At 41.2% G+C, this 72,089-nt stretch overlaps 3 protein-coding genes and 1 non-coding gene across 5 annotated transcripts in view; all 4 read right to left on the reverse strand.

Annotated features, from left to right (window-relative positions):
- PPP1R8 (protein phosphatase 1 regulatory subunit 8) overlaps nucleotides 1–11,543 on the reverse strand; it is a 20,867-nt gene extending 9,324 nt beyond the window's left edge. The window contains exons 1-4 of one of the 2 annotated variants that reach the window (XM_077775805.1): nucleotides 11,474–11,543; nucleotides 7,748–7,808; nucleotides 1,731–1,884; nucleotides 207–427 (exon numbers count right to left, since the gene is read on the reverse strand). In XM_077775805.1, coding sequence (XP_077631931.1) covers nucleotides 207–272 — 66 coding nt within the window. In that variant the 5' untranslated portion in view covers nucleotides 273–427; nucleotides 1,731–1,884; nucleotides 7,748–7,808; nucleotides 11,474–11,543. Of the gene's footprint in view, nucleotides 1–206; nucleotides 428–1,730; nucleotides 1,885–7,747; nucleotides 7,809–9,632; nucleotides 9,742–11,473 lie in introns of those variants that run through there. The other variant, XM_077775804.1, reaches the window with a different exon arrangement.
- On the reverse strand, nucleotides 6,067–6,232 carry LOC144241368 (small Cajal body-specific RNA 1). The gene has a single exon (XR_013338057.1).
- Nucleotides 11,544–17,168: 5,625 nt separating the features above from the next.
- On the reverse strand, nucleotides 17,169–51,975 carry STX12 (syntaxin 12). The gene is made up of 9 exons (XM_077775682.1): nucleotides 51,743–51,975; nucleotides 40,385–40,454; nucleotides 38,733–38,832; nucleotides 31,315–31,452; nucleotides 27,432–27,475; nucleotides 25,746–25,851; nucleotides 21,815–21,887; nucleotides 19,954–20,036; nucleotides 17,169–18,690 (listed from the first exon to the last, which is right to left on the reverse strand). Exons 1-9 carry the CDS (start codon nucleotides 51,858–51,860, stop codon nucleotides 18,598–18,600), a joined length of 825 nt encoding a protein of 274 aa, XP_077631808.1. The 5' UTR covers nucleotides 51,861–51,975; the 3' UTR covers nucleotides 17,169–18,597.
- A 9,623-nt stretch (nucleotides 51,976–61,598) lies between these two features.
- The window catches only part of FAM76A (family with sequence similarity 76 member A), a 21,000-nt gene continuing 10,509 nt past the window's right edge, over nucleotides 61,599–72,089 (reverse strand). The window contains exons 6-9 of the mRNA XM_077775775.1: nucleotides 70,691–70,777; nucleotides 65,356–65,491; nucleotides 62,538–62,639; nucleotides 61,599–61,797 (exon numbers count right to left, since the gene is read on the reverse strand). Of these exons, the coding sequence (XP_077631901.1) occupies nucleotides 61,711–61,797; nucleotides 62,538–62,639; nucleotides 65,356–65,491; nucleotides 70,691–70,777 (412 nt within the window). The 3' untranslated portion in view covers nucleotides 61,599–61,710. The remainder of the gene's footprint in view (nucleotides 61,798–62,537; nucleotides 62,640–65,355; nucleotides 65,492–70,690; nucleotides 70,778–72,089) is intronic.

The following is a 72,089-nucleotide window of genomic DNA, read 5'->3' on the forward strand; positions in this document are numbered from 1 at the left end:
GTTTACTGGTTGCATACAGCCAAGCCCACACAGTGCAGCTCTCCCAGGCACAACACATCTGGCCACACTGCCTGGCAAAGTGGCAAAGACCCACTGTTGGGCTCAAGAAAATCTCCTGATGCTAAGTCACTGGCATTTCAAGCTACATACTGCAAAAACTAGAGCCCCAAAAGACAAAACAATGCCACAGACAGACGTGGAATTACATCAAGCTCGGTCTCCTCCTCTGGAAGCCCCAGTAAGCCCTTGAGTTCATCATCCTCTCCACCCATCTTCTCATCTCCTTTCACGGCTGACGGCAGTGTCTGAGGCTTCTCACGTAGAGTGTATGCCCTTGTGGACGCACCAAACGAGACTGTGGAATCGATGGGAATTTGCTGAGGCTTGTGAGGTTCCAACCGAATGTGACCCAAGAAAGTGCCGTGTGCTGGGAATAACCAAATCAGAAATATAAGAGAGAAAACAGAAACAAAAACCAACCCGAGTTGTAGGAGGAAGAAAAGCGACTCCCAGAACATCAGTTTTGTTTTTTAAAATGAAAATAGCACTGGGTCCACTTTGCATCCCTTGTCATGTGTCACAATGAAAAGGAAACTCTTCATTGGGTCTTGAATCTCTTCAGGGGATTTCTTACACATCTTCAGACCTGTTACTACCCCATAAACAAAGACCGCTGCTCGTTCTCTGCTGCCAGACAAGTTTGGCTTCACTCTGGGTCCAGTAGGAATGGCTCCAACCCAGCAACAGACACGCCCCCCCAAGGCAAAAGACAGGAATTGCTGTGGTCTGACCTCTCCAGCCCCAAGTGTAAGGACCATAAGAACTTCTGGCCTGGTGGCAGTTATGTTTTGGTTTTCCCCAGGACAAAAAAGGAGACTGGCTGAAACAGGTGCAATATGAATGCCAAGGCAAGCCAAAATCCTACTGGAGAGTCTGAAATTTTTCCATGTCTGCATTCTGCATGTTATAAAATGGAGAGAAAAGAGGAGATAAATTTGCAAGTTAAGTATGTGTGAGGCAAGGCTCTCCAAAGCCATTATATAAGCAGATTGTGTGTGTGTGTGTTAGAGGAGTGGAGAAAGGGTAGAGCACGACCAGCCCAGAAGCAAAAGCCTTTACGTTTTACACTATATTTATACATGGACAAACGAACAAACTTCAGAGCCCTATGCGGTTAAGTCTCAACTGCATTTCTGGGATTATCTTTCTCAGAGTTGAAAATCTTACTTGGAGTGTGCTTATGCAATTGAAATTGGTATTACTAGCAGTCAAAGCAAAATGCAGCTAGAATAAAGAACCCATTATAAAAAATTAAATTTTGCTCGGAGCAAGTATTGTTTTAATGTCCTGCACCACTATTGTAATACATTAATGGAGTTTATCACGGCTTCTGCTTAAATTGGACCACAATTTTATCATGGTCCTATCATCTTTTGGTTTATCATGGTCCTGGGTAACTTTTGTTTTTTTGTTCTCTATATATTCCTATTGCCTCGTCCAGGACATGCCTCCCCAAAACCCTCTTCTCTCTCTCCAGTCATCAATTATTTCAGGAAAATGGGAGATACCAATTATTTCAGGAAAATAGAGAAGGGCTGATTTAAAAACCAAACACGAACTTCTTCCTTGATGAGCAATAAAACATGATTTCAAAACTGAAGAACCCAAAGACCATTTTCACATTGCCCCAAAGAGAATGTGTGAAACAGGGTGGGATGTGAATTACTTACTACTGTTGAGATCTATTAGGAAAACTCTCTTCAGATGCTTGTGGTAGACCAAGGCAGCGTGGACCCGAGAGCAGGACTGGTGGTCAATGGTAAAGTCACACAAATCAGGGTTTCTCCCAAATAAGTAATACTTCTTCTCATCAATAATCAGTTTCTAAATAAATATTAAATCAAATATTACTTAAATTTGTTTCAACAGGGTTTAGCAACAATTCTTCCAGTCTCATAAGTAGAGAATCTTGAATAGATAAAATTCCTTGCTGAGGCAAAAACAAAATTATTTCCCACTATTCTTCAAGATAAAGAGCTCAGAATAACTTATTAACATATTTTGGGGGGTGGATGGCAATTAATCTCCTCAAATACAGTAGTTAAAGGTCTTGTGTTGGTATGAAAAGAACTTTTCTTAATTCTACTAGATGAAAGTGGCCTGTGGGAGTGGCTGTCCATTAGAAATTTAAGATTTCACCGGATCTTAATTTTAGGTCAACCAGGAAACCAGAAGTACAAAGCAAGTCTACAAAGTAATAAAACTGCTGTTCAGAAAATCTGCATTTGAATGAAGATCAGCAATTGGGTGGGAAAGGAAAGGGGTATAAACATCTATATACATTCTAATCACGCTGCCATAGCCCCAGAGGCTTTTTGGAATTTTCTTTAGGCAGGGCAATTACATTAGATACCACTGTATGAGCATCCAAATCTAACTTCATTGTCATTTCACTCTAGTCACAAAAAAGTATTACTCCAAGTTAACTCTAAATGAGCATTTGCTGTGTCCAAACATGGACCTACTTCATGGGGCAAAGATCTTCGAGATTTGGGGGAGGAGATTAACATACATTAAAGGACTATTACTGCGAGGCATTTTAAACACGATCTCATCGAATCCTCCAAAGTCTGGGAAATAAGTATCACCTCTACTGTTAAAGACAAGAAAATAGATTGAGAGAGATGAGGCTGCTCATCTAAGGTGGCCCAACTGGTTAAGTAGCAGTGCTGGGATTTGAAGTCAGGTGTGAATGACCTGCAATGCCAATATTCTAAACAATGTGCTGTGGGGCTGAAACAATTCTAAAAGAAGAGCTCCGAAATGTTCCTAGACACTGCTGTGGCACTAAAAAAAACCCAAAGTATAGAATGCCCCAACATAATAGCAGAAAAGGGGATTTCACAGACCAGCAAACTGTTATTAAAAAAATTATGAGGGGAGGGGCATCTGGGTAGTTTAGTCGGTTAAGCATCTAACTCTTGATTTCGGCTCAGGTCCTCATCTCAGGGTGGTGAGATTGAGCCCAAGTCGGGCTCCATGCTGGGTGTGGAGCCTGCTTGGAATTCTCTCTTTCCGTGTCTCTCTCTCTCCCTCCCTGTCTCTGTCTCTCTCTCACAAATAAATAAATATGAGGGGAGAAGGAGCTGATTGAGCAGTGTTAACTTTTTATTTTACCAAACCAAATAAGGAAACTAAAAAAACTGTCACTAATTAATATAATTTTTATAAAAGAAAGGTCATTTCAACACCAAATAAATAGGAAGGGTAAGGATAAAGGACATTCTCTGAACTGACTTTAGCTTTACGAACACTCGCAACATTGTCCTTATTTTCCTTTAATCCTGGATCAGTAAAGCCTTTGCTGATTGGTTGTAGACGGAATTGTTGTAGATGGAGGACTCTAGATGAATTACTGCTAACACTTCTCTCAGTTCTAGAGGTCTACAACGTGACTGCCCAAGAATACGTCATGTTTGGGGCGCCTGGGTGGCTTAGTCGGTTAAGCGTCCAACATTTGCTTAGGTTATGATCTCGTGGTTCGTGGGTTCGAGCCCTGCGTCGGGCTCTGTGCTGACTGCCAGCTCAGAGCCTGGAGCCTGTTTCAGTCTGTGACTCCCTCTCTCTCTGACCCTCCCCTGCTCATGCTGTCTCTCTCTCTCTCTCCTAGAAATAAATAAAACATTAAAAAAGTCAAAAAGAATATGTCATGTTTTTCCTTTATTTTTTTAAGTCTATTTATTTTGAGAGAGTGAGTGAGAGAGCATATACATGCACAGGAAAGGGCAGAGAGCGAGAGGGAGAGAGAGAATCCCAAGCAGGCTCTGTGCTTTCAGCCTGACACGGGGCTCCATCTTACGAACTGTAACCTGAGCCAAAATCAAGAGTTGAACACTTAACCAACTGAGCCGCCCAGGCATTTCCTTTAAACACAAAGTCTCCTTAAGCTCCAGTTCCCATTTCACACTATACTGCTCCTAAAATCCCCAAGAGAAGATCGCACAAAGCTGAGCACAGAAACAGTAGCATTAGTATGGTACCAGGCTAGCTCTCAAGAGGTTTAGATTTCATTCCTAGCTGTGTCACTGAACTCACAGTGGGCCACTATTCTCCCCTATGCCTTAGTGTTCCCTTTACAAAACCAGAAATACACTTCACACCGATAGGGTAACGACTGCTGAGCACTTAGGCACCATACAACTGTGCTGGGAGTTTGATGCTGGGTCACTTCATCTTCACAACCACTCTGTGGGGTAGGCAGGTACTTCTGAATCACAAAGAAAGTAATTAACCTATTCCAGTTCACACAGCTAAACACAGTAGCCAACCCCTTATCCGTGGGGGATACATGGCAAGACCCCCAGCTGATGCCTGAAATGTCAGATAATACCAAACCGTATAATGTATACTATGTCTTTTCCTACACATATACTCTCATGATAAAGTTTAATCTATAAATCAGGCACAGTAAGAGATTAACAACAATAAAACGACAAAACAATTATAACAATATACTACAATAAAAGTTACACGAACGTGGTCTCTCTCAAAACATCTTATTATCCTGGACTTATCCTTCCTGTGATGACATGAAATGATAAAATGCCTACGTGATGAGACGAAGTGAGGGAGTGACGCATTAGCCTACTGCTGACCTTCTGCCACCATGTCAGGAGGATCATCTGTGCCAGTAACTGAAACCATGGAAAGCAAAACCGCGGATAAGGGGGACACTGCTGTAGTTGTAAAGCTGGATTAGAAATTCAGGTCTGTCCACTTCTCCAAAGAGGACATCCAGATGACCAACAGACACATGAAACGATGCTCAGCATCCCTCCTCATCAGGGAAATANGTCTGTCTTACTTCAGAGTCTAAGCTCTTTTATCCACCACATTATAGATTTTCTTCACTCTGCCTACATCAAAAAATGCACCACAGGGCAAGGAACATTTTCAGGAGTGAACAAGTACTACAGGTCACTTTCTTAATTTTTCTTTTAACTATTACTTACCCAGTATCTTTCAAGCTTAGCCTTAAGGCTCAATTAGTTCAAGCTAGCTAGGTATATGGGTCACCTCTAGGAAACTCTGTCCGGCAGTGCCCATCTGCCACTGGCAGAGCTTGTCCCCAGCCTGAACCGATATGGAGCAGCAAGATTTAACAACAGCCTGACAGCTCAATCAATCATCTCCACGTCATCCCTACGTTTTAAGATTTGGGTTAAAAATAAGACACTGATTTAGAACTGAGAGAGCACTGAAATTGCGACATCTTGTTCCCTCCAAGTAGTGTCCATGCACGCTGAATCTCACGGCATTTCTCATTCATATTTAAATGCACCCAGTTTATATCCCCACAAACTTGAATTTGTTAACTACACTGCTCACAGGCTGGTCTCAAGGACACACTATATAAGATTACCCACTCCCGCATTCTAATAGAACACTGACCAAATTTTTATAATTCTAAGGTGCCAAAGATACACTAGAGTATGTGTTTAGAGGCGGGGGAGAAAAGGGCACCTAGGTGGCTCAGTCAGTGGAGCATCTGACTTCAGCTCAGGTCATGATCCTTGTTAGTTTGAGCCCTGCATTGGGGTCTGTGCTGATAGCTTGGAGCCTGGAGCCTGCTTCAGATTCTGTCTGTCTCTGCCCCTCCCCCACTCATACTCTGTCTCTCTCTCAAAAATAAACATTAAAAAAAAAAGAGAGAGAAAAGGGACTCCAAATTAAATATATACTTTCATTATTAAAGGCATCTCAATTACAGAAACGTTCAAATATACTGAGGATAACAGTATGTTTTAGAATCAAGGAAATGTGTTAATTCTTGAACAATGTCCAAGTATATGAAATAATTCGTTGGTCTTTCGACAGTCACTAACACCACAATTTCTTTTGTTTGTTTGTTTCTTTCTTTTTTTTAAGATTTCATTTTTAAGGAGTCTCTATGCCCAACATGGGGCTCTCACAACTCGGAGATCAAGAGTTGCGTGCTCTACCTCCTGAGCCAGCCAGGTGCCCCTAACACAATTTCTTGACTAGCTATGGCTAATCCCACTATCTAGTTGTGCCTCTGAGTTATAACTCAGAGTGTGTCTTTACACACTGGGCTTAAATGACTCATGGCTTTTGTTTTAATATCGCACTTCTTAAACCCAGCTATCACAACACATCACAAGCCTTTGACACAAGGCTAGGATGTAGATAGCTCGGTTAGTATCAAGTGCTGCCTAAATCCTTAAAAATAAGCACATCTGAGGTCTATTCCTCTCGGAAACAATATAGTGATGTCTAAGGATTGTAACTTGACAATCGAGTGGCAACTCAGCATACCTAAGAGCACTGAAGGACAGAGAATAGGATCAGTGAATGGAAACCAGTTATCAGAGAGTTGTTTGACAAATTAGAGTGCCTTGAAAACATACATTATTTCACAAAGGAATATGATATTAGCATTAAAACTAGGCCTCCTTGTCTGTTTCTTCCTACTGCAAACTAAAGATTTACTAAATTCTAGTAACAAAATAAATTGCTGTATGTCTTCAAAGCTTCATACCATTTAGCAGCAATATTTTCTATGATACAGTCTACAGTAAAAAGAGTTTTACAGACATTTTAGCTAAATTATTTCCTTGAATAATCTTGATGTTTTGTAACTCTGAAAACAGAAGAACCCATGGCAAAAAGCCCCCAAGTGACTGGCTAAGGGTCTGATGAATAAACAAAATTCATCACAATACATGCCTTCATACTTTGCAAAACACTGGGTTTCCTTCAAGAGATTTCACAGATGGCTTTTCAACCATGGAATACCTTGATTTTTACTATAGGTCAAAGGAAAATATCTGCATTCAAGAACAGGGCTTTGAACCTAAATTCTATACGGGCGAGTAAACATCAAATTGTTTGAAACATGGAGACTCACAACTCCATACTCACAGTGGGCTTCATTTCCATTCCTTGGTAAATAAATGGTACCATAAGGATTTTTAAAAACTTAACAAACAGCCTAACAGCCAATCAAAATTCATGTCCTCTTGAGGTTCTGTATGGTGTTCATTCTAAAGACTTGTTTAAAAGCTGGAATTCTGCTAAACTTTTCCTTTATAGTACATATTTAAGTTACAATCACCTAATTTTTGTGTGACTGTCTTTCCCACCAGATAATCTGAGGACAGGAACCACGTTTGTTGTGGTCACTGTTGTAGTCTGTGTGCCGAGTACCATGACTGGCATGGAGTAAGCATTCAGTAAGTGTCTTGAACGAATGAATGAGTTTTATCTCCATTCCATTCTTTTTGAGCAAGCATTTCAGCTTACTATATTTCTTTGAAGGGCTTGGACCTGAACTGCATAAATGCAACTTAAAAAAGTGAAAAGCTACACCGTTCGCTTTCTTCCTCAGTTACTGCATATCTTGCAACTTCTACACAGCTCCACGTACTCAGAGAGAAAGGATTCACCAAGTTACAGGGCTTCCAGTTGATGGGGACCCATAAGCCTACGATCCATTAAAACCCTTCATCTGGCAGGTGAGAGAAGTCATAAAAAAACTGAGTGTCTGTGGGAGATACCAGTTTTGAACGTGTTATATCACCATGTGCTTTTAATAGAAAAAAAAATCAGGATGAACGAAAGAAGCATTGCTGGAAAACAAAGCACAGGAGAGGGGGTGGAAAAGTGACTCACTGGCAAAAATGCTTGGTGTGATGAGAAAAAAAAAGGAAGACACGTGTTTCCATACCTCAATTAGCTTGTCTCCTTTGACTACATCCAGATGTAAACCAGGTGGGGGTTTACCTGCCCTGAAAAAGAAGAGTGAGAAATGCATTTTCAGGATGAGTTTATAAATGCCATTTACAATTACTGTCCCATTCAACAGTACAGCTCTTTACCAGTCTATAATTAGTTCATGTTCAAGCAGAAATGTCATCTACTTCACTGTTATTACAGCTCCTTTCTACATTTGACACCTCCCCAGTGATTCAATTGCTCTAAAACAGACTTTAGTGGATCTGTATTTAGAGCAGCACCAAAGAAACCTATTTCTACCTTGGAGAAAAAGCAGCACAGAGTCCAAGTACTACTACAGCTAGGGCAGTCTGGTCACTTGAAGTGTGAATCTAAGATGTGCCACTACCACTAATACCATATAAAGGCAGAATGAATCAGTTGGTGTTTGGGGCTGACCAAGACTAGTCTCTTCACAGAATAAACAGAGGCTACTGTCCTGGGCTCTGAGACCAAATCAGAGGTGCCTAATTAGCGAGCTAGGGCAATCCAGAAGCATGTCCCATAAAACCAGGTACCAATAAATATAAGAGGTGTTTGTTAGCCTTGAACAGGTCTTTCTACAGTGGACTATTTAAGGGAACTGTTCTCTATATTCCTTTAACCTAGACGCCTATAACACCATTCGTGGAGGATACACACATGTCAAAGCACCAAACAGTGGCTGTTACTTACCAGACTCTGAGGAAATGGTCGGTGATTTCAAATGGTCTCTCCTAACTCTAAGTTTACAGTCCTGGTCCAACTTCTGAAACCCATGCAGCAAGGGACCAAAATGGACATACAATTTGTAGACTGAAGCAACTGGGTGTTCCAAAAGTGCAGGGAGACCCAGAAAGCAGCCACACATTTGCTTCAGGTCTTTGCTCCTTTTAAGTTTGAAGGAAGAACAATCTTGCCAGAGCCCCTACATCTGTGTGTGCAGGCGCATGTACACATGCACACGCACACACACACAGTCATCTCACAATGCTGCCCCAACTCTTCTACGGCAGTTGCCGAAAGGATGGTGCGTTGGACAAAAGTCCATTTTGCCAGGAAAACAGGGAAAGAAATGTTAAATGTTCCATCCAAATCATGCTTACTGGACTCCTACTATGTGCCTGGCTTAGGCCTGGAGGCTGGAAACACAAAGGTGAATCAGGCAGCCCTTGCCCTTGAGGATCTCAATACAGGGAAAGAGACGAATCACACCTAAACTGTGATGAGCTACAGCAGAAATTAGCACTAACTCGGATGGGTCTCCTTGCAAGGCAATTCATATTTATTCATCGTGTACCCTGCTCACAGACTAAATTAAATTATTCCATTATTCCCAAGAGCCTGAGAAGGGTTGAAAGGGGTTCATTCCAACAATCAGTGACGCCTACTTTGAGGTGGGTCAGAGCCGTCCCTGCCTTCAGGGCGCTTCCAGTCTGCGGGAGGCAGGAAAGTACTGCACGGGAGATGCAGCAACGACAGAGGGATGCTGGGCGCTGGGCTGGGGCCGGGAAGCTGGCTCGTGCGCGCTCGGGACGAAGAGCAGGGGGGCAGGCACGGTGCTCCACAAGAGCACCAGGCACTCAGTCAGTAGTTGGGGTAAGTTCGGGGCCAAGGCCCCGAAGCGCCCCGGCAACCAGCTGATCGCCCAAAAGACTGCCTAACTGAGCACCTCGGAGCCCCCAAGTCTGGGTTTCCTCAGTTTCTGGGCCCGGGCTCCAGGCTCCCGGTTCCTCCACACGCCGCCCGGCCCGACGGACAGTTCTCCCTCAATCAGTTCCAGGATCTCTGAGCCGTTCGGCTTGCTGCGAAAAACGAGCCGCCNAGGCCACTCCAGCCCTGGCCGCCCCGCCACTCACCAGGTCGGGCAGTCGAACAGCGGGAGGCTGGAGCCGGAGTTCGCGGCTGCCGCCATCTTGCGTCTCCCCCTCCCATTTGGCGGGCCCTAAGCACGCCGGGAAACTGGAAGACCCAGAGGGGAGCGGCAGCATCCCAGCAGTCTGTGCGTCCGCGCGCGCGCACGCACACCTACGCATGCACAGGCCGTTCCTGGTGGTGGTGGGAAGTGGGGTCTGATTGTTAAGTTCTTCTTCGGGGTTTTGAGACAACTGGCCTTCTCTGGAAGATCCTCGGGAGGGTAGGGCTTTCCCTGGCCGGGAAGTGTCTCAGGAAAAGGGGCTTGTGAGGAGGGGTGTCGGTCTCTCTTAATGTTCTTCTCCGGACAACCCTTCTGGGCTCTAACATCTTGGGATTCTATCCTTGCTCTGGGCTTGCATCGTCAGCCTTTCCACCCCAATCTGGAGTGAAGGTTGAGGGCAGAACTCAAGAGTGGAGAGTGTTCAGTTTCTCCTGGCTCTTCTCCACACACAGAGCTGCATGCACCCTACTTACTTCCCCTTCCTTATTCAAACCTGGGTCTTGAGAATTTGTGTAGTAGATTCTGGGAGGCTGCCTTAGGAGGTCATCTAATCTGTTTATGAAAACTGGACAAACTGCAGCAAGGAGCGGATCCAATAAGAAGGCAGGCGTCCAAATCTTAGCTATGCACAAATGAAATGGTTAATCAAGCTGTGGCCCCCTTTGGATTTTAAAATTTTGGTCATAGTGATTACATAGTGCAAGGAAGCCTTAGGATTCAGGCCTGGCCTAGGCGTAAAGGCTGAAAGAAACCACTTGCAGGGCTTGTGCTTGTAATGGCTTTATTGAACACTTACCTAACTGGGCAAGTATGTTTTATATGGCTCATCCCATTTAATCCTTACAACACTTGAGATAGGTATAATGATCCCTGAGGGGAGGCTCAGAGAGGTTGAGTTCCCCAGTCTCACCCTAGAACAAGTGGTGAGTGGGATTCCAACCTAAATCTGTATGATGCCAAAGGCCATGCTCTTAAATCACCACGGTCTCTGGCATTTAGATGTTGGTATGATTACATTTCATATTGGCACACAGCTGATGCCCAATGCTTTTTCATTTTTTGTAGAAAACATGGGAGGATTATCTGGCCATTTTAAAAGAAACCAATTGCAAAATTATTGTTCATCCCCAAAAAGAGGCACTGCACAGCAAGCTAGCTCTATGATGGCGCCCTTTCTTTTCTTGATTCCCTGCTACTGGTCCTTTAGATTTTTGAATCAAACATCAGCCTGGTGTTTGCCCTTTTGACATCTCCAAGGCATCAAAACTTAACTGCAGCATAATATTAACTTTGATTTTTAAATTATCAACTCATGGGTGTAGGAGAATCACCTTTTCCTTTGGCCTTCGAAAACAGTAAACTCATCCAGGAAGTTAACTGATCAGATCACTTATCAAATGACCTGTTAATATCCTCCTTTCCAAACTTGTGATTCCAAAGACCAGGGTGATGGGGAAAATGCAAATTCTAAACTTCGTTTCAAGAAAACAGGCCATGGCTCCTCCTTTGAGCACAAGGACATGATTCTTGAGAAGAAATTATTCTCAAGTGTTTTGAGTAGAACAGAAAAGAACAAGATACTTTTATCTACAGAGATTGTCCATGCCTTTGAGGTTCCATGCCCTTTTCAGGCATAAGGTGGTGTTGAAGCCATTTTTAGCTAACAGTGACCTGGTATCTTATGTCAGCTTTGCCTTTCAATTTCTCAGCTCTGTATGATCCATTATTTAATCCCTTCTAGTGCTGATTATACGCCCAAGAAACCTAAAGCTATATTCTCACCCATATAATTCTTTACTCCTTGGCCATGTTTCCTGTTTCCAGCACAGCTGATATTCACACTGGCTTCTGATGTAATGGCACCTTACATTTACCTGGGCCTTATAAAGCAAAATGGTCTTTGTTTGGGCGCCAATGATGTCAGTATAGATCAGTAAACTGAAGGGCAGCAGTCCTTGAAATAGAAAGACTGATGGACCAGCTGCCTTAGGATTTTGGTTTCTCCACTAAGATTAAATTCTTAGACTCTGAAACCTCCTTAGAATAGAACCTAAAGACATTAGGAGCATATTCAGGTCAGAAAACTTTTTTAAAAAATGTTTTAATGTTTGTTTATTTTTGAGGAGAGAGAGAGAGAGAGCGAGCAAGCAAGTGGGCATATGAGCAGAGGAGAGGCAGAGAGGGAGCAGGCTCCAGGCTCTGAGCTGTCAGCACAGAGCCTGACACGGGGCTTGAACTCAAGGACCACAAGATCATGACCTGAGCCAAAGTCAGACGCTCAACCGAACCACCCAGGCACCCCCGCAGAAAACTTTCTTAAAACATCTTTATGTTTGATCAAATGTAGACATTGAAAAAAAATTTGTGTTGGTGTATAGATAATACAGATAGAAGGCTTCGTTTCTCAGGATGGTCAATGAAAAGTTCACAGGGTCCTGACCGAAGAAAAGATGTTCGTGAAAAGTTGGGCAGAAATTGCCACTACTGTATATTTTTAGAGAATACTTCATGAAAGAGGGGAGCAGGATAGTTGTATCAGTGATGCAGACACAGTGGAGTGTCTCAAGGTGTGGTTTCAAAGCCTGAGTGCTTGGGATCAAATCCTGCCTCCATCATTCCTAAATTGTGTGCCTGTAGGCAGGTTACTTACTATGCCTCAGTTTCCTAGTCCATAAAAACCAGACAAGAAGCATACAAAAAAATTTTTACATTTAGCATAGTAAATTACTGGTAGCAGGGGCTCAAATACTATCCCACAAATGACCACTCACACACAGAGCACTTCCTCAAGCCCTTAAATTCCTGTATTAGACTTCCATTCCTGGCCTCAACTTCTTTAACTGTAAAGTGACAGGGCTGGTCTAGATGAATGTCTCACAGACATTAGAGATGTCATGGGGAGAAGGGGGGAGTAATACCAAGTGTCAACTTTTATTTTGCCAATTAAAGAGATTTAAAAATTAAGACTTCTGACATCACTTTTCTCATTTTTATAATCTTGAAATATCCTTTTTAAAAAGTGGGAAAGTCATTATCTCAGACTCAAAAGACGGTACTTTAAAAAGCCCACTAAATCTGGGGCACCTGGGTGGCTCAGTTGGTTAAGCTTCTGACTTCACCCTCAGGTCATGGTCTCATGGTTCGCAGGTTCGGGCCCCGCGTCGGGCTCTGTGCTGACAGCTAGCTCAGAGCCTGGAGCCTGCTTCAGATTCTGTATCTCCCTCTCTCTCTGACCCTTCCCTGTCTCTCTCTCAGGAAAAAAAAAAAAAAAAGCCCACTAAATCATTTTTCTAATTTCTCCATGACTGGTAAAAACTTGGTCCATAATCATAGTCCAACATTAAAAATCCTATCATTTCAAGTTTATCCCTTAAAAATTAAGTGCTACATTGTCCATCAAATTTCATTTTGGAGAGAACTAAAATGAACTAGTTGTTTGGCCTAAAAGTAGGATCAGGGATTGGGTATCAAAGCCTTTCAAACTATAGATTAAATGGAGAGCGTATAAAGTAGTTGTATTTCATAGCACTGCAAAGCAATATTTAAAAATCTTGTGAAACCTAGGAATACATTTAACATGCTTAGAAAAGCAGGGAGAAGCAGTGAGTCCTTGCCTTAGGAAACAGGATAGACTGAAATCTGAGTGGGGTTTTGGTCTGAACTTAGTAATCAAAATCAAAAGCTTCATTCCTATGATAGGCTCTGGATAAGAAGGGGAAAAAAAGAATGAATTTTTAAAAAAAAGATTTTATTTTTTTCCCCAAACGTTTTATTTAGTTTTGAGAGAGAGAACACAAGCAGGGCACAGAGGCTCTGCAGCGGGCTTCATGCTGACAGCAGTGAGCCCAGTGCAGGGTTTGAACACATGAACCAAACCATAAGTTCATGACCTGAGCCAAAGTCAAACGCTCAACCAACTGAGCCACCCAGGTGCCCCTCTTAAGATTTTATTTTTTAGTAATCTCTGTACCCAGTGTGGAGCTCAAACTCACGACCCTGAGATCAAGAGAGTCACATGCTCTACTAACTGAGCCAGCCAGGCGCTCCTAAAAAAGAATGGAGTTTTTAAAAAGAACAAAGCTGGACGTATCAGTCTCCTGGATTTCAAACTCTACTACAAACCTAGAGTAATCAAAACAGTATGGTACTGGCACAAAAATAGACACATGGATCAATGTAACAGAGCAGAGGGCCCAAACAAAAACATAAAAAAATTTTTTTAATGTTTTTTATTTATTTCTGAGAGAGAGACAGCGTGAGCAGGGGAGGGTCAGAGAGAGAGGGAGATACAGAATTGGAAGCAGGCTCCAGGCTCTGAGCTAGCTGTCAGGACAGAGCCCGACGCAGGGCCCGAACCCACGAACCATGAGATCGTGACCTGAGCTAAAGTCAGACATTTAACTGACTGAACCACCCAGGCGCCCCGAGAAAAACTAACTCTTATATAGTTAATTAATCTATGACAAAGGAGGCAAGAATATATAATGGAGAAAAAGACAGTCTTTCCAATTAATGGTATTGGAAAAACTGGACCATTTTTATATATTAAAATAAACTCAAAGTGGGTTAAAAACTTAAATGTAAGACCTGAAACCATAAAACTCCTAAAAGAAAACAGACAGTAAGCTCTTTGACATTGACCTTAGCCTGTCTCCTCAGGCAAGGAAAATAAAAGCAAAAATAAACAAATGGCACTATATCAAACTAAAAAGCTTTTGTACAGTGAAGGAAATCATCAATAAAATGAAAGGCAACCTACTGAATGAGAAGATATTTGCTATGATATATCCAATATGGGGTTAACATCAAAAATATATAAAGAGCAACTGAATATAAATTTTTTTTCAATTAAAAACTGGGCAGAGGACCTGAATGGACATTTTTCCAAGAAGATATGCAGCTGGTCAATATGAAAAGATGATCAGCATCACCCATCATCAGGGAAATACAAAGCAAAGTCACGATGAGATATCACCTCACGCCTGTCAGAATGGCTAGTATCAAAAAGACAAGAAATAACAAGTGTTGGTGAGAATGTGGAGAAAAGTGAACCTTTGTGCACTGTTGGTGGGGATATACATTGGTGTAGCCTTTATGGAAAACAGTATGGCGGTTCCTGAAAAAAATTAAAAATAGGAAAAAAATAGAACTACCATATGATCCAGAAATTTCACTTCTGGGTAATGGAAACACTAATTCAAAAAGACATGCACCCCTATGTTAATCACATTATTTACAATAGCTAAGATATGGAAGCAACCTAAGCGTCCATTGAAAAATAAATGGATAAAGATGGGGTAAGTGTGTATACACACACTGGAATATTACTCAGCCACACACAAAAAAATGAAAGCTTGCTATTTGCAATAACATGGGAAAGACCTAGAGGGTATTATGCTAAATTAAATAAGTCAGAGAAAAATACTGTATGATTTCACTTATATGGAATCTAGAAAACAAAACAAATGAACAATGAAAACAAAACAGAAACAGACTCCTATATACAGGAAACAAACTGCTGGTTACCAGAATTGGAGGGGGGGGAGGGGTTGCAGGTGGGCAAAATAGGTGAAGGGGATAAGGAGGTACAAACTGCCAGCTGTAAAATAAATCGTGGGGATATAATATATAGCATAGGTAACATTGTAAATAACATAAAAACTTTGGGTCACCTGGGTGGCTCAGTCAGTTAAGCATCCGACTTCGGTTCAGGTCATGACCTCCAGTTTGTGAGTTCAAGCCCCCCATCAGGCCCTCTGCTGTCAGCACAGCACTTGCTTCAGATCCTCTGTCTCCCTCTCTCTGCCTCTACCCCACTCGCATTCTCTCTCTCTCAAAAATAAACATTAAAAAAAACCTTCGGTGACAGGTGGCAACAAGACCTTTGTGGTGACCATTTCATAATGTATATAGGTATCAAATCTATATACATTTGCATACCTGAAACTTAGAATATTGTAAGTCAATTATACTTCAATTAAAAAAAATTAATGGAGGAGGCTTAGGGTGTTTGACTTTGCACTAACTCCATTGTAATTCCAATTTGATATTATTGTCCAATGGTATAAGGCAGTGTATCACCACGCCTTAGCAAAACAAGACAAGACAAAACCTGCTCTGGGAGCAGGAGTCTAGCTGCTCACAAGTTCTTGTTCTGGAGCATTTCCAGATGAAGGGCCCAGAATGACATTTCTACTTTACCCTATATAGTACTGCAGTTTAAATTCACTTGAGAGAATGGGAGATCTACTTAGTGCTTCTAGAACATTCCATAAAAGAAGGAGAAAGGGAAAGAGAAAATGAAAATAATACCGAGACAAATAATTTGTTATCTTCAGACCAAACCCCTGTGATCCCTATAATCAGAAAATTTTACAGCTAGAAGAGAACTACTGAGAAAACTTGGGGCCTATGGGTTAAATGACTTGTCCAAATAACTATGGCAATTTAATGGCAGAGCCAAGATTCTTCAGGCTTTCTGTACTCCAGTCTAAGGTTTGGCTGGAGGTTTTTGTTTTTTTTTTAATTTTTAAAGTTTATCTATTTTGAGAGAAAGAGAGAGCAAGCAAGGGAGGGGCAGAGAAAGAGAAAATCCTAGGCAGGCTCTGCACTACCAGCACAGAGCCCAACATTGGGCTTGAACCCACAAACTATGAGATCACGACCTGAGCTGAAATCAAGAGCTGGACACTTAACTGACTGAGCCACCCAGGCACTCCACTCCAGTCTAGTTTTTGACCTCCAAACTAATGGTTTTCAACCATAGTTACACATGAGCATTGCTTAGAACTATATATACTCTTTATTATATATGCCCAGGCTATATGTACTCCAAACTAACTAAATTAGAATCTTGTGGCAGGGGCACCTAGGTATCAGTATTTTTCAGTTTCTAATGTGAAGCCATGATTAAGAACCACCATCCTAGACCATGATGCGTCCTTCCCCCCAAAGACAAACAAGGCACAGATAGGGATTCTGTGAACAGGTTTATTAAGATCACCCAGCACAACCTCTTGGCAACTACCACAAACTCCAGGCCATTCGAATTCTAAGCTAAGGTCATAGTTGCTACCCATGACCACTAGCACCACCATCACTAGATTACATAGTATTATAGAACAGAACTATGATAGCTTCATTTAACCCAAACTGAAATTGTTTTTCACAATCAAGATTTTTTTCTTGCCTGAAATGAATGTTACAAACGATGTATCCAAGTCCAGCTATAATTTGGAGCTGAAGGGGCCATGATTGTAGAACCAAGGAATTAGCCCTGAAGCTGCTTCTTGGGCCACTCTGACACCCCGATAGCTCCATTCTGTTTTTCAAGGAAAGGGCCACAGCGGCCCTTAATCCACCCACAAATCAACCCTCACTTGATCTCCAGTCTTCTTGCAGGTCTCAATATTTTTCAGGACACCACATAACCTAATAGCTACTGCATCAGGACGTTAACGCATGAAAACTTACTACAAAAGTTTTTAAAATGTTTATTTGTATTAAGGAGTGCAAGAGTACAAAGAAACTTAGGCATTTGGGCCCTTGTTTCCTTACTATTCACATTAGTTTGGTAAAAGGAGATTAAGTAACATTAAAGGGAATGGAAGAAATGAATATAAATAGATCCAGGGTAGCCCAATCCTCTAATTTACTAAAGGATGAACTGAAATTGGCCCAATACACATTTATGTGAGAGGCTACAGAAATCACATTCCTTTTAGCTGCTCTAGACCTGTGTGAAAAAGGGAAGTGGACAACATTTATATTACAAGACAGCAATCTTTTATCGAAACATTTTTTTTTGTCTAAAACTACACATGGAGATTAATCTCTTGTTCATAAATTAGGGTAAGTCTAACATCACTATTCCAAACCAGTATTATTTACAAAAACGAACCTTGTCTTTGCTTTATCACCAGGTTCACAGAACTAAATTTTAAACCAACTTCAGTCTAGCTTTTAAAATCTCCCTGCCATCAAGCGGCCAGCAACCCTTATGGTTAAGGGGCAGCCTTCTGACAGCAACATTCATCATCCACCAGGAGTGTAGAACCACAAGTGAACAACAACAAAAAGTTTAAATCATTCCAAACAATTCCTATCTGCTTTCCAAAAGCATGCTTTGTCTAATTCTCCCTTTCTATACAGACGGGGGAGAGGGACCCCAGAAAGCATAGTAATGTTAATTAAATTAACCTCTTAAAAAAGTGAGCAAGATGGTTTAGTGTGTGTACAGATAAACTGCTGTGGATGACATTAGCAGATAATAAAGTAAACCTTAAGCCCTATTAACAGGTACCCCAATAACTGGCCAGCTCACATAGACATTTTTAATCTGGATCAAATGTGCAATTTTTTTTTCTTTCCAGTTAAGTGCACTGCCAACATCTTTCAAGGCAGAAAGACAATAGGCTTCTTGGAAATTCAAATTAAAATGTTAAAAAATAAAACAGTACTGGCTTATTATATAGTTTCTGACAGATTCCAATGCACTGGGTATCAGAAAGTCATTCTATCTCAGTGGCTAGCGAAAAGGTGAATCTAGTATACACATAAAATGACAATATTACAAGACTGTAGTGTCACCTGTCAAAACAAGAACATCTAGAATGGAATTTTCAGTAAACACTTGGGATGAAGGGTGATCAGAATACAAGAGAAAGCAAAGTCCACATAAATTAATTCTTAATTGGCGAAATCAATAAAATGCATACATAAATTGATAAATACTGTCTCCATAGGTCACTAATTCCAAGGACTAGTTAGTAGTTATTTTCTAACTAAATTATTACAGGACATTCTGGTGTGTGCTCTCTTCTTGTGATCAGTTTCCTCTGGTAAGACTCCATGAAGCGTGTGCCCTTGAAAACAGCTCAGCAGAAGGCGGCTCTGAGGCAATCACTTCATTTATAAATTTGCCAGATAATAAATACCAAGATTACAATAATCACGGACAGGACAAGCACCAGGATACAGATCTTCTTGCGAGATTTTTTCTGAGGAGAAAAATATGTAAGGAGACACTCGTGAAACAAGGAGAATTGTTCATATCTGAGACTCCAAGATGTTCCGTAAATCTGCCTCCTTGTAATTCAATGAATTCTATCCATGCATGAATATGTACAGAGAGACATGCCCCAAATCTCGACAGTTATCAGCATGAGCCAGTAGTACGAGTTCTAATTCCTGATACATTTTTGTAAAGGGATTGTTTATACCTCTGCTGCTAGGCATTAGTTGTAATAAAATATTTGTGCATGTGTATTTTAATAAAGGTTTTATGCCTGTTATAAAATTTTATGTTTGTTGTAAAAAATACAGACAAGCAGAAAGAAAATAATCACCTACAGATAGAACTGCTGACATTTTGGTTCTATTTCCTTATGGTCTTTTTTATCTGTGCATATTGTTATTTGACAGAATTGGGATCACTTGGTATGATGTTTTTCTCACAACATTTTAGCATAAAAATTTAATCCCCACACAATGTAATATTGAGTGGATGTATAGAATTTACTTCGTAATTCCTTTACTGTCTGACACTAAAGTCGCCATCACTCAGTTTTTTAAAGGAAACAGTATTATTAAATACGGATTTCTTTAAGAACATTTCCAGGTAAAATACAACTATCCTAGGAACATGGAAAATGGCTGAAGTGCCGTTTATTTCTAAAAAGCCGTATAGCACCAAACAGAGAGGAGATGAAAAGGCCCTCATTCGGTGTGTTTGACATAAAGACCCAGATAAAAGATACAAATCCAGAGTTTCAGCTAATATACTTCATACAAAGTAGAACAATTAACTCCTACTTACTCATAGAAAAATAACCCCCAAATGATAAACCCCTGATTATTCAGAAATAGCAGTTGGAACTGATTTTATGTCCATCCTCTGTGGTAACAGTCAACATAAAGTATATGCAAAGTCCTACTTTGTATCTATTACGATACTAATCGAAATGAATTTTAGCTGCTCAGAATATAAAATTAGCCTTGTACCAGATTTAGGTATCATGCTAGCTTATGGGGTTAGCCTTGTAGCGATGAAGCTTCTGTGTAAGTTTATTCAAGGTTTGATATCTTTTTGCAGATTTCACTGCAGAGGGAAATACTAAAAACAGAACTGGGACAGCAATTATGACCACTTGTCTCCAGCTTAAGCCTAATAAGCAAAAGGTTGCTGCTGTTCTTATGTGTCAGTGAGCTGTGATGGCCCATCAGTCTGCAGCACAGTGACTTTCTTTGGTACCTGCTTTTACCTGATAGTAAGCAGCTCGCTGTAACTGATCAGTGGCTCTTTCTACATGTACTTCTGAGCTTTCCACATTGGCTTCTATGCTGTCTGCAAAGAAAAAGAAGGGCAGTGGATGTTTTTTACCACACTCAGATGTTTCAAGATGGCAAATTAAACACACTCCCGATGTTGTGGGTCCTGGTTTGATCACCACTGATCTAGCTATCCAGCCATGAAATCCAAAGTTATTAACTGGGAAAGAAAATAGCTCTATTCTTTGGAAATAAATACTGAACTACTTTAGTAGTGAAGGGTTATAAAGTATGCAACTCACCTACAAATGGTTCAGAAAAAAAGTTATGTATAGGGACAACTGGGTGGCTCAGTCGGTTAAGCGTCCAACTTCAGCTCAGGTCATGATCTCACGGTTCGTGAGTTCGAGCCCCATGTCGGGCTCTGTGCTGACAGCTCAGAGCCTGGAGCCTGCTTCAGATTCTGTGTATCTCTCTCTCTGCTCCTCCCCCATTCACACACACTCTCTCTCTCTCAAAAATAAATAAATAAACACTAAAATTTTAATTTTCTAAAAAAAAAAGAAAAATTATGTACACACATGTATATTTAGAGAGAAAGAGTGAGAGCAAATATAAAGCAAATGGGGTAGGAGTTACAAAGGAATTCCTTGTAGTCTTTTTATTTTTGCAACTTTTCTAAACTTGATTTCCAAATAAAGCTTAAAAAAAAGAGTTACTAATCCCAAAATTGTGCAAGTTTCTGGAGATTAAAGCTGGTAAGCTAACAGCTATTTCCCTAAATGGTTGAAGACTTATTAGTAAGAGGCTATGGCAAGTGAGGTGAGTACTTATGGGGATCTCACTTTATTTTTATTATTTTTTTAATGTTTATTTATTTTTGAGAGAGAGAGAGAGAGCAAGCATGAGTCGGGGAGAGGCAGGCAGGGAGAGAGACGCAGAATGTGAAACAGGCTCCAGGCTCTGAGCTGTCAGTGCAGAGCCTGACGCAGCGCTCGAACTCATGAACTGGGAGATCGTGACCTGAGCTGAAGTCAGATACTAACTGAATAAGCCACCCAAGTGCCCCATGGGGGCCTCATTTTGGCATCTACATTTGACAATATAAGAAAAGGGCTAAGAAAAGGAATTTAATAATTTTTATTATTTATTCAAAAATATTATTTATTTAAAATTATTTAAAAAGTATTATTTATTAGGAGTTTTTTTTTTTAACATTTATTCATTTTTGAGAGACAGAGTAAGACAGAGTGCGAGCAGGAGAGGGGCAGANACTGCATTTCTCTTTAAAAGAGTTTTTTTTTTAACATTTATTCATTTTTGAGAGACAGAGTAAGACAGAGTGCGAGCAGGAGAGGGGCAGAGAGAGAGAGAGGGAGACATAGAACCTGAAGCAGGCTCAAGGCTCTGAGCTGTCGGCATAGAGCCCAACGCAGGGCTCAAACTCATGAACCATGAGATCATTACCTGAGCTGAAGTTGAACGCCCAACCAACTGAGCCACCCAAGTGCCCCAAACTTAATAATTTTTTTAAAAATTTTTTAGCATTTATTTATTTTTGAGAGAGAGAGACAGGTATGAGTGGGGGAGGGCAGAGAGAGAAGGAGATAGAATCTGAAGCAGGCTCCAGGTTCTGGGCTGTCTGCGTAGAGCCAGATGTGGGGCTTGAACTCATGAACCATAAGATCATGACCTGAGCCGAAGTCGGACACTTAACCAACTGAACCACCCAGGCGCCCCCAAACTTAATTTTTAAACGGCATTCCTAAATTCCTAAGACACGTCTGACTGACTTCCTCATACACAAATACTACTATCAACTCACTTTACGGCAAAGATATTAATGATACATACCAATTAGATCACCTTGATCATGGATCATCATGGCCAAATCTTTAAATATCTGATTGACATCCAAAATGTCAGCCTAAGGAACACAAAAAATAATTAGCATTAGGCAATATGTTAGACAATTCAGTTCCTCTACTTAGCTAGACTTTTGGCTATACACATAACACATGTGTTTCTAAGACTTATAAATCAGGCTTTCTCCACAAACTGAACATGAAAATAATGTTAATTAACATTTACCGAATGCCTACCATGTGCCAAGAACTATCCCAGGTAGGTAATTCAGCACAGACTCTTAGAGCCTGATTGTCAGCTAGAGAGGACCCACAGTCTTGCTGTGTGAATTAACCCTCCACAGGCTTATACCATCTTGGGCCAGCCCCTCTAACATGGGGGTAATGATGGTACTCCTCTCGTACTAAAGCACAGAAGTACTAAGTAATTGATATATTTAAAGTTCTTAGAACTGAGTGATAAGCACTTCATAAGTGTTAGCTATTATTAATCATTACTTAGTTGGTACTCATGACAACAAAATGAAACATTACCCCCATTGTACAGAAGAGAAAACTGGGGCTCAGAGAGGTTTGATGACTTGTCCCAAGGTCTCAAAGATTAGCTAGTGGCAGAGCCGAGAGTGAAAAGTTCATGATATTTTCATTATGTTACTATGCCTCTATGATATTTACATTAACCATTCAGTAACTGTATGAAGTCAAGTATCATTGATAATGAGGCTCAGAGAGGTTATATAACTGGTTACAAAGCTTGTCAGTGAGATACTAACTATTGCAGCCAGAACATCTCTACAGCCTATACTCTTTTATTTTTCTTTTAAGAAGGCTCCACGGAGACCAGTATGGAACCTATCGTGAGTCTTGAACTCATGACCCTGAGAACAAGAACTGAGAGGAGATCAAGAGTCGGATGCCTACCCAACTGAGCCATCCAGGTGCTCCAAGCCCATCCTCTTTCCATTGCAATATACTGTTTCTCAGAATGCCACAATAAAAAACAATGCCTTGAAAGCCATGACTTCCTAATCATAGCTTAGCAAGACTAGTTCTTACCAGCACTTCAAAACCTCAATTACATGCTAAGAGTCTACTATAGTTGGGACAGTCTGCTAGTTGCTGTAGATACAAAAAGGCTTACTAGCTAGTTGGGGTGGAGTGGCGGGGGGTGGGATCAGTACTTTTCTTATAAGTCATTATATGGGAAGTGACTAATAAATAGTATAGTAAGGAATGCAGAGAAAGGCTTGCAGAAGAGGTAGGACTTGGGTTGTACCTTAAAGCAAAAGAGAAACTATATAAACAGTTAAAGAGCAAAGACCCAGTTTGGTTACAATACAGGTATGCAATTGTGATTTCTAATAAGAAGTATATATTTAGTCTTCACCCTGTTCCTGGAGCAGAGCTGCTAAAACCCTTGAAATTTCCTGAGTGATAAGAGAGACAAAATTCTCATTCAACCACACCTGAGCTTATGTTAAGAACAAGGCTGTTAGAAAGCCCCTCCGGATGGGGGCTGGGTGCCAGGGGAACCAACCTTGTCAGAGGGGCTGGAGGTTGACTCAACTACCAACAGCCAATGATTTAATCAATCTTGCCTACACAATGAAGCCTCTCCATAAAAATACTAAATGGCAGGTCTGAGTACGCTTCTGGGTTGGTGAGCACGGAGGTCCTGGGAGAATGGTGCATGCGGAGCATGTGGTGCATGCGGAGTGGGCACAGAAGCTCCTCACCCCTTGCCCTGTGTCTTTCTTCATTGGGCCACTCCTGAGTTGTAACCTTTTATAATAAACCAGTAGCCTAGTAAATAAACTGTTTTCGCAAGCTCTAAGCTGCTCTAGCAAATTAATCAAAGCCAAGGTCCTGAGAACCTCCAATTAATAGCCTGCCAGTCAGAAGCACAGGTAACAGCCTAGACTTACAACTGGCTTCCCAAGTTGTGGGGAGGGTGCGGTCTTGTGGGACTGAGCCCTTAACCTATGGGATCTGATGCTAACTCCAAGAAGATAGTGTCAGAATTGGGTTAAATTGTAAAACACCCAGCTGGTGTCACAAAATTGCTTAATGTGGATAAAGCCCACATGTTTGGTGGCCAGAAATATTGGAAGTGCAGTGTGAGAGTCGAGGAGACACAATTGTGTGCTGTTTTTCTGTTAGAAAGGGTTTGTGGGGCACCTGGTGGTTTGGTCAGTTAAGTGTCCAACTTTGGCTCAGGTCACGATCTCATGGTTCATGGGTTTGAGTCCCGCATTGGGCCAGCGCTGATGGTGTAAAGCCTGCTTGGGATTCTCTTTCTCTCCCTCTCTCTCTGCCCCTCCCCAACTTGTGCATGCGTGTGCACGTGCTGTTTCTCTCAAAATAAATAAATAAACTTAAAAGAAGAAAAAAAGAATAGGGTTTGTATAGAAGATGTAGGAAATGACTGGAGAGGGAAATCCAGCCCCAGGTAAGGCATTTGGACTTAATGCTGCTGAATTTGTGAAGTGCCTGCTATGTTTCTGACATCCGCCACCTTACACTCCTTTCCTTAGCTCCATGTCTCACTCTACTCTCTGCTAGGACAGTATTTCTAATGTCAGAGAACCAAGGTAATAATTGGNTGAGCCCTGTGTCAGGCTCTGTGCTGACAGCTCAGAGTCCAGAGCCTGCTATGGATTCTGTGTCTTCCTCTCTCTGCCCCTCCCCCCTCAAAAATACATATTTTTAAAAAATATATAAATATATAAAAATATATATCTATATAATAGAGNTGCTCTCTCTCTCTCAAAAATAAATAATCATTTAAAAAAAATAAAGAAAAACAGACACCAATGGTCTCTAGGGCAGTGAGTCTCTCTACCTTGAAGGTACATTATCATCACCTGGGAGGTTTAAAAAAAAAATCCACACCCAGGGCCTCTTGTGGATATTTGTCCCTTTTTAATATACAAAAAATAGGAATTACATACAATTGAAACTAATAGTTGGTGGGTAAGGGAGGACAGCTGGGCATTTGGGGAAAAAAAAAAATCTCCAAGTGACTCTAAGGTACAGTCAGATGAAGGTCATGGAGGAGCTCCAAGTTTCTCCTCTCTACGGCCCCCCTCCTGCCCCTGCCCCAAGGATGGCAGTATTATAGCCACATGGAGAAGAAAAATATTTAAATTTAAGAATATACTGGTCATGGCGTGCTTGGGTGGCTTAGCTGGTTGAGCATCTGACTTCGGCTCTGATCATGATCTCGCAGTTCACACGAGTTCGAACCCCGTGTCGGACTCTCTGCTGCCAGTGTGGAGACTGCTTCAGATCTCTGTCCCTCTTCCTCTCTGCCCCTCCCCTGCTTGTGCTCGCTCTCTCTCTCAAAAATAAATAAACATTAAAAAAAAAAAAAAGGAATATACTGGTCACTATATAAAGTTAACCTGAAAATCAGGTAAGAAAGGCCTCAAGACCTTTCCTTCAACCCCCACCTCAAAAGCTATTCCTGTTTCTCTGCATTGAACCCATATCCACAACTTGGGACCAGACTTTGGGAGGCATAAAAATTAAGCAAACTTTTCAGCCTGCTTTTATTCTGAGCTACTCAGACTAAGCAAAGGGGCTCTCTCCATAGAATCCTACCTGATGGAGAAGTTGGCACTGAGGTCTAGGGGCCAGTATTAACGAGCAATAAAATATATGTTTGCCGTGCTCTGTTCTTCGTGCATATTCTCGTGGACACCAAGTAAGATATGGTAATTGAAGAAAGGACTGGAATCTTGGGCAACATGGCCAGTACCGTCCTAAGAGTAGTTCAAATTCACCATGATTACATTGAGATATAATATAAAATCACATAAGGACGCATTTCTTGCTTTTTCATAATCACTGAGAGAAAATCTAAGTGAGTTAGAGTGCAGATACATGGAGTCAAACAAAAAACACAACCTGGCTCTCACCTCCAGCTGCCGAATTGCTGTTTCTCTCTCTTTAATAAGTTCCAGATCCTGTTCGGTGATGGCCACCTCATCCTCCTGGCTCTGCATCTGGTTCCACTCCTCATGGCTGCAAGGAGACAAGCACATTAGCTGATTCCTCCTAAGGTGTGCATGAGAGACCTACATCATGTCTACTACCAGCAGAGCCTATCCAAGGACGTCACCAGGGCTCCACACTCCTCTGGTATCAAGACAAAAAAGTCCTTGAGGGCCACATTCTTCCTATCTGGAGGCAAAGAGTTGATAACACCAAGAAAACAAGTCTCAGCTTCCATGGGCAAAACAGAGATGAAGCAGGATTATAAGGGACGGGACTCCTTGCTGTTCTGCAGTTAGAGGTACACAGGCTACAATCCTGCTAGGGCTTCTAGACATGGAAAGCAGACAGAGGCTTGAAGTCAGTGAAGCATACTGGCCCATCCTCTCTACAGCACTCTCAAAGTGCAAGCTCTGTTGGTCTCCTGGGTACTAAATGGGTGGAGGAGAGCAGGCTAAGTGATCTGTCAGTGCTTCTCCAATTAGTCTAACAAAATCACATCCTCTGGTTTGCAGAACATTCCTTGAGGTTACGCTTTGGGTTAAATGCCTCTTCAAAGAAAACTGAAGTAAAAAGCTAGTGAAATGTTTTAACTCTTTCTTCTTTTCAGGTACCATATTTAGAAAAAAGGCAAACTACATATTATACGAGACATAAAACACTTTGGAAATGCAGTATTAAGGGTTTTTCCAATAGCACGCATAAATCAGACATCATCTCCACTGTATTTAAAGAGTTTTCTCCATGCACTAGAGATACAAAAGTGAATTTTTTTTTTAAATTTTTTTTAACGTTTTATTTCTTTCTAGGAGAGAGAGAGAGAGAGAGACAGCGTGAGCAGGGGAGGGTCAGAGAGAGAGGGAGTCACAGACTGAAACAGGCTCCAGGCTCTGAGCTGGCAGTCAGCACAGAGCCCGACGCGGGGCTCGAACCCACGATCCGCGAGATCATGACCTAAGCGAAAGTCGGACGCTTAACCGACTGAGCCACCCAGGCGCCCCGATACAAAACTGAATAAAAACAGATTCCACCAGGCACATCTTTGAGGCGCTCACAGTGTAGTGGGGAGAGACAAATATGTGTCTATGACAGAGCATTTTTAAGTTCTGAATTAATACCACAAATACCTTTCTATGCAATTAGTTAATTCAGTTTGGAGAAGCGAAAAAAGAAGATGTCTTTCAGATGCGAATTGTTTCCTTTTCTCTTGTACTGCTCCTAAAAGAATGAGTTGCTTCCGTGTTAGAGATGGGTAAACAGAGACCCAAGAACTTTGAAAAACTTAAATCTGAATTAGAGGTAAAATCTGAATCTGTACATTCGTGTATTCATTCTTACTCCTAGGGAGGCCAAGTTCTCTTCCCACCACAAAGACATCAGGGATTTCTTTGGCTTTTTTATTCACTTTGGAATTATTCCTTCCCTAATTCAAAGATCTTAGAAAAGCCCATGGTTTTGACTTTTTATTTGGTGGATTATAAATTACCCACCCCATGTCCGTCTCCCTTTATTTTTCCTTCTTTTCTGTATTGATTTTTAAAATGAGATGTAAGTAAAAAGTACAGAATCCCATCTCCACCAGCCAGCAGGCTGTATGGATAATTCCTTACCCATCAAATGAGACGAGCTGCTCCTCTCTGTGCCTCTCCTCCGCCTAGAAAGCAGATGGCATTATTGCTGCTGTTATCCAGAAATATGTCACAGACAGACACACAAAACTTCCTTTGCTACGGTATAAAGAAGCAACATCCCTTGGATCCAACAAGATCTGTACGATGGCACAGGGCTCTGGAATCCGTCTCGACTAGGAAATGGGTGTGAAGTAGCTGAAAGCAAATCTGGGCTCAGAACAGCATCCCTACTGATCAGGACAGAGAGAACACGGGTAGGAGAGAGGAGTAAACAGTAATAGTGATAACCTATCTTACAATCCATACGGAGGCAGAATAAGGAAAGAGTTGAAAAGTTTTCAACTTGAAAACAAGGAAACAAACTTTCAGAACATGTAAAAAATGTTTTAAATGGACATTTATGGCACATCAGGCACTAAAAGTGGCAGACTCAGTTCAAAAATCCGTCTAAGGCACATATTAAAAACAAGTTAAGAAAAATTTTAAAAGAGCAATCTATTCCCATTTTTAAAAGCTTCCCTTTTTACAGTAGCAATAATTAAAAGAACAAGTGAAATGGAGACAATTTCAAAATTCGACCCACCCAGAGGAACACTGTGAGGTGTTTTTGTTGTTTTTAAATTTTCACTCTTTCCCCAGATCAAGAAACAAAACATTGTCAGCGTCCTGTCCTCAAGCCAACCTATGTGCCCCTCTGCAATTACAGCCCCCTCTCTGCTCTTAAGGTAATACTGTCCTGACTTTATGATGATCATTTTCTTATATTTTTAATATAGTGATATGTATCCATATTTAATATCATTTTACCTGAGTTTGAACTTCACACGAATGGAGTTACAATTTGTATTCTTTCACGCTTTGACCGGATCATACCAGATTGGGCCAGAGCCATCTGGATGCTGAATGTCACTATTGTTCATACATTTTCTTACTTAGCTATGTGACAGTATTGTATGTGAACATACCATAAGCATTTATCTCTTCTACTACAGACGAACATTTGGAGATTTACAATTTTTGACTGCTACAAAAAATGCTGCTATAAAAGCTTTCTGGAGTCTCTAATAATTTTTAAGTGTAATATAGGATCCTGAGATCAAAAAGTCTGAGAAACTAGTGTTCTATTGAGTTGTATCTTTTTCATATTGACTCAGGAATTTTTCTTTCTTTTTTTTTAATGTTTTATTTATTCCTGAGAGAGAGAGAGATGCGTGAGCAGGGGAGGGTCAGAGAGAGAGGGAGACACAGAATCCAAAACAGGCTCCAGGCTCTGAGCTGTCAGCACAGAGCCTGATGCAGGGCTCAAAACCACGAACCGTGAGATCATGATCTGAGCCGAAGTCGGATGCCTAAGTGACTGAGCCACCCAGGCGCCCCTGAGCACACAGGAATTTTTTCTATATTCTGGTTACTACTCGTCCCTTGTCAGTTATACATATAATAGTATCTTCTCCCTGTTTGTGATTTATCTTTTTACATATTTACCACTTTCTTTGCTCTTCATTTCTTTTCTTTTTTTTTTTTTAATTTTTTTAAATTTATTTCTAGGAGAGAGAGAGAGAGACAGCGTGAGCAGGGGAGGGTCAGAGAGAGAGGGAGTCACAGACTGAAACAGGCTCCAGGCTCCGAGCTGGCAGTCAGCACAGAGCCCGACGCGGGGCTCGAACCCACGAACCGCGAGATCGTGACCTAAGCGAAAGTCGGACGCTTAACCGACTAAGCCACCCAGGCGCCCCTTTGCTCTTCATTTCTTTCTGCTTTCCCGACTTCCCTTCTGATCTTCCCTGAGATTGCCTTCCTTTGGCCTAAAGTACATTTTTTAGAATGTTCTTAAGTAAGGTATGCTGAGAGCTAACTCACTTTTGACTAAAAAATGTCTTTAATCAGCCCTTATTCTGGATATCTATTTTCATGGGGTTTAGAATCCTAGGTAGGCAGTTACTGTCCTTTACGACATTAAAGACAGCCCTCGACTGGCTTCCACTGTTGATATTGAGAAATCAACTGCCAATCCAACTATTAAATCTTTGAAGGTATTCTATTGTTTCCCTGACTATTTTTATAATTTTCTTTGGAGGTTTTTTTTTTAATAATTTTATTTATTTCTAGGAGAGAGAGAGAGAGACAGCGTGAGCAGGGGAGGGTCAGAGAGAGAGGGAGACACAGACTCTGAAATAGGCTCCAGGCTCTGAGCTGGCAGTCAGCACAGAGCCCGACGCGGGGCCCGAACCCACAAACTGCGAGATCATGACCTAAGCGAAAGTCAGACGCTTAACCGACTAAACCACCCAGGCGCCCCTCTTTGGAGTTTTGAAGTTTCTCTCTAATGTAGCTAGATGAAAATCTTTTCTTTATTCTTTTTGAGATTTGTTTGGCATTTTGAAACTGCAGATTAGTGCCTCTCATAAGCTCTAAAATATTACCAGCCATCATCTCTTCAAGTATCACCTCTGTTCTGTTTGCTCCACTCTTATTCTGAAGCTATTGAAAATTTAAGAATGTCGAGGGGCGCCTGGGTGGCTTAGTCGGTTAAGCGTCCGACTTTCGCTTAGGTCATGATCTCGCGGTTCGTGGGTTCGAGCCCCGCGTCGGGCTCTGTGCTGACTGCCAGCTCAGTACAGTTGTCTTCTAATTCTAATATATGAAGTCTTTGTAGGTCTATTTCACCTCACTGTTGTTCCCAATACTTCTTGTTCAGAGTTCTTTCTTTGTGTATTTGGTTATTTTTAACGCTGTGCTGCTCATGCTTCAAAAATTGTTTCAGGGTATTCTTTCAGGGCTAGGATAAAAGTGTCTAACAAGATAGGATTTGTATTTGCTTCTGCCTGGCACCTAAGTACTCTACCAATCCAGAACTACTCAAAGCTTGAGGCTTTGGGGCCATTCATGTAGTATGAATTTGGGCAGTAAATTTGCCTCAAGGTTCCTTTGTGGTACAACATATTGTCTGGAGTTCCCTTCTCTCCCGCTGTCCTCCACTACCTGCTCAGCTCAGTGCTAATGCAATCTTTTTGTGGAAAAGAAGGCTTACTTTTGGCATACCCATCCCTAAAAGGATATAGCCTTTTAGGGTCCAGTTTAATTGGGAGTAGCACCTTCTTTTAGATTCTCCACCTTGTGTGGACTCTGCATTTTGACTTTTGTTCCCCCTCATGCCATAAAAACATCAAAATTAAAGTTCAAGTCTGTCCTCAGTAAATGTACTCCATGCAAAAGCAGTTTCAGTGCTTGGCTTACCTCTCTAAGGATTCTCACCTTCTCTTAGATTTTGACCTTAATATTTTCATGGGTCTTTTATACTTCTGATGAAATTTAGTATTAGTTCATTTCAAAGAGAGGTCCAATCCAAACAACCTAGCCTGTTATGTTCTAGAAAAGAGGTTGGTTCATTGTTTTTCTTTTTTTAAGTCTTTAACTTAAGACAAATGTAATAAAAAAGAAAATATATGCAATTCTACCTGTCACTTTTTCGAATCTTTGTGCATATTCCTTTCTAGTCTTTGGCCACATGCATACATAGTTTATTTTATTTTTTATTTCATTTTTTACTGGAAGTGGGCTCCTCACCCAATGTGGGGCTTGAACTCATGATCTGGAGATTGAGAGTCACATGCTCTACTGACTGATCCAGCCAGGCGCACTGCATACATATGTTTTATATAGGTTGTACCAACCTGGAATTTTCACAACAGCTAATGTCTCTGTTTATTATCACTGAGGTGTGTGGTGTGGGAGGGATAATAAACAAAAGCTAATGGTCAAAATGGTCAGAGTTAGGAGGGGAAAGAAAAAAAAACCATCCAGTAACATGGGAAAGAATGTCACAAAACTGCAGAGGTCTTCTTTGGGGGAATAAACTTACCGAGAGACGAGACCCAGCTCTTGCTCTGGCAATACTCTCCTTTTCCTTTTCAGACACCCTTCTCTGCACAGCCTGGAAGTTATTTAAGGCTGCAGAGAAGTCATTCATGAGGCGTTCTTTCTGAAGTTTCTGCTGCCGCTAAGGAGATAAATAAGGACTTGAAATTTCACATGAACCTTGAATAATTTGGTTTTAATTCCCATTAAAAGCAAAAGTATTCCCCCTAAAGATTTCTAACCAAAAAAAAAAAAATTACTATAAACTAAGCTCTTCCTTAAATTAATAACGTTCTTCGCTAATTTAAATCCCTCATTAATACCATAGGCCAAGTCCGAATTTTTCTTCTTTCATTCTGACAAACCTGGAAACTGTGTGTCATTTACCTTGTAAGGTAATCTCAGAGGGAACTGCAATTGAGAATTTTGGTTCCCTGGAGAATCTAAAAGCAGAATAAATAACTTTAGGCTCAGAATGAACCCCAAAGAGATTATTTTACGTTAAAATGTTAAAACTATTCATCTATATGGAGTTCATAGCTTCCCCCAAACTGTAGAATCAGTTTCCTTTATATTGTAGTGAGGCTTAAAATCTTTGAGAATCTGAAAACCACCTTATTACAGGCTCTTTTTGCTAAGCTTACTGATTCTATGTCTCAAAAAACACACTGAGAGGGCCTGCTATGTGCTGGGAACACAGAAGCGAAAACTCATCACTGACCTCAAACAGCTTACCATCTACTTACAGAGAAAGGATACAGACACACATGTTACAACTCATTATAACTTCTGTAACCAATTAGTACTATAGGAGTTTAGAGGCAGGTATAATCAGTAAGAACTCAAGTGGCCAAAGAGGGCCTCAAGAGAAGGAAGAGAAAGGTCTGAATAAGTCGATGATAAGGTAAGGTAATCCAGGTAAGAGAACAGGGTGAGCAAAGGCATGGCAGTAAAAACTTGAAGAGGATTTACAAGGAGATAGTTTGACTAGAACCAAAGGTTTCTTCATGAGAATAGCTAAAACCCAGAACTGGGAAGACAGGGAAGGGGCTGACCATAGCAGGCTTTAAATGCCAAGCTAATGAGTTTGGGATTCAACTTCTAATTTTTTTTAATGTTTTATTTCTTTCTGAGAGAGAAGGAGAGACAGCATGAGCAGGGGAGGGTCAGAGNAGGATTTACAAGGAGATAGTTTGACTAGAACCAAAGGTTTCTTCATGAGAATAGCTAAAACCCAGAACTGGGAAGACAGGGAAGGGGCTGACCATAGCAGGCTTTAAATGCCAAGCTAATGAGTTTGGGATTCAACTTCTAATTTTTTTTAATGTTTTATTTCTTTCTGAGAGAGAAGGAGAGACAGCATGAGCAGGGGAGGGTCAGAGAGAAAGGGAGACAAAGAATCCGAAACAGGCTCCAGGCTCTGAGCTAGCTGTCAGCACAGAGCCCGATGCAGGGCTTGAATCCACCAAACGTGAGATCATGACCTGAGCCGAAGTCGGACACTTAACCCACTGAGCCACCCAGGCGCCCTGGGATTCAACTTCTATAGAACACAGAGCAACAGAAATTTCTGAGCAAGAAATATGATGGGTACAAAATGATAATTTAGAAAAAGTAGTCTCCCACAATGTACAAGATGGAATGGAAAAAAGAAACAAGTCAAAAGGAGTCTTGCAATATTCTAGGTTAAAGGTTAGGAGGACATTGTATCAGTAATGGGAACGCAAAAACATGAGTTTAATAAATATGAGTTAGTGACTGGGTGTGGAGCAAGGGGCTAAAGTCACAAAGGACTCAAATATCGCACATGGGAGAGTTATGGTACTACTGAAAGCAAATTTAGATGAAGAACCTTTTCCCCCTTTTCTGGGATTTTTTGTTTTCACATAAACATTATAACAGTAAGTGGGAAAAGCCACCATTCCATAATCTCACTATCCAAAAATACTTTTTTTTTTTTGAGTAGGTTCCATGCCCAACATGGCACTTGAACTCACAACGCTGAGATCAAGAGTTGCATGCTCCACTGACTGAGCCAGTCTAATGCCCCACTTAAAAAAATACTCTTTTAAGGATATCATAAACATTTTCCATGTTATCATACTCTTCACAATTATGGTCTTTTGTTACATAATTTTCTACCAGGTTGATCTAGTAAATTTTATGTAAACATTCCTTCTAGATTGTTCCCAGTTTTTAACTATTACAAAGAAAGCTAATGTGAGGGGTGCCTGGGTGGCTCAGTTTGTTGGGCATGTGACTTTGGCTCAGGTCATGATCTTGCAGGGTTTGTGGGTTCGAGCCCTGCATCAGGCTCTGTGCTGACAGCTAGCTCAGACCTGGAGCCTGTTTCGGATTCTGTGTCTCCCTCTCTCTCTGACCCTCCCCTGCTCATGCTGTCTCTCTTTCTCTCTCTCTCTCAGAAATAAATAAAACCTAAAAAAAAAGAAAAAAGCTAATGTGAGCCCCGCTGTAAGTGCTAATATTAATACAGTGCTTACAATGCACCAGTATGGTTAGAAGTACTTTACATAATAACTCAATCTATACAACAACCTATAAATTAGGTACTATATATATTTTACAGATCAGAAAGGCACAGAGAAGTTAACAATTTGCCTAGGATCACACAGTCAGTAAGTGGCAGGGGTAGACTTTAAATACAGAAAATCTGTCTCCAGACTATAGCTTTTTTCCTTCAAACTTTTTTCCTTAGGATAAATTTGCATGAATGGGAACATTAGGTCAAAAGGCACAAACTTTTTTATGATAATAAGTATTATCAATCAGCTTAGTTAAGGGGTTTGGGTCAATGGGAAGAATTTAGTATAAGACAACACGTTACATTTTTGATGAAAGAAGTAAAGTGGGATATTAGAACAGGAATTGGCAATATGGGCCTAGTCCTTACAGGTTAGGGGCTAGGGCTGGGAAAAGATCTGAGGGTCAAGTTCATAAAGGNCAGGCTCCAGGCTCTGAGCTAGCTGTCAGCACAGAGCCCGATGCAGGGCTTGAATCCACCAAACGTGAGATCATGACCTGAGCCGAAGTCGGACACTTAACCCACTGAGCCACCCAGGCGCCCTGGGATTCAACTTCTATAGAACACAGAGCAACAGAAATTTCTGAGCAAGAAATATGATGGGTACAAAATGATAATTTAGAAAAAGTAGTCTCCCACAATGTACAAGATGGAATGGAAAAAAGAAACAAGTCAAAAGGAGTCTTGCAATATTCTAGGTTAAAGGTTAGGAGGACATTGTATCAGTAATGGGAACGCAAAAACATGAGTTTAATAAATATGAGTTAGTGACTGGGTGTGGAGCAAGGGGCTAAAGTCACAAAGGACTCAAATATCGCACATGGGAGAGTTATGGTACTACTGAAAGCAAATTTAGATGAAGAACCTTTTCCCCCTTTTCTGGGATTTTTTGTTTTCACATAAACATTATAACAGTAAGTGGGAAAAGCCACCATTCCATAATCTCACTATCCAAAAATACTTTTTTTTTTTTGAGTAGGTTCCATGCCCAACATGGCACTTGAACTCACAACGCTGAGATCAAGAGTTGCATGCTCCACTGACTGAGCCAGTCTAATGCCCCACTTAAAAAAATACTCTTTTAAGGATATCATAAACATTTTCCATGTTATCATACTCTTCACAATTATGGTCTTTTGTTACATAATTTTCTACCAGGTTGATCTAGTAAATTTTATGTAAACATTCCTTCTAGATTGTTCCCAGTTTTTAACTATTACAAAGAAAGCTAATGTGAGGGGTGCCTGGGTGGCTCAGTTTGTTGGGCATGTGACTTTGGCTCAGGTCATGATCTTGCAGGGTTTGTGGGTTCGAGCCCTGCATCAGGCTCTGTGCTGACAGCTAGCTCAGACCTGGAGCCTGTTTCGGATTCTGTGTCTCCCTCTCTCTCTGACCCTCCCCTGCTCATGCTGTCTCTCTTTCTCTCTCTCTCTCAGAAATAAATAAAACCTAAAAAAAAAGAAAAAAGCTAATGTGAGCCCCGCTGTAAGTGCTAATATTAATACAGTGCTTACAATGCACCAGTATGGTTAGAAGTACTTTACATAATAACTCAATCTATACAACAACCTATAAATTAGGTACTATATATATTTTACAGATCAGAAAGGCACAGAGAAGTTAACAATTTGCCTAGGATCACACAGTCAGTAAGTGGCAGGGGTAGACTTTAAATACAGAAAATCTGTCTCCAGACTATAGCTTTTTTCCTTCAAACTTTTTTCCTTAGGATAAATTTGCATGAATGGGAACATTAGGTCAAAAGGCACAAACTTTTTTATGATAATAAGTATTATCAATCAGCTTAGTTAAGGGGTTTGGGTCAATGGGAAGAATTTAGTATAAGACAACACGTTACATTTTTGATGAAAGAAGTAAAGTGGGATATTAGAACAGGAATTGGCAATATGGGCCTAGTCCTTACAGGTTAGGGGCTAGGGCTGGGAAAAGATCTGAGGGTCAAGTTCATAAAGGTGACAGAGAGCTCATAAAAGTAGATAAGCTCCTGAAGGAGAAAGTAGAGACAAAGAAAATTAGAGGGTCAATGGCAGAGCCTTGGGACACGCCCACTTCTAAGAAGACAGAGTCAGAGAAGGAGGCTGAGACTCCACCTAAGAAAAGAGAAAAGAGGCCAGCAAGGGATACCAGAGTTGGGGGACAGACTGAAAGGGGATCATGGAAAGAAGAAAGTTTCAATATAGACAGGATGGGGTGTTTCAAATGAAACAGAAAAGTGACTAAACACTCAAAAAAAAAAAAAAAGTGACTGGATCAGTTGGTTAAGCGTTTGACTCCTGATTTCGGCCCAGGTCATGATCCCAGGGTTGTGGGACTGAGCTCTGTATCAGGCTGAACACGGAGCCTGTTTAAGATTCACTCTCTCTCTCTCCCCAGCCCCTCTTCCCTGCTTGTGCTCCCTTTCTCTCTCTAAAAACAAAAACAAAAACAATAAAAAACACCTCAGAAAAGGCCACTATATTTGGCTACTAGAAGATCATTGATGATGATACATGAGTGTGAAAAAAGACTGAAAGGAAAGCAGGACGGCAGCAAAAAGATGGTGGTAAGGCTAAGATTGATTAGATGAAGAAAGACTCGAAAGGGAAAAAGGTATTCAGCACAACAGGAGAAGGGAATCAAGGAATCACAATTGTAGATCTATTCTGTGTTCTTAATGATCCGAGATAATGGAAGGGAACAACGGCATGCATGACCCAAAAATAGCTTCTATTTGATTTTTTTTTTTTGATAGATTTAACTTTCTATTTATTTTTGCTTAGGCTACTATTTAACTCTTCAGTACTTACAAAACTCCGTTTTCATCAAATCCTTAAACTCCTTTTTCATTACTACTAGAACCATCCACAAGTGTGTATTCCCTAAGTGCCCAGCTGGGAAGAGGAAAGGGGTCATTTTGGAGCAATATGGAGATACTGGATGGCAAGGGGAACTGGTCCCTAAGTGAAATACCAGTATGAATAACAACTGAGCAGCACACAGAAGGATAACCAAAGGTGGCTACATTAAGATTACGTTTTATCATAGCTACTTTGTAGCACAACAACAAAGCTTCTAGTCTTGGCTCCTCTCTTGTGCAAGGGGGCGCCCAAACTCCAAAGACTAAACATAGGCTTCAGGTATGGGTTAAACTCGTGTTGTCAAACTTTTTTGATGGAGACATGCAGTAATAATGAGACATCTTGGGGGCCCGTGGGTGGCTCAGTTGGCTGAACATCTGACTTGATTTCCGCTCAGGCCCTGATCTCAAGTTTCATGAGTTCCAACCCCACCTTGGGCTCTGCTTGGGATTCCCTCCTCTGCCCCTCCTCAGCTCGTGCATGAACACACCTACCCCCCCAACCTCTCTCTCTCAAAACTAAATAAACAGACATAAGAAAAAAAAAAAGAATGTGACATCTTAACCTAGTACCGTATATACACATATGTAGGAAATGAAAGCTTCCTGTAATAATATTACCCTTTATTACATGGCATACATGTAATTTTTTAAATGTTTTTATTTATTTGTTTGTTTTTAAGTGTTTATTTATTTTTGTGAGAGAGAGCACAAGGGAGGGGCAGAGAGAGAGAGACAGAGACAGAGAATCTGAAGCAGGCTCTGCACTGACAGCAGAGAGCCTGATGCGGGGCTCGAATTCAAAAACCGTGAAATCATGACCTGAGTAAAGCTGGAAGCTTAAGTGACTGAGCCACCCAGGTGCCTGTTTCATTTTTTTAAATGATGATCACAGCACACTAAAATTATTTCATGTCCCTCCTAGCCACAACTCAGAATGAAAAACAATCCAGAATAGGGAAGTTGTAGGTCTCATCTTTAGAGCCATCAGAGATAGAACATCATAAAAAAATTCAATAATAAAAAGCAAAATAAGCCAAGTGCTCCCAGGGACGGTACAGAAGCTAAAAGCAAAATGGAATCACAGTAGGCTAAAGCAGATGGAGGTTTTTCTTCCTGGAAGAGAGGATCTGAGGCAGACCATGAATGACAGGTAAGAACAGGTCAAACCACAAGAAAGAAGGAGGTGCACTGACTGCAGGGATGTGTGAAGAAAAGGCCTGGCACTTCAAGGGAACAATGAACTCCAGTAAAAAGTATGTGTGTTTTTTTTTGTTTTGTTTTGTTTTATTTATTTCTAGGAGAGAGAGAGAGACAGCGTGAGCAGGGGAGGGTCAGAGAGAGAGGGAGTCACAGACTGAAACAGGCTCCAGGCTCTGAACTGGCAGTCAGCACAGAGCCCGACGCGAGGCTTGAACCCACCAACCGCAAGATCATGACCTAAGCGAAAGTCGGACGCTTAACCGACTAAGCCACCCAGGCGCCCCAAAAGTATGTGTGTTTTAAAGGATTTCAATGACCACTGAATAAAATAACTTGAAAAGAGACATCGTTTCCCCTGAGCATTTCTTCAACCTGAGACCTATCAGTGACTTATGATGGGACATGAAAGTCACTGCAAAATATAAAGGAAAAACATTCGATTGAAATTTATAGAGACTGAATACAAAACAAACTAGGATCACCAAACGTAAAGCCACCAGCTAAACCCCAGAGATGCAAACACTGAGATTCTTTTTCAGTTAAGCTGATGTTATCAATATATTCATATTATTATTAAAAATAGCAGCAGACATTGAGTACCTACTAATCTCCAGGCACTCCACAGATCTGGTGCATACATTCTTCCTACTGTCACAAAAATCCCATAACCCCATTTTACAGATAAGGAAACTGAGGGTCAGAGAAGGTCTACCTAGCACCAAAGGCCAAGTCATTTTTGTTTCACACGCTGCCTTCCCATTAAAACAAAGTCCTTTCCTGTTCAACACACACACACACACACACAGCAGAAAGTACCTACCTGTTCCGAAGCAGATAAGGGAAGAGGCAAGGCCCCTAACTCCTTCAGTAACTCATTCGTTTCCTTGGCAAGCTGATTCGTGGAGTGCTGTAACTGCTGCCTGAGAGAGAACAGACACGATTCAGGGTATTTCCACTGTTCGAGAGCTGTCACACTTAGTACCAGCTTGTGCTCACAGCACCTCGCGATGCAGGGAATGGAACGGTACTCAAAGGAATGGGTTCCTAGAGGCCCAGGTTCACACACACTCACACACTCACACTCACACACACACACACACACACAAATTCCACAAATACAACTCAGTCAAAAACCCACTTCATGTCACTCAGGAGAAAGAACGTGCCTCAGTGAAACCTACTGATCAGGTATTTTAACTCTTTCTGGAGACAAGGAAAGCCTTGGCAGTTCTGATGGAAATTTAAGAAGAGCAGCTGCCCGCACACCTCGGTCGAACAGCCGAACACATTAGCTCTCGCAAAACTCTAACGCTGACCTGCCAGGCAGTGCTGTGCAGCTGCTGCCTGTCACAGGCCACTGCCTGGAGACAGAAGCCAGACATTGGGGGCCAGAGGAAATACGCACTAACAGCACAGCTTCCATCCTAGAGAGCAACCTCCAAAGATCTACTCCCACATTCTTGCTTAAAGCTGGTGCTTTTTCAGCTTTGTACTTGGCTCCCTACTGTCCTTCATGCTTGAGTCTCTGGCTCTTCCCTCCAAAACAAAGAAGCCCTGGACTGGGTAAAAACACATATGTGTAAGAGGAGGGAAATTAAAAAGGGAAGAATATGCATCATATTAAGTGGGACTGGAGAGTAGTGGAAACCCAAAAAGAGCTCCTTTGAGTCATGGTTTCCTCTACTCTCTCGCCATTTCTACAAAGGTTTTGAGGGAGGACAGAGAAACCACACTACTAATGAGTACTGCCTTTTCACTGCAAAGGGACCTCCAAGATTAAAAAACAAGGGAGTCAAAAACAAGAGGCAGTCAATCAGGAGCCTGAACCTCACAGACATGACTAACACATCCCAGATTTTTCACATCTCCCTGGAAAAAAGCTCAAAGTAGGAAGTCAGTCTCTCACTTCATACCTTCAAGGACAGGAAGCAAAGAATATCCTTCAGTATATCTTAAAGATGAAGAATAAAACTCTGAAAGCAGAAACGGGGTCAAGAAGGATATAATAAAAAGATTCATGAGGTCCTACTAGGTCCTACTACCAGTCCATTCTCGTCTGCCTCAGATGCCCCTCCGGTCATTCCGAATACATTTTTCTAGTGTTTATAGGTAGACATCCCACGAGACTGGATGACCTCTGCAGAATTTCTGGGGTCCTGTGCCAACAAGGAGGCTCACTTAGGCAGAATAAAGTTTAATAGTGGTAGGAGTTCCCTTCTCTCCTTCCTCAAATTCCTAAACTGCCCAAGGAAGAAAGAATCAGAGTTCAAGGATTTTGAAAGGCAGTGGAGACAACAAACCATGAATGTATGTTGTTGCCCCTCTTCTAGATCCAACTCTTACATCATGTCCCACTGCCTGTCATTCTGACTGCACAGACCTGAAACCTAAGTAAGGTGTCACACAGTAAGGATAGTAAGTGCGTCCTCAAAGGGCCCTCACCGAACCCAACCTTGTTAGGAAGCTACTCACAGATTTTCCTGTAGTTTGCTGGAGTCCTGCTTAGTTCCTAGTTGGCTCATCAAATTCTTTATCTGAGCAGCTGGGGAAAGGGGAAAAAGATTTATTTAAAAGAAAAATACACTCATCATGAGCAGCACCCTACTTCTCAGATCGCTGGTCTCTCTCCACATCCTGAATAACTTCATGCAATTAACAAAAGCATGCTGTGATCAAAACTTTGGCATATACATTCCCTTCTAAAACTAATTACAAGGGTCGCCTTTCTCCTAAGGAGTAACTAGGTCACCAAGTAGAGGGTGGTAGCTTCGTTCATTATTCCCAAAGAACTTCCAACATTTCCCAGGTTTTCCATGGCACTGGTTTAAAATTTCAACAGCTTTGGAAGGGGCCGTAACACCAAATATCAACTCAGAACAATTAAAAATTTAAATTCATAATACAAGAAGTTTTCTATAGCAAACATTTTGGAAAACACAGTGTACATTTGTTATCAATAATAAACTACCATCAGGGCACCTGGGTGCCTCAGTCTGTTAAGCCTCCGGACTCTTAATTTTAGCTCATGCTCTCAGGGTTTGTGAGATCGAGCCCCATATCAGGCTCTGCGCTGACAGCGTGGAGCCTGCTTGGGATTCTCTCTCTCTCTCTCTCTCTCTCTCTCTCTCTCTCTCTCTGCCTTTCCCCCACTCTTGCTCTTGATCTCTCTCTCACAAAATAAATAAACATTTTTTAAAAAGAAATTAAAAAATAAAACTAACACTTTAAAGAGATAGACAATAAGTATACATCTGGTGGTGATAAGTACTATAAAGAAAAATAAATTCAGGCAAGGGCTGGAAAGACAGGGCAGGGAGAGGGTACTAGTTTACATTGGGTGGTTAGAGAAAACCTCTCAGAGAAGGTGACACTGAGAAGAGAGCTAAAGGAAGTGAAAGATCAAGCTACACAAATATATGGGAGAGAAGCTTTCTAACAAAGGGAGAGCAGTAAGTCAAAGTCCCAAGGCAAGAGTGCTTCTTGTGAAGGAGGAACAGTGAGGAGACCATTGTGGCTAAAGTAGAGCAAGCAAGAGAGAGGTAAGAAAAGTGGCCAAAGAGGCAGAGGCCAGATTATATGGGGCCTTGTAAACTAGAGCAAGGACTTCAACTTGTAATGAAATGGGAGCAAACGGCATATCATAATAACCAGAACTCAAGCCCAGGGCAAATCCGATGGCTATATTCTTCATGCCACATTATGTTTTTTTCAAAAGGCTGACGCTTAAAGGAAATAGAATGGAGTAACACAGGGCAGGCCGCAATTCCAGTGTTCCACTTAGCCCCACCCTGCTTATCTGATAACTCCCTAAGTCAATAGCTCTCTGCTCCAGGTAGGCTGATGTCCTTGCTCTCTAACCTGTTCTCTTCTCAACCCTCTCCCACCTTGGGGAACATTCCTGTGTACTCACCAGAGTCCAGCAGAGTGCCAGGCACCCAGTGGGTACATAAGTCATTGCTGGCTGAGTTAATCTCCTTTTTATATCATGACACTTTATTTAAGACAAAAGATATGAATGAACATGAGGTAGGAATAATTGAGACCTGACCTCTAAGCCAGATGTGACCACTAACTAGATGTATGGCACCAACTAAGTCATTTCATGTAGCTGGGTTTCTTTTCACCAAGTGTACGTGATATTTAGGTTTGACTCGTATATACTGAGTACTAATGTTTGTTATAATACTATTTGTGGGGGTGAGGTATTTTTTTCCTCATAAAATCTTGTTTTTTCTTTATTTTCTTTCTTTTTTTTAAATGGGTTTTTTTTTTTTTTTAATTTTTGAGAGAGAGAGAGACAGAGTGGCAGCAGGGGAGGGGCACAGAGAGAGGGAGACACAGAATCTGAAGCAGGCTCCAGGCTTTGAGCTGTTAGCACAGAACCCAATGCAGGGCTCAAACTCATGAACCACGAGATCATGACCTGAGTTGAAGTCAGATGCTTAATCGACTGAACCACACAGGCACTTCTTTTTTCTTTTTGTTTAAGTTTATTTATTTATTTTGAGAGAGAAAGAGAGAGCACTAGTGGGGTAGCGACAGAGAAAGAGGGGCAGACAGAGAATCCAAGCAGGCTCCGTGCTCTCAGGGTAGAGCCCGATGTGGGCCTCAGACCCCTGAACTGTGAGATCATGACCTGAGCCAAAACCAACTTTAAGTTGGTCACTTAACCAACTGAGCCACCCGGGCGCCCCTCTTCATAAAATCTTTACAACTATGTGAGGACAGAATGATCTCTGAGTACTCCCATCACTCCTCAGTGCTAAAATTCAACAACACGAATAAGCTGTGGTCCCAGAACGATACTATGTAACCAAGGAGTGCTTTCGGCAAGCCAGAGTTTGGCTTAGAAAGTTTCCACATGTGTACAAATGAGACTGGATGGAGTATGTGCCTCAGGAGGGCAGGGACCACATTCTACTCATTTCTGTATTTGTAACCACACACACACACACACACACACACACACACACCCCTCCAGAAAATAGTTGATTGAATATATGATGACACATTGAGGTAGATCTTACAAAAAGTTCAAGGAAACCGAGCTCATATCGTTGACTGTCTTTATAAAGTAGAGCACTCTCTTAGAAACTCTAGAGATATGTCAAAGTATCAAGTTATTAATCATCTATCAAAACTTCTTAGGGGCGCCTGGGTGGCTCTGTTGGTTAAGCATCTGACTTCAGCTCAGGTCATGATCTCATGGTTTGTGGGTTCAAGCCCTGCATTGGGCTTTGTGCTCAGCCAGCTCAGAGCCTGGAGCCTGTTTTGGATTCTGTGTCTCCCTCTCTCTCTCTGACCCTCCCCTGCTCGCGCTGTCTCTCTCTCTCTCTCAGAAATAAATAAAACATTAAAAAAAAAAAAAAAACTTCTTAAAAACCAAGGGCGCCTGGATGGCTTAGTAGAAGAACATGCATGCAACTCTTGATCTCAGAGTTGTAAGTTTGAGCACCATGTTGGGTGTACAGATTACTAAAAAATAAAGTAAACTTTCAACATTTTATTAAATACCCTAGAGAGCATTGGGAATTTTATAAAACATAGGGAAAATACCAATTAAAAATCAGCTGTTCTTTGTGTATTCTCAGCTGAGAACTTTTTCACCTAGATTTCCCTGACTTCTTTTGTTTGTTCGGGTTACCTGAATTTGTTGGGGGAGGAGGACTTTTATAAGGCCATTTGCTAGCTAAGCACCAGAATTAATCTATGCCTCAATCAACTCTTTCTAAATTCTTGAATATCAAGATATTTTCCTAAAAGTTTCCAGCAAGACTTGGGTATCAGATAACCCAAACTCAATTCATAAGGAGTAGGGTCTTACTTTACTAGAATCCAAAGAAACTGAATTTTTTGTACATTGCCCTTCATAACCACCAACACCAGGGGTTTATTAAAAAATAATGACTCAGGGCGCCTGGGTGGCTCAGTCAGTTGAGGCTTCAACTCTTGATTTCAGCTCAGGTCATGATCTCATGGTTCATGAGTTTGAGCCCCATACTGGGCTCTGCACTGACAATGTAGAGCCTGCTTGGGATTCTCTCTCCCTCTCTATTTCTCCTCCCCTCTTGCTCTCTCTCTCTCTCTCTCTTTCTCTCAAAATAAATAAAAAGAACATTTTAAAAGTTTTTTTTTTTTAAATAATGACTCAATGAGGGGTGTCAGGGTAGCTCAGTTGTTTGAGCATCTGACTCTTGGTTTTGGCTCAGGTCGTGATCTCATGGTTTGTGAGCTGGAGCCCTGCATTGGGCTTTCCGCTTTGGGGATCCTGCTTGGAACTGTCTCCCTCTCTCTTTCTCAAAAATAAATAAATAAACATTAAAACAAAAATAATCATTCAATGAGCCATCTATTTTACACTGAAGAATTTCATCCCTTATGAGCCTAAAGCACAAAAAGGAACAGAATGTTCACATACATAGTTATTTTCACTGGAGTGTATTTAAAATGTCAAAAAAGAAAGTGATGCCTTTGGAAAGATTTTTATAAAAATGGATTGAATCTAAAAGGGTTTCCTGGCCATCTTGGCTAACGAGAAAACCCCTTTTCTAAGCATTCTAATAAATAAAAGTTTTACCTTAGATTGACATGCTACAACCTTTTGGATGATAAGAATCCTCTATGAAATGCTACATTATTCTGAAAACCAAATGACTCAGCCAAATGTAAAGACAAGTCCTTCAGTTCTGTGTAAGCAATTTTGTTATTTTTAAAACAAGACCTCAATTTCCATCACTGACATCTTATTTTTAAAAGCATGTCCTGGCTAAAACTTTTATGAAGACTACAAAACACATCAATTTATTATACATTACAGCTGATATCCACACTATGAACTACTCTAAACTGAACACTCTTTATGTAGTTTCAGCTGGTATCAGCTTTAAGCACAATCTGAATCTCTCAATGAACCTTAATCCAAATCAAGGTGTAGTCATATCAAAGAAACTATTGTCATAGTATATTAAATATATATGTATGTATGTGTGTGTGTATATATATGTGTATGTGTATACATATGTATATATATATATAAATTCAAAGAGAAAACATTATTTACACCAAATGAGAAAATGATGGTCAATGTGGTGACTATGACAATAAAGTCATCTCAGTGTCTTACTCTGAAAACTAGGTTTGTATTCTGTTTCCATACAATGAAAATGACCTGACTTTAAAAAAGTAGCCACTCAAAATGAACGAATCAGGAGACTCTAGATGCTGGCGAGGATATGGAGAAACGGGCACCCTCCTATAGTGCTGGTGGGAATGCAAACTGGTACAGCCCCTCTGGAAAACAGTGTGGAGGTTCCTCAGAAAGAAAATTAACAATAGAACTCCCCTATGACCCAGCTATAGCACTGCTAGGGATTTACCCAAGGGATACAGGAGTGCTGATGCACAGGGGCACACGTACCCCAATGTTCACAGCAGCACTTTCAACAATAGCCAAATCATGGAAAGAGCCTAAATGTCCATCAACTGACGAATGGATTAAGAAGATGTGGTTTATCTATACAATGGAATACTCCATGGCTATGAGAAAGAATGAAATCAGGCCATTTGTAGCAGCGTGGATGGAACTTGAGGGTGTTATGCTGAGTGAATAAGTCAGGCAGAGAAAGAGAGATACCATATGTTTTCACTCATATGTGGAACAGGAGAAACTTAACAGAGGACCGTAGGGTAGGGGAAGTGGAAACAATAGTTAAGAAGAGGGAGGGAGGCAAACCATAAGAGACTCTTAAAAACTGAGAACAAACTGAGGGTGGATGGGGGTTGGGGGACAGGGGAAAATAGGTGCTGGGCATGGAGGAGGGCATTTATGATGAGCACTGGGTTTTATATGGAAACCAACTTGACAATAAACTATAATAAAAAAAATTTTTAATAATAATAAAAAAATAGCCACTCTATTATGATAGGACAGCTCTAAACCAAACTGAACATGAGCACTAAATATCAAAGGTCAGAATATGTAATGGTTAATTAAGAGCACAGACTCTGAATCAAGACTGCCTGTGTGCTACTCCTGGCTCCACCACTTCTTCGTGTTATGATCTTTTCTTTTCTTTCTTTTTTTTTTAAGTGAGCTCTATGCCCAATGTGGAGCTTGAATTCATGATGCTAAGATCAGGAGTCACATGCTCCACCGACTGAGCCAGCCAGGCACCCAACTCAGTTTTATTATCTTGAGCCAAAGACTCCATTCTTCTGTGCCTCAGTTTCCTCACCTAAAAAACGGGAATAACAAGAGAACTCTCATACAGTTTTTGAGAGGATAAAATGAAATAATATGGGGCTAAATTTAGAACAGTGTCTGGCACATAAAAGAACTCAATTAAGGATAGCTATTATTATCAAACTCAAGACCAAAAACAACGTACTCAGCACTGATAACATCAATTAAGTACATACTGAATGCCAACAACATAACATTGCTGTGCCAGACACTGGAGCTAAAGAGAACTATACACTGTATGCTGCCTCTATACCCAGAAAACTAAAAGTAATCTCTCTAATTAGAATGAAAAGGTCAAAAAAAATGAACTAAAGAATACTGAATATAAGTAAGTGCTAAACTGTGAAAGAAAAGTGCCTGTAAATTCAAAACAACAACAACATAAAAGCATAGTTAATATTTCTAAACATTTACTATGCTGCAGGTGCTGTTTTAAGCAATTTTCCTAATTACCTCATTCAATCCTCAAAGCTCTATGAATATTTTCCACTCTGCTTTATAGATGAGGAGATTGAGAAATGAGAGGGAAAGCAGTATGTCTACACAGGTAAAGAGATCTAGGATTCGAACCCGGGCCGTGTGACTCCTGAAACTGCTCATCTAGCTACTAAAGTAGAGTGGGGCAGGAGACTCGACCAATCGTGTCACCATTTACTGAGTGTCTACTATGTGCCAGGCACTCTACTTTCAAACACCCCATTTTAACAATTCCATTCATTTTACACGTGGGGTTACAGACAAAAAGGGGAAATAAGCTGCCCAAGGTTAACAGTGCATAGAGGGGCTAGAACTCAGTTACAGAGCTGCTGATCCTAAAGCTCATGCCCCTTCTGACTTCACTTTCTTTCAAAAGCAAAGGAAGGCTTGGTTGGCTATAGGGGCAGGATTTAAGCACAACTCAGAAGATTTATATAATTTAGATAGTGAGGTAGGGAAAGATATTAAAGAAAGGAGGGACAGAATGTACAAAACCTTGGAACAAAAACAAGTGTTTAAAGATGTTAAGAAAAATAGCCTGCCTATAGCAAAGAGTGAAGAAGAGCAGACAATATGGCTAATTTGGATTAAGATGACACAGTGAGGGGTGCCTGACTGGTTCAGCTGGTACAGCAAATGACTCTCTTTTTCAAAAAAAAATTTTTTTAATGTTTGTTTATTTTTGAAGAAGAGAGAGACAGAGCATGAGCAGAGAGAGAAGAAGACACAGAATCTGAAGCAGGCTCCAAGCTTTGGGCTGTCAGCACAGAGCCTGACACAGGGCTTGAACTCACCATGAGATCATGACCAGAGCAGAAGTCGGATGCTCAACCCACGGAGCCACCCAGGCGCCCCTAGAGCAAATGACTCTTGATCTTGGGGTTGTAGGGCTCAAGCTCCACCTTGGGTGCAGAGATTACTTAAAAATAAAATCTTAAAAAAAAAAAAAAAAAAGATGACAGAGAGTGAAAACAAAGAAAGTTAAGATCTGATGCAGCAGGGAGGGAGGCAAACCAGGAGAGACTCTTGAATACTGAGAACTGAGGGATGATCAGGGGGTGGAGAGGGGAAGGGAGGTGATGGGCACGGAGGAAGGCACTTGTTGGGATGAGCACTGGGTGTTATATGGAATCCAACTTGACAATACACTATGTAAAAAGAAAAGATCTGATGCAGCAGACAAGAGAGAGGCTCACACACCACAGGCTCTTGAGGAGGTAGTGGTATAATCAAAACAGGATTTTAGGGGCACCTGGGTGGCTTGATTAGTTAAGCCTCCGACTCAATTTCAGCTCAGATCATGATCTCAGTTTGTGAGTTTGAGACCTGAATGGGGCTCTGTGCTGACAGTGTAGAGGCTGCTTGGGATTCTCCATCTTCCTCTGTCTCTGCCCCTCCTCCACTCACACTGTCTCTCTTTCTCTCAAAATAAATATACTTTAAATACGTTATTAGGATGAACAAGAATGGAAACAGACCCTGAGCGTATGCTGTGATACAGATGCTAACGTCATGAAGATTTAAGAGATGGCAATGAAATAAAAAGTAAATGGCAAATAAGAAAATAACTTTGAAGGACAACCCATGGGACTTCATAATAATTGGCTTTAAAACTTCAACTGCCTTTTTTTTTTTTAGTTAAAAAAACCGTACCAATAAATAAGCAAAGTTAACTTGAAGGCTACTAGGTTTTTTCCTATATCTGACACAGCAATACTTGCCCGGACCCTTTACTCCATAATACGCAGAGTTAAGTATATTTCTTCTGCACCCCACACATACTGATAACAACCCTTTTTGTACCAGGCAGTCAACCTTAGCTGTATCTATCACAACCCATGTGGTGGCCTGCCATATTTCAGCTGATAAGCTCAGTAATTCCAAACCCACATCTGTGGCTGAACAGTTGAGAAACAAGAATAGCCATTCTCTCAAATTTTCAATGTGTAGAGTCCTTGCAGAGCCATGTGGACATGGGTATAGGTCTGTGAGCTCACGTCCAGAGTGTATAGTTCGTGTGTCTGCCATGTCTGGGAGGGATTTGGGGAAAGTCATTAACCTCATAACAGGGTAGAAGCAATGTCACTCTACTGATTTCAAATTCCCAATTCCTCATCAAACAACCCCAAGGGAAGAATTCCAACACACACTGCCTAGGGCCAGAAGATGTGGTAGGTCCCACACAGTACGAGGAAACTGAGGGAGCAAGAGTTCAAAGATGGTAGAAAAACCTCATTCACTTTAAATGTACTATTTATTATGCATCGAGATCCTAAATGATATGATGTTTAGCTACGTCCCTGACTTCTTTTCTTACTATGCTCCCCTTCTTTAATAACTGCAGCCCAGCCACACGAACTTCCTTGCTATTCTTTGAACACACTAAGGTCTTTGCTCTTGCTATTCCCTCTGTCTAGAATGCCTTCCCCCGGCTACTCACATGGCTCTCTCCCTTACTTCATTCACGTGTCTACTCAAATATCACCTCCTCACAGAGCCCTTCCTTAACCATCTGATCTAAAACATAGCACACCCACCCTCTTTCTCTCTCCATTCTCCATCCCCTTACCCTATTTTCTTCATGGCACTTAATCATTACTGGATATTTATATATGTATATACACACACATATGTACACACTCTCAGAGCAGCAATTTTGTCTGTCTGGCTCACCACTCCAATCCCAGTGCACAGAGGGTGCTCAAAGAATATTTGTTGGACAGTATATGTATGAATCTATCATATATTTGGGACTGAGATAAGTACTAGAAATATAAAGATGAATAAGTCATGCCCCTCGCTTCTTCAAAGGAGCTAATACTCTAGCAAGGGAGGTTAGACACACCACGTGAGAAAGTTCTACAGCCTCGAGTATTCCCCACTTTCCTATAGAGAGTAAAAAAAAAGTCACTTGTAACTTGAACTGCTGCTACAAAACTGTAAAATTAATGAAAAATTATAAAAAAGCTAATTACTGGTTATAAGAGACAGATGTGGTTTCAAATTCAGGTTATTGCCATTTGTTAGCTCAGTAATTATTTACACTTTCTCAGCCTGCTTCCTAACCCATACAAAGAAATAATATTGGTAATTACTTCATAGAACTGTTAAAAATTTAAGATAATGCATGTAAAGCACTTTTCACATTGCCTGGCACACAGTATGTACTCAAACTTTACCTATTAGTGTTATTAATAGTCGACTCCAATGATCCCTTGAGCCCAACACTCAACCAACAGCTAAATTCTGTCAAGTTTATTACCAAAGAAGCCTAGCCTTTCCTTCCTTTTCATTTTCAAGGCTCCTAATTGTCTCTAATTCCAGTCTCTCCCTTCCAATTCAAGTTATACATTCCTAAAGAATTAAATCCAAGCCCCATTAGTTTAACTTTCCAACCCAATTTTCCTCTACTTTCTGGAGTCCACCCCTGCCCCCAGACAAATCAAATCACTCTACTTTTCTATATATACCCCATACTTTCCCACTATCATGCCTTGTTCATTTTATTCCCTCCTATTCTCTTCTTTACTATCTAAAGTTTGAATACTTTCCACCACTTTCTGGACCTAGCTCAAATGCTATAATGCCTTCTCAGGTCCCTCCCAAGTGAAAATGGTATCTTTCTTCCCTGAACACCTATACAATGTTATTATTTACCTCTTCTGTAGTACTGATCACTTTCAACTTTGTACCTATCAGGTGTTATGAACTCCACAGGCTCTCTGTTGACAGAATCCATGCCAGTTCCTATACTTACTACACGCCTAACACTCAAAAAAACAAATACATGTAGAATGAATATTTTATACACTAAGATTAGACTTAGCCTCCACAATAAACTTTCAGCCTTGAACCAGACTCTTCTGACCTAACTGGTATTACAGCTCCCTCACAAAACGAGGAATTGGAACACAAAACACTATAGTTTCTAACCAGTGGTCATATTGCTTTTTTTAAATTTCTATATTATACAGGCCACAGAGTCTTCCTTCCACTTCCATATCACCCAATCGCACACTCTTTTCACCAGAAACTTACCCCTCTTTATATAGAACATAATTATAATTCAGGACCCACTGAGTTCTACCTACTAAAAGAATATAGCCAGCTCACAAAAACAAAATAAATAAGGATGATGATCACCATTCCTTCCATGTCAAGTCATGCTGCTGACCTGTTTATAAGGCTCTGAGATGATTTTCAGGCACAAGAAACAGGTTGTATTTGACTCAATCAGCTCAGTCTTACTCAGAACCTAATGATGGGGAGATGGTTTTAAGACAAGCAATGGCATTCTCAAATTCACCACCAACTCTACCATGTCTTACTTGCTGTATGAATGTGGCCAAGTCCCTGAGCTTCTCTGTGTATGAGATTTGTTGAAAAAAGTGGCTAAATAGGGAAGGAATGCAAAAACTTCATTGGCTTGAAATCCAAAAATACGTGTGCATCTCTTGCCACAAAAGACAAAATCGTGTAAATCAAAATGTTTTCGGTGAATGCTCTTTATTAAAACAGAAGTCATCTCGCCCCTCAAATACAAGTTATTGTATCTGATTTCCAAATTCATCACAGGAAGAGCCGGGTATTAAGTCACCCAAACACATGCACTCTCCACTTCCCTTAATTGAAAGCTGCTGATTCCCAAGGAGCACGAGGCTGAGCAGAATGTAAATCTAAAATCTACATCAGTAAACAACTCCCGATCCAAACTGGCCAAAGAGGAAAGAGAGGTGGGTGGGGGGGAAGGCGGATGACAGGAAAAACTCGGCTGAGCACGGCGCCAAGTCAACTCAGTCACTGTTCCCGAGGTGACACACACACCCCTCCCGCCTTAGGGCTGTCAGGACTGCTGTTTTGGCCCCAATACCATGAGAGGAGAACAGCAGAGAAGAAACTCAAGCTTCAGCTGGGGCTCGGGACTCTCGGGGAGGCTGGGCCTGATATCAGGGCTCGGGAATGGCAACCCGCCGCCCCCACAATGGAGAACCCGAGACAGCCTCAGGTGTGGCCTTGGCCGTAGGCTCGGCCGGACTCCGCGTCCCGGCACCACCTCACCCAGGCCTGTCTCTGGGACGGCCCCTGCCCCCCAGCCCGGTACCGCAGCTCACTGGCTTGGCTGATCCGCTGGATGTTGCCGCTGCACGTCTGTATGATGCTGTTGAAGTCCCGGTGCTGGGGCCCGGAGGACCCCGGTGTCCGATACATGTCTAAGGGACCGTAGGACATGATGAAGAACTGAGACCGACTCGACCTGCAACGCGCTCCTACCGGAAGCAGCCGCCAGACTGGACCCGCAGCCTGACGGGGAAACCGAGAAGAGAAAGGGCGGAGGAAGGGACGAGTGCTGCGTGCGCACTAACCCCACCTCCACGCAGCGCGCATGCGTCGGTCCCGCCCCAGCCCACAGTGCGCTGGCGGCGCTGCATCTGGTGCCCAGGACTGTAGCTTAGAGACAGGACGCAGCCGCCTGGAGAAATGGGGCGGGGCGATGACGTCACACGGTTGGGGCTCTGATTGGAGGAGCTGGTGTGACAGTGTTGTTGCTCGCCAGAGCACGGTGACAGGAGGCAAGAATTTTCGATTAGCATAAAATTGTACCGATGATCTCAGCCCTAACATCCTATTCTGTTCTATTCTGAGAATTCAGGCCCAAATATGGGAGAATTCGACAACCATGAAACTCAGATCCATAACCAAACTCCTGAAATCCCTCACTCTACCTCCATCCTCTTGGGCTTTGGTAGTATTTGCGGAGCACTTTTATGGTTTGCAGACCGCTTTTGTTTCCTCCTCCATCCCTCTTCTAATCTAAACAATAAAGCGATGATAATAATAATTTTTATTGAGCACATACTATGTATGAATCTCCACTGCAATTCGCTTGCTCGTAAGTTCTATCATAGCAAGAGACAATGTTCTAACTATATTTTTACCTTCAGAAGAGGTTTTTTCAATGTTGAAGTAAAGTAATTCGATAAAGTAGATTATTTTCTTTTGCAAAACTTGGAAAATTAAGACCACAGCAGTCAATTTGCTTTTCTGAGGTTTGACTGCAAAACCTGAGCACTGAGGTAACTCCATCCTCATCTCCCTACTTCCCTGAAATGCATTCTCATATTCCTAAACTCATTCTCTATCTAAATCCTTCCCAAATAGCCTCTTCATTTACTGTATATTCCAAACCAGGATTTTTTGGAGAACTAGACTCAAATTTTCAAAATCATTCCGTAAGTAACTTGCAATGTGTGACCTCAATGTTCCCATAGAAGACTGCATTTTGTGAGCTTATCATAAATGGACAGATGTGGGTAGGATTTTGGTTTGGGAAGAGATCAAAATAGGGAGAAGTGAAGGGGGAACTGACAGTGTTTATTTCCTGTGTCCTCCACCCATCCCTACCCCAACCTATTTTGCAATGTCTGGGAAATGGCAAAGGGAGGAAGCTGTTTGCCTGTTTGGGAGGAGACCCCAAATGAGGGAATAAGCCTGCATTAGAGATTTTGTAACCAAAGCTGTTTCTGTGCAGCATTTATAAGAACATTTCTTTCTATACAAAAATGGACAGATGACATTTGGGGGCTCTCATTCTGGTTATTAAAATGCTACCATTTTTTAGAATCCATATGTGAAATCTTATAGCAAATCATGTAAACTGTACTCTTTTACCTATACAATAGGATAGGTCTTGAGTATTTTTCATTTACATTTGACTCTATTTAAGGTGAACTTCAGTAAGGGTATTTTTATCCTAGGAACTGAAGACATAGGATTTTGTTATTGTTGTTTCTTTTTTTTTTAATGTTTTACTTATTTTTGAGAGAGAAAGAGAGTGCTAGCAGGGGAGGAGCAGAGGAGGTGTAGCAGAGGATCAGAAGCAGGCTCTGTGCTGATAGCAGCCAGTCCCCTGCGGGCCTCCAACTCAAAAACTGTGAGATCACGACCTGAGCTGAAGTTGGATGCTCAACTGATTGAGCCACCCAGGCGCCCATATTTTCTCCATCTCAATAAGAAGTGGTTTTCCATCTGTGTTTTGTGCTATCATGTGCTACCCGCCATAGCAATACATTTGTGTTTTGTGAATACTAGATGTCAAATGAACACTTATATTTATACGTGAATAATAAAAAATAACTACCATTTCTTAAATACCTATCTAGGCAATGTGAACACCTTTTACAAGTCTTATCGGTAAGCCTCAAGACAAAGCCTATCTGATAAAGACCACCTGTGGTCTGACAAACTTAGGCTTATTAACTTTGCTGCAAGGGAGACTGCACACCAGAGGAATCATGGGGCATCTCACCAAGCACAGGAGGAGATAGAGTTATTCTAGGATTTAGGGAAAAGATGGAGTGTAGGTAAAATTTAAAAGAAGCAGTGTTTGGTAGCCTCAAAGCACAGCAGGCTACATGTAAGGGGATTATCATCAGGCCTGAGCTAACAAGGGGACTCAGGATCTTGTTTCCTTGGAAACTACAACGTGAAGATAAATGTGGAATGTTGTATCTGGAAACCCCTTATCTGAAGCTCTGCACCTGGGCTGGAAATTGAGGCTGCTCCTCTGTGTCAAAGTAACTCAACTCCCCCAGGGAGGAGTGGAATAGACCATTCTTACTGATATTTCAAATAGCAAATATCCTGAAAATCTGTGATTTTTCTCAGCATTATGTCCTTTTGTTAATTGACAAAAACAATTTTCATGGTTTGCACCCATTAATGCGAGATTAGCTCCTTGGTAACAGATAAGGAATCTGGTGTTCTCTAGAGGTTCTGGGTACTTGCCCAATGCAATACAGCTATTAAGTTCAGAGCTGTGATTCATACATATTCTATGATGCAACAAATCTACCCCTAACTAAACACTCAACAGATATGAATACCTATGTGTTCCAAAAACCAAGCATGGGAATATTCATAACAGCATTTTTTGGGATGAAGCATTTTTCTGAATTGATTTTTATTGAGTTATAACTGACATACAATACAATGTCCTGTACAGATATTAAGTGTTCAAATCAATGAATTTTGACGTTTGTATACATCCATGGAACTAGCACCCATATCAAGATACAGAATATTTCATCATCACACAGGGAAGTTTCCTTGATCTGTGCTCCTTTCTATTCCATATTTTATTGGGGGGGATGTAGCAAATGGATCAGAGTTGTACCAAAACAGAAGCATCAAAAAACTGCAGTTTGTACATGTTGCTCTGTCAAGTTGTACTCCTTTCTAATCAATTTCCCTCATCCCCAGAAATCACGTTCTAATTTTTATCACTACAGATTTCTTTTCCCTATTCTTGGACTTCGTAGAGATGGAATTGTATTTTATGTATTGTTTAGGGTTAGGCTTATTTCAATTAACATAGATTTTTGAGACATATCCATGATATTTCATACGTCAGTGGTTTGGTCTTTTTTATTACTGGGTACTATTTTATCATACGAATATACTACAATTTGATTATCCCTTCTCTTATTCACGGATACTTGGACAGTTTCCAGGGTTTTTTTAATGTTTTATTTATTTCTGAGAGAGAGACAGACAGACAGACAGCATGAGCAGGGGAGGGTCAGAGAGAAAGGGAGACACAGAATCTGAAGCAGGCTCCAGGCTCTGAGCTAGCTGTCAGCACAGAGCCCGACGCAGAGCTTGAACCCACGAACCGTGAGATTATGACCTGAGCAGAAGTCCGGCGCTTAACTGACTGAGCTACCCAGGTGCCCCTGGACTGCTTCCAGTTTGAGGCTATTAGGAAGAAGACGAGAGCAGTATTTATTTTTACTACTTCCAACCTGGGAATCATCTGAATGTCCATCAACATAGGACGGTTAAATTGTGGTAGTATTAGAGAACACAAAAATAAATGTCCTACTGCTATGTGAGCAATGTGGGTGAACTCATCCAAACATAATACATAGTGGGGCACCTGGCTGGCTCAGTCAGTGAAGCATGCAACTCTTGGTCTCAGGGTCGTGAGTTCATTCCTCACGTTGGGTGTGGAACCTACTTTAAAAAAATAAAAAATAACAAACATAATGCATAGTAAAAGAAGCCAGACAAAAATGAGTACATTCTCTATTAATCCATTTTTCTTAGATTCAAAACCATCAAAATTATATTATTAAAAGTCAGGATGGTATGTAGTTAGTTTTGAGAAAGAGAGGGAGTACTAAGAAGAGGCACATGAGGTGAACTTCTAAGATGCTGGTAGCAGTCTGTCTTGATCTGGGTGGTGATTATATAGGTGTGTTTGCTTTGTGAAAATTCATCAAGTCCTATATGTGTGATGAGTCCTCTTCTGAAGTACACTATGCTTCAGTAAATAAGTTTCATATTTTAAAAATAGAGTGTCATTATCACCAATACGGCAAACTTTCTGGAAAATGGCAGTGAAGATACAGTATTCACTTAGGTTGCAATGAAGGCTGCATTCAGATTAGGACTCATCATACATCGCTGGTGGGAATGCAAATTCTTATAGCCTTTTGGAGAAACAGTTTGGTAGTTTTTTAGATAATGAAACAAATTTACCATACAATCCAGCAATGCCACTCCTAGGTGTTTAACCAAGAGAACTGAAATATAAAGACCTGTACATAAATGTATTAAAGAGCTTTATTCATAATAACCCAAAGCTGGAAATAACTCAAGTTTCCATCAGCTACTGAACAGATAAACAAACTGTGGCACACTCATGCAATGGAAAGCAATTCAGCTATAAAAAGGAACGGACTACTGAAACATGAAATGAATTAAGTTAGACACGCAACAACATGGACGAATCTCAAAAGCATATGCTAAATGAAGGAAGTCAGGCACAAAAGGCTTCATATTGTGTGACTCCATTTATGAGACATTCTGGCAAAGGCAAAGCTCTAGGGGATAGAAATCAAATGAATGGTTGCCAGGGGATGGAGTTGGGGGCAGGGGATTAACTGCCAAGGGGCATAAGGGAAGTTTTGAGGTTAATAGAAATGTTTTATATCTTGATTGTGGTGATTACACAACTGTATACATCCATCAGAACTCCTTGATCTATATACTAAGATGGTATGCAAATTGTAGTTATTAAACTTAAAAAAAAAGGCACTCTAAGAACTAGAGCGATGAAGTGGCATGCATTAGGTAGATAGTGTGGAGTTGAAAAACTGATATACAAGTTGTGGGTTGCATGAATGTTCTGAGGGCCTAATAGTGATCTTGGGATAAGGTAACAATGGAAGCAAAAAACAAGAGAACATCCATGTTTATTCTAATGTGTGACTCTATTACTTACCGTCTCAGGAGACAGAATATTCTGTAGAAGGCACCCATAATAAGTGCTTACAAAATCTAGTGCATACTATGTGCCAAGTACTATCCTAATGACTTCTACTTATATTATTTAATCCTCACAACCCTAAGTAGAGACAGAACTCAAAGCCAGGCAGTCTGACTTCAGAGCTAACCATAACCTGACACGATGTCACTTTCCAAGTAGAATTGATAATCTGTTGCAGCGACAGCCTGGCAAATGGTGGCAGGCAAAGTAGTTGTTGATTCCAGTAACAGCTAAGGAATATGAATGGCTTTCCCCAAACTGACAACTTTCATTTCTGGCTTCAAAATCTAGAGGTTTTATTCAATCATATAGGCCAAAGGGCAATATGGCAGCCAGCCTACAAGATGGACCCCAATGATTCTTACCTCCTGGTATGTACCCACGTGGGTGACACCATCCCACATTGAATAGTGTCAATAATATGACCTCTTTAACCAGTAAGTTATTGCAGAAGTGATGGAAAGTGACATCTGAAGCTAGATCATGAACGACATTGCAGCTTCGGCCTCGCTCTCTTGGATTTAGTTTGGCTTCAAAATCTATTCCCTTTTTTGGCTGATTACATTAAAAAAATTTTTTTAATGTTTTATTTACTTCTGAGAGGGAGACAGCATGAGCAGGGGAGGGTCAGAGAGGGGGGAGAGACAGAATCTGAAGACAGGCTCCGGGCTCTGGGCTAGCTATCAGCACAAAGCCCGATGCAGAGCTTGAACCCACGAGCCGTGAGATCATGACCTGAACCGAAGTCGGACACTTAACCGACTGAGCCACCCAGGCGCCCCTGATTATATTTTTTAAGATAGCCACCCCAATAGCTTCCATTCAACATGCTCTTCTACTTTGTCATCTTCTCATTAAGAGAAGGGATTTATGTCCCCTGCCCTCAAGTCTCAAAGGACTTCTGACTGTTTGACCAATAGAGTCCTGAAGAAGTAAGGTAATGCGACTTCTGAGGGCAGGTCAGAAAATGTGTGCATCTGCAGCTTTGTTTACCGGATCCCGTCACTTGTGTTTGAAAGTCTGGAGCCACCATGGAAGAAGTCTGATTACCTTGACCCACCATGCTGGGAAAGGCCAAGCTATATATGCAGGGCCCCGTGTAAGTGCTCCAGTCAGCATTACTGGACTCTCAGCCCAGGCACTAAATATACAAGTAAACAGCCTTTAGAGATGATTCCAGCCCCAGAAAGTATCCCTCAGCTTTTGAATCTTCCCAACTGAGGACCCAGACATTGTAGAATAAAGACCACTCATCCGCACAGTGCCCTGTCCAATTTCTTGACCAACAGGGTCTGTGGGCATATTTAAATGATTGCTTTAAGCCACCACATTTTGGGGGTAGTTTGTTGTATAGAAACTATAACCAAGATATCTTGCAACTCTTGACAGTTGTAGCCTTTCTGAAAATGGCCCCTCCTTCAAGACCCTTGAGGTGGCTGTTAGTTGAAGACAGCTATACTGCAGGTAACATATGATCTTGAATTGCAAAGAATGGAACCCAAGTCCTAAACTTTGAGGGTTATTTTGAGTGGCTGAAGACCTTCCTGAAGAACTAAATGATGTTTCTGTTTATACTATATACTTCCCCTACAGTGGTTTTTAAGGCTAAGAAAATGGATAAATGAATTTATATAATGAAGATGGTCATAAACATAGCCTACCGCCTTCATCTTTTTGGGCTGCTGGAATAGAATATCACAGGCTGCATAGCTTGTAAAATGACAAAAAAAATTGTCGCTGAGTCTACAGAATGTCCAAGATGTGACAGTGACCATGGCTAGGAGGCACCTGTTATTAAAAAATTAACAGCACCAAAGATTCAAACTAATACATTCCTCTCTTTCTTGAGATGGTATCTCAAAATCCTCTCACTCCTACCTTATAAAGACTCATCTTGGGGACGCCTGGGTGGCTCAGTCAGTTAAGCATCTGACTTCGGCTCAGTTCATGATCTCATGATTTGTGTATTCGAGCCCCACATCGGGCTCTGTGCTGACAGCTCAGAGCCTGGAGCCTGCTTCAGATTCTGTATCTCCCTCTCTCTCTGCCCCTCCTCTGCTCACTCTCTGTCTCTGTCTCTCAGAAATGAATAAACGTTAAAAAAAATTTTTTTAATTCATCCTGTATTGGATTTTGACTAATAACGGTGAATATAAAACCAAGGAACAGTGGTAGTGTCCGATATTTCACCAAACACAAGCCCCATGAGGACGGTAATTGTCTGTTTTCTTTGCTTCTGTATTCTCATTGCCTCACATAGTGTTTGTAACAAATCTGTATTCTCATTGCCTCGCATAGTGTTTGTAACAAAGCAAGCACTTAAACCAGAAACTAAAATCACAGAAGGAAAAAGAGAATGGGTTTATTCTCTGATGGATATGAAGGTCCCTATTACCACAGTTAGGCTTTTAATTGTTTAAGTCAACAAGCAAGACAGACTGTTTTCAGGGCTGAAGGGCATAATGGGATATGCCTATTGGTAAACTGGCAATCAATCAATCAATCAATCACCCAACAATAGCGCTTGAGTCAATTTGGATTTTTATTAACACACATTTTTCAAAGTTTGTACAAACCAAAACATTCCTGTGTTTCAAAGTGTCCATTATACAAACATACAAATAAACAAAAGGTGTTACCAAAAGTTACCTACTCAATTTCATGGTAAAACAGTGTCATGATTTTTAAAAACCAAAACTTCAAGACTGAGGTTTCTTCCTTCACTGTTTGGAACTTGTGGAAAGTTAGAAAATGTGTGAATCTGCTTTGTATTAAATGCCAACACTTTAAAAAAAGATTTAGTATAAAACTAAGTATGTGGTTTTATATTGTTGTTTCATGAAACAGAATTTCTCAAGTCTTCCAAATTAAAAAAAAAGCAAAACCCAAAACCATGACTTATAACTTTTTTCACAATCTTTTGAAATGTAAATGCATCTGAAAAATATTATCTGACAGTTTATCTTTACCTAAAAGTTTCTCATTCAAAAAGTTACAAAACTGTGTAGCACTGCCGTTTCCCTTGCTTGGAAGGGAACATGACTTCCCCTGCTAGAGTGAGAGACGAGCAACCTGGTCCATTGTTTCTTTTATCAGAAAGAAACCACCCATTTCCACATTTCTGCCCAATTCCGTGCATGGGTCTGCTTGTGAGAATGTTATCATGGATTATAAACACTGGCTTCTAGGAAATGCCTAGCAAGTTAAACTGACTGCTTACAATTTTGGTGCACTGAGGTACAAAGTTCATCTGTCCTCGGGGTCACCTCAAACCGCAGGACCCCTCTGCACAAATGGTTCCAACATAGTTGATTCTACTGTGTTACACGGCACATCACACACCTCTCATTTCTTTCACGAACATCCCACGGAGGACCTGAGAGAACGGCGAGCAGTGCAAATCTACCTCCTCTCCCGGAAAAGTAAACCCATGTGCCTACTCGGTCAAGAAGGGAAAGGAGGACACAAACGATTCTGGCAGGGGCCATGCTGCTTCTGACCAGCACCTGTATTCTAGAAACTCCCTTTTCCCACCAAAAGCAGGGAGTGTGCAGGCTGGGGTGGATGAGGAGGAACAGGGAGAAGGTAGTGACAGTATGTCTCCCAATCAGACTTAGAGTCCATACTTGAGCAGCTCGTACTAACTCCCAAAATGCTCTGTAGTTCAAATATTATCCATTTTGAATCTGCTCATTAAAAAAAAAGCTCTCTGACAATGGCCCAATGGAACGACTGATACAAAGGTATTTTTTTTTCTTTAAAAAGAAGTGGCAGTGTGAGAATTTAAAATCAGTCACATAAAACAATCAAGAAAGGGGTGGGGGAGGGAAATGTCCAGTAAAACCTGGACAACCTTTCTTTCTGCCCTTATTTAAAAAGACAGACTGTTCAAATCGTTGCTACCTCCCCTAAGTATCTCCTTAAACGCTCTTCCAGGAAGTCCTCCAAAAGGCACTTAACTCCACACTGATGCACTGAATTGTCGCACCATAGCAATCAGTTTTTAAGACTCCAAGGTAACCAGAAAAGGTCTTATTCCTTTATTAAAAGGTAGAGAGTAGGGTTTTTTTTTTCTTTAAAGAGGCATCACTTTTACAAGAACAAGAAGCTAGGCTACCATTATTCCTTTATCAAGAAAAAGTTTCTTTTTTTAAAAAATAAATAAAACTCTGGCTATACATAGTACAAAGTTCATACATAATATACCTGGAAAAAAACCCAAGAGTATACCCTGAAGCAAAAGGTTTACTGGAGAGAGAAAGCCTCTTCCATTGTACCAAGTCTTAAGGTGGCAGTTTTCAAAGTTCAAAGGGTGGCAGTGATATGTATGTAATTAATGCCAAACTGTTTGCTCATGGGTACGGCAGGATGCGATGAACCAGAAACAAACAAACAAACAAACACCATTCTGCACTTAACACTAAACAGTGACTCACTCATACACACGCACACACACACGCACACAGAGAGTAGTACCAAAAGAAAGAGAGGCAGGGAGGAGTAGTCAGGGCGGGGTTGGGGGGAGTGAGAGTATAAGACAAGAGCTTGGAACCCCAAACACCCAAGCATGCAGTCATGACACGGCATAAACCAGGTGTTTCCACTCAGCCCGCTGCAATTCCACAAAGAAGGATAACTGTAATAAAATAGAGATTTCTTAAGAAAGCTTGCAATTCACAGAGAACAGCCAGGTCACCAACCCTAACCCAGGAACCCCTCTGCTGTTGGCTGGAGCCTCCTGATGGTCTTTCACGGAGAGGTTATAGCTCCTGACTTCTCAGACTTCTTGCTCTTGGACAAGGCAGCTGCCTGCTTCAGGAGCTCTCGGTTTTTGGCCTGAACAAAAAAATCAGTGTAAGAAGGATATTTTAACAGGACAGAACACGCTTTTTAATGCAGATGTTAAGGCAGATGATGTAAAAGGTCGGGAAGAGAACAAATTCTAAAGGCAGAAAACAACAGAAAGCCCCAGGGCTTGGTTCAGGGGAAGAAAGTATTTGCTGGAGGTTAATCAGCTCACTGCAATCTCCTGGGATCCACTGTTACAAAAGGGTGCTTTATGCAACACAAACAAACGGTGGAGGGCCTTCATGTGCTGGATAAACAGAATTTATAATCCAGACATCTGGAATCACATCTGGCTTATCCAAAAATCAAAACACACATTTATGAATTCCAGTTTCTGAGGGAAAAAGATCAGAGCACACCCAACAATGAAAGAGTAAAAGACAGCTATAAGGTAGATTAAATACGATTTTGTCAATACTTTGAGAACAAAAAAAATCTAAGAGATAAATCACTTAAAATATAATCAGCTAAATACACCAGGGCTATCACATAAAAGACAAGCAAACGGGGCACCTGGGTGGCTCAGTTGGTTAAACATCCAACTTTGATTCAAGTCATGATTTCGTGGTTCATGAGTTCAAGCCCCGTGTCGGGCTCTGTGCTGACAGCTCGGAGCCTGGAGCCTGCTTCAGATGCTGTGTATCCCTCTCTCTCTGCCCCTCCCCTGCTCATGCTCTTGCTCTCTCAAAAATAAACAAACATTAAAACAAACAAATAAGCAGACTCACCTGTAATTGCTCTGTGACCTCTTTGTGGGTCTTCTCCATCTGGTTCATTTTGGCTCTCATCTGAGATTCTTGGTACTGAAAATCAGCCTTCAACTCTGTGATCTGAGGGGGGAGAAAAGGCAGACTGACTGAAGAAATCTCTGTGCAGTGCAATGATTAATGTTCTGGCAGCAAAGAGCTAAATGGCTTCTCGAATTAATGAAATCCAGGGCTCTTCTGAAGAGGCATAACAAAACCAAAGCCAGGGAATTCTGTATCCTATTTATCCTAAAGATTTCTTGAAAATCACACAAAATCCTGACATAGCCATTTCTGATACCACATCATTGACAGGTTTTAAAGATTTTATGCATTTAATAATACATGCCAATAATCCTCCAAATAAATCAGTGATTATAATACAATATGAGTGACTGAGAGAAGCCAGGAGAATAACAGCTATTGCCATTTACTAATTTTTTAACCCTGTTCCAGGTAAACTGTTTGGTATTTTATTTGTACACACACACACACAATTTTTTTTCTTTTCTTTTCTTTTTTTTTTTCTAGTAATCTCTACACCCAAGATGGGGCTTTAACTCACAACCCCGAGATCAAGAGTCGCATGCTCTTCCGAGTCAGCCAGGCGCCCCCTGTTTGATTATACTATTTCATTCAACCTATGATAAGCCTGTGGGGGGCAGTATTATTTTTCCCATTTTATAGATGGAAAAACCATGGCTTAGAAAGGGTTAAATAACATGGCCATGATCATACATGTTAGCAAGAGCCAGAGCTAGAATTCAAACCTCAGGCCTTCTTCTTCTATTGACTGTGCTATTCAAGGAATAGGGAGGAGATATCTAAGTCAGGGATATGATGTGTGAGCTGAGCGTCGAGGGACATGAACTACAGCTGGGACACAAGGTACAGACAAGGACATCCAGGCACAGGAAACTGTACGGGCACAGCCAGAGAGTGCAAGGTAACTGACAGCCTGCTAGAATGACTGAAGAGCAGGGAGAGTGGTAGGAGATGATGCTACAGATAGGCAGGTATGTTGTAGAAGGGCCTGTGTTCCAAGCCAAGGAGTGTGACCTTGATCTTGAAAGTGATGAGAAACAATCTACTATTTGTCTTTGATCCTTTTAAAACCCTAACTTTGCAAAGCAGTGGAAACAAGTATTCACTTTGTCTCTCTTTTGTAAAAACGCTTTTATTATGTGCCATCCTGATGTAGTCTATGAAGAAAATATACTTGAGTCTGTTTTCATAAGACAGTCCTGTTGGAAAGTGCAGAGTATACTGGTCTCGAACTTCCCATAAATCTCCACGTTACTGGCAGAAGAAAGCATAGCCTAGTAGAAAGAATGGTAGAGTCAGAAAGACTTGTCATTTACTTTACTAACTGTGTGATTTGGTATGTCATTTAACATCTTTAGGTCTGTTTCTTCACCTACAAAATGGAAGTTGAAATTAGATGGAAAGAATGCATGTAAATATTTTAACAATATATATGCCTTTGTCAGCCATTCAGAATGAGTCCTAGCACTCCAAACTTGACATAAGAAAACATACAGCCTCAAGGAAAAAAACAAAACTAAGAGAAGGATTGGAACCCTAAGAGGAAAAATATTGGGAGGATACTCTTCATCTACAAAATGATGACAACAGTAATTTCTATCTTAAAGGGCTGTTATGAGGATAAATGGATTAATACACAGAGAGCACTCAGAATAGAATCCAGCACAGACTTAAGTATCCAATAGAAGTTAGTTATTATTGTTATTAATAGATTAAGACAAAAAAGAGATACTCTTTAGGAACCTAAAAATAAGAGGGGCACCTGGCTGGCTTGGCTGGGTGTCCAACTCTTGATTTTGGCTCAGGCAATGACCCCAGGGTCATGGGATCAAGCCCAATCTTGGGCTCCACATTGAGCATGGAGCCTGCTTGGGATTCATTCTCTCTCTCTTTTCCCTCCTCCCTCCCTCTGCTCCTCTCCCCTGCTCTCTATGTCTGTCTTCTCTCTCTAAAAACAAAAAGAAAAAAAGAAAAAGAACCTATAAATAAGAGAAATAGACCTGAATCAGAGGAAGAATGTAAAAAGTTCCCTAAAGGAGGGAGGATGGCTGTTAGACCAGAGTAAGACTTAATTGAGGATGTTAATGTGTTTAAAGAATGGGTCACTCAGGGACTTGTCAGTAATGGAAGCAAACTGATGTAAGAGTCACAGAGGAAGGCCTACCTGACCACTGTCCAGGAAGCAGGGTGACCTGGCCCACATATTTTGAGTATTACTGTCCCACGGACATGGCCATCCCAATAATAGAGATGGAGGGATCAGGTTCTCTTAGCCTGAGAGCATTAAATATTCCAATTACATAACCATGTCCTCTGGTCCCAACTCCGTGCTCATTCGGCACCTTCTGATCACAACTTTCCAAGGCAGCTCGTGCTGAGAAGCGCAGCAGTCAGTTACGCCCTACTGTAACTTAAGGGGAGCACTGCAGTTTTATACATCACCTCTGTAAGCCTGGTAAACGCAAGTCCTCCCTGAGAAGTGAAGCTCCCTCCAAATGCTGAGAAAAAGCAACTTTCTAAACGCACCTGAGCGAGGTAGAGTGAGGATTCTCTCTCGAGGTAATACCAGATCATGAGTCATCTTAGCAGACAGGAAGGCTGTCCCATGATACCCCAACCTTGACACTGGATCTCTCAAAGCATCCGTGGTCAGTACCACATAAATATCTGTTAAATAGAGTCAGCACCATGCCCTGTGGTACCACATGCTTACCCCTGCAACATTCTGGTCTGACAGGCATTAACAGAACTGTACCTTCTTCTCTTTCTCTAAGATCATTTGATCCTTCTGATGCAGCATCTTCTTCAGAGTGGCCACTTCTTCCTTCAGTTGGGCAATGATGACAAAGTGGTCAGTGCCTGGTGAGTCCAGGGCCAGGTCTGGGGAAAAGCTGAGTAGAACAATAGAGGGGGAAAAAATCACAACTTGGAGGGATAAACCTTTTTCTACTTGAGGACACACCAGAGGCCACCTGAGTATAAGCCCCAGAGTAAGGGCAACTACTTGAGTTCCCAGCAGTGAGTACAGTGCCCCACACATGCTGGACTCAGTAACATTTGCTAAACTGCACAGGTAAGGAGATCATCAGATCGTGGTTCTTTATTTCCTGCTCCAAAGCACTGTGTATGGTGCAGCTGTTAAGAAGCTGCTGCATCCCATCCCAGGCGCAGTCAGTCCCTTTTAAAACTTAGAAAAAGATCAAAGTAGTAGGAAGGAAACTGACTTCCCCTACACTGCCACTGGCCTGTTGACTACCACTTCGAATATCAAGAATTCAGTGATAATCAGGAAAGAAACAGGCAGCAACCCCCAGGGTCACACCATAACCTGGGGTTTCAATGAATTCTTCTCAGTAACAGTAGCTGAGCACTTCCTTTTGCTACAGTGCCAGGTGAGCTCTGTCTTTGTTGGAGAGTCTTGTAACCGGGCCCAGTCCCAGGGAACCTGTGAGCCATGGAAGTTGCGTGTATAATTCGTGTCTGCGTAACAATGGGTGGTTTCTAGTGTGAGGATCCATAGCTTTCCCCGGTTGGTCAGAGATGTCTTAGACCCAAATCAAGTTAAGAAATCCCTGCCATGAGAGTCAAGTCCTGCCCTTCTCTAGAGACTTTCCAAAGAAACCTCCTTACCCTTCCCAGGACAACCTTTAAAGTAAAGCACAAACCTTTTTTTCCTAAGCAGTCATTGGCATATTGGTTCGCGACTCCCTAGATCAATATGGCAACAGCTTTAGTTCATCTTGAACTATAGCTAATAACCAGACCAGCATTTCCCTACATGGATAGACATTCCAAATAGCAAGTGGAATCACTGGACAGCCTCATAGCTACCAAGTCACAACATTTCTATGGCTAGAAGACACGGTCCATTGATAAGAATATTCTCTCTTGGTCGACATGAGGCATATAAGAAGAATGTCAGAAGAATGGACCAATGCTTTCATAACTGACGAATATGCAGAATTACTGGGTGACAAAAAGTAAAAGCAATATATTAAAACAAGGTATGCAGGAGAAAATGCTGAAAGGACCCCATCAAAGCCTATACCAGTTTTAACCTCTGAGGGACTGTCATCCCTCAATCCAAAAGAATCTCTTTAAACCCATAACTAGAGTAACAAATGAAACAGTGTAATAGGCTAGTATAAACCCTGAGCTCCCCAGAGCTTCTAATGCTATGCTCCACCTGTTTCTCAAGAGAGGATTGTTCCCATACCAGTACATTGACAACAAAACCAGTCATTTCTGTCCTGTTAGGGCCTGACCTTTCTAACTCTCTAAATTCTGACTAATAAGAATCACTGGAAATCAAATGAAAACAGATGGTTAGGTTAGCAAGGCAGAAAATCAGATCCAGTCTCTTTCCACATATCTCCAATGAAAGGGTAAAGCCACAAAAGTAAGTTTAATCTTTCAGGAATATTTCAAATGTAGAATAAAATAAAACTATGAGGAGGGGCACCTGGCTGGCTGGCTGAATTGGTGGAGCATGTGACCCTTGTTCTCGGGGTTGTAAATTTGTGCCCCACATTGGGTGCAGAGATTACTTAAAAAATAAAATCTTAAAAAAACCCTATGAATAAAGGAAAGAAATGTCCTTTAGAAACAACCAACAAGGTATACCTGGGGATACCCACTGTTGAGAGTGTTTTTTAATTGCCAGTGGAATCAACAAAAAGTAGCTGGTGCATTTTCTCAGGGAAGAAAAGCTAGAAATGAACTCAGATCTTTCTCAATTTGAAAAGTTCTTGCTATGAACCACCTGGGTAACTGAGTCAGTTAAGTATCTGACTCTTGATCCTGGCTCAGGTCAAGGTCTTCGAGTTAGAGGGGAACCTGGGTGGCTCAGTCAGTTAAGCATCTGACTGTGACTCAGGTCATGATCTCACGGTTTGTGGGTTCAAGTCCCATGTCAGGCTCTGTGCCTACAGCTCAGATCCTGGAGCCTGTTTCAGATTCTGTGTGTGTGTGTCTCTCTCTCTGCCCCTCCCCTGCTTCTTCCCTGCCCCTGTCCTTCAAAAATAAACATTAAAGGGGCGCCTGGGTGGCTCAGTCGGTTAAGCATCCAACTTCGGCTCAGGTCATGATCTCACAGTTCATGGGTTCGAGCACCGCGTCAGGCTCTGTGCTGACAGCTCAGAGCCTGGAGCCTGCTTCTAATTCTGTGTCTCCCTCTCTCTCTGACCCTCCCCTGCTCACGCTGCCTCTCTCTCTCTGAGGTAAATCAAACATTAAAAAATAAATAAATAAACATTAAATTTTTTTTTTTTTAAATCTTACAATTTGTGAGACAGAGCCCTATGTCAGGGTCTGTACTGACAGTGTGGAGCCTGCTTGGGATTCTCTCTCTCTCTCTCTCTCTGCCTCCCCGCATATGTGCACTCTCTCTCTCAAAACAAATACATAAACTTAAAAAAAGTTTTTGCTATGATTTCAGCAAACTAGAAAATATGAGAATGAGGCTGTGAATTTTGTGGGATCCAAAAAAAAAAAAGACCTAGGCATTTAAAGTTTTTTTTTTCAGTTTATATATTTATTTTGAGAGAGAAAGCATGCGCCCACACAAGTGGGGGAGGGACAGAGAGGCAGGTAAAGAGAGAGAATCCCAAGCAGACTCCACACTGTCAGCACAGAGCACAATGTGGGTCTCAAATCCATGAGCTGTGAGATCATGACCTGAGCCAAAGTCAGCCGCTTAACCGACTGACCCACTCAGGTGCCCCCAGAGGCATTTTAGAAGTATAAAACTATTTGAGAAAAGGTTTCATAAAAAACCTAAAGAGATGCATTCTCTCCGTACAATATGGAAGGCTAACGGAGAAAGATAAAGAGGAGTAAAAAATCAAATATGCCTCAACGTTTAAAAACTAAGAGTGGAGAATGCGGTAGAAATGAAAGGAAAATGGAAAGCTGTTAGAGAGCAGCGTGCAGAAGAGGAAATGATGAAAACACAGGAGCTTACAGAGATATTTTCAAAGTGGGGCCAGGAAAGGGGGCTGCGATCACCTGAAAGCTGAGAGGCGGCTACAATAGATAGTTCAGAAACAAGACTGGTAACCTTTAGTACAGAACTGAATTCAAGATAGATATTCAGTGGGAAAAAAAAAAAGAAATGGACAAAAGGGCCATCAAAAAAAGTTGGTCAGAATGTTCTCAAAGTGAGGGAAAAGGAAGAAAAAACTCCACAAAAGTAAAAAGAAAATGGAAAATGTAATTTAACTTCTGCTATGAACTTTTAAAAGAAATACAAACAAGTGGAATCGATAGTTAAGACTGCTAATGCAGGAACATTCAAATGGAACTGGTATGTGTATGAAAATAATTTTTGTAGAAGCAGAAAAGTTTTCCAAATTTTCAAGTTATTAGGGTAAGTTATTTTAACAAACTGGTATCTACATTTCAAGAAAAAAAAAAAGATCTTTTAGATGTTTTCCAGATGAGACTGTTAAAGACCACGTTAAGGATCAGCATTTCCTACTTGAGGAAAACAATCATTGCTGGTGACTGGATGCAAAAAACTACTCCCAACAGGGGCACCTGGGTGGTTCAGTTGGGTAAGCATCTGGCTCTTGATTCCCAGGTCATGATTCCCAGTCATGGGACTGAGCCCCGTGTCAGGCTCTGTGCTGACAGGGAGGAGCCTGCTTAGGATTCTCTCTCTCACTCTCTCTCTGCTCCTCCCCAACTCATGCTCTCTCTCCCAAAATAAACAAATAAATATTTTTTTAAAAATCACTCTGAACAGAAAACTTTAAAGTTTTTAGTTTTGTATGTCCAGAGCAATGGACAGCAAGAATAATGGCAGTATCTTAAGAACAAATAATCTGAAAGAAGGTAAGTTTTAAGGACTGGCTGGTTAAACTAAGTTTATGAATGAGCTTTTCCCAGGTCATTCAAATACAGGCTGGGTCATAAGTGAGCACAAAACAGAAACGATGAATCTGAAGACTGTGAGTCTTGGCTTGGACCTTTATAAAGGCAGGGAACTCAGAAAGGTTCACTCCTTGCCATGGTTTTTATAGGATCGGGCACGCTGGTAGGGGTGGTGGAGCAATCTTCACAATGGTCAGAGTATCTGCTCAAAGACCAGTGAACCCGATGATCTCTACGGTTCCTTCCTCCATAATTTGAACATCTAAGTTAAACATTTCCAGAAGGCTCAATTTAAGAAGCATAAAATCAATGATACTAGTTGATAGAAGGTACCTTGTAGAATCTGAAATCAAGCTAATAAAAAAAGTAACAGGAAAGAAGAAACTCCATTGATGCTCTGTGCTCCCCTAAATGAAATTCGGCCCTAGTAAGCCTATATGCTAGCCTACTCCCATACCCACCACTGCCTGGGAGGGAGAACTGACACTGGGAGTTTTCAGAATGGAAAGGGTTCCAAGGATTTGGAGGAAGAGTATGTCAGTGTCTCACTTCAGGATGCCCGGGTCTGGAGAAACAGGAAAATGGTCGGCCCCAAGGCTCAGCCGGAAGCAGCCACTGCACCAACACAGACGGGGCACTCTGGATATTAAGACAAAGCACTGGCAAGAGGAAGCATCGGTCAGATGGAGAGAGGAAAGCCAGGAATAAATACATGTGTTTAGACAGGCTTAAAATGAAGTAAAAATATTTAAGTGCATCTCATTCTCTGCTGATTCAGTATCTGCGGTGGGCTTTCTGCACACTACTTAGGAAGCATGAATTGGACTGAGAAGACTGTCTTAACTCCCAACTTGTCTCTACTCCACATCTCAGTACCAACTCTTGCCCCGCATGGAGGTCACAGGCACAGGACACAGTGAAAAGCACATAGCTCCTGACTTCCTAGAATTAGTGTGGGAGAGTTATATGTGGACTGCAGAATTCAGTTGCTATTAAGTCCAGTTACCTGTAATTGTCTTTTAACGAAAAGATTAGAGTTATAAACAAATAGCAGCACTGCTTATTCATAAGACATTAAGTGGCTAATGGAGTGACCCTCAGAGGCTCAGTAACAACCCTAGACTAGGTCCAAGGCACACCCTGGAATGTATTCCAGTCTCAGGAACCGTATATGCAGTCACTCAAATGGAAGCATGCCCACATACCAATTGGCTTACCTGTCTCCATTGGTCGTGATTGACTCAAACTTGGATTTTTTCTTTGGGATTTCATTTTGAATTGAAGATGTAGAAAGTGTTTTCTGGCTTTTAATGGCAAAAACAGAGAAACACACATTAGAAATCATAGATTTATAAAACATCACAACAAAAGTTTGCCAAACAGGACCAATGTAATATCACAACTCTTCCACGCGAGAGCTAATGATTCTTGATTATTAAATCCCAACAAGGTGTTGATTTCATAGATCCTGGATGCATGGGTAGCTCCCTTCCATAGGCCCCCAAAATTCTTAGCTTTAATTAAATATTACCTGCTTTATTGACAACTATGGGAACAGAGTCAATAAAATTTTAATAACAAGTGGGGTGCCTGGATGGCTCAGTCGTTTAAGTGTCAGACTTTAGCTCAGGTCATGATCTCATGGTTTGTGAGTTTGAGCCCCATGTCAGGCTCTGTGCTGACAGCTCAGACCCTGAAGCCTGTCTCAGATTCAACGTGTCTCCCTCTCTCTCTCTGCTCCTCCCCTGCTCATGCTCTGTCTCTCAAAAATAAACAAACATAAAAAACTTTTTTTAAATTTTTTAAAAAGAAGTAAAATCTACCTTACAATTTAAAAAGTACATTTAATGTTTCATTCGCATCTTCCAAGTCTGTGAGGTATATATGAGGCACTATTTCTACTCTGCAGAAACTCAGGCTCAAGTTTAACTGACCTACCCAAGGATATATAGCCAGTCAATAGTGAAGCTAGGACTAGATACCAGGTTGAACTCCGGGTCCAGTTCTTCAGTACAGTTCTGTGAATCTACTGATATGTGAATCCCACAAATCACTAAAAATCAGTTACAGACTCAATGAGTTCACCCTCAAGTAAGACCCTTTCTTACCTGACCTCTTTAATATTTGATACCACTGCCATCCTTCCCCCCTTCCAACTTTATTGAGAAATAATTGACAAACCATATACACATAAGGTGTACAATGTATCAGTTTGATATAGATATGTTATGAAATGATCACCAAGATTAAGGTAATTAACACATCCATCACCTCACATAGCTAACTTTTTTTTTATGGCAAGGATGTTTAAAATCTACTCTCAGCAATTTTCAAGTATATAATATCATATTAAGAAGAGCCACTCTGCTGTAGATCAGATCCTCAGAACTTACTCTTCTTATAACTGAAAGTTTATACCCTTTGACCTAAATTTCAGTTCCTCCTTCCCCAGCCCCTGACAACCACCATTCTAGTCTCTTTCTATGAAATTGGCTTTTTAAAAAGATTCCTCACCTGACGTGGGACTCAAACTTACAGACTGTGAGATCATGCCCTGAGCTGAAGTCAGATGCTTAACCAATTGAGCCACCAAGGCCCCCACTGAATCTGCCTCTT

This window comes from Crocuta crocuta, unplaced genomic scaffold (assembly GCF_008692635.1).
Source record: "Crocuta crocuta isolate KB4526 unplaced genomic scaffold, BGI_CrCroc_1.0 scaffold127, whole genome shotgun sequence".
NCBI classification, from domain to species: Eukaryota; Metazoa; Chordata; class Mammalia; order Carnivora; family Hyaenidae; genus Crocuta; species Crocuta crocuta.

Excerpts from the sequence above, each read along its gene's own strand:
- STX12 (XM_077775682.1), bottom strand. The coding sequence starts at position 51,860 with ATGTCCTACGGTCCCTTAGACATGTATCGGACACCGGGGTCCTCCGGG. Across the intron at positions 40,455-51,742 it reads CCAGCGGATCAGCCAAGCCA|CTGCTCAGATAAAGAATTTG; the intron begins GTGAGCTGCGGT and ends CCCTTTCCCCAG. Across the intron at positions 27,476-31,314 it reads GAGCTGGGTCTCGTCTCTCG|GCGGAGGAGAGGCACAGAGA; the intron begins GTAAGTTTATTC and ends TCTGCTTTCTAG.